The 65,363-nt window shown below is 33.4% G+C and overlaps 2 protein-coding genes and 4 long non-coding RNA genes across 7 annotated transcripts; 3 read left to right on the top strand and 3 right to left on the bottom strand.

The window, feature by feature from the left end:
* The first annotated feature begins 1,284 nt into the window (after positions 1-1,284).
* LOC145731862 (uncharacterized) lies at positions 1,285-2,336 on the top strand. Its single transcript, XR_014178896.1, has 2 exons — positions 1,285-1,700; positions 1,757-2,336. It is a non-coding gene; the product is annotated as an uncharacterized LOC145731862 (long non-coding RNA).
* Positions 2,337-2,815: 479 nt separating this feature from the next.
* On the bottom strand, positions 2,816-3,624 carry LOC145731863 (uncharacterized). Its single transcript, XR_014178897.1, has 2 exons — positions 3,199-3,624; positions 2,816-3,142 (listed from the first exon to the last, which is right to left on the bottom strand). It is a non-coding gene; the product is annotated as an uncharacterized LOC145731863 (long non-coding RNA).
* A 3,487-nt stretch (positions 3,625-7,111) lies between these two features.
* On the bottom strand, positions 7,112-24,555 carry LOC145731641 (uncharacterized). Its single transcript, XR_014178841.1, has 3 exons — positions 24,159-24,555; positions 21,077-21,263; positions 7,112-8,240 (listed from the first exon to the last, which is right to left on the bottom strand). It is a non-coding gene; the product is annotated as an uncharacterized LOC145731641 (long non-coding RNA).
* Positions 21,281-23,191, top strand: LOC145731640 (52 kDa repressor of the inhibitor of the protein kinase-like). Of its 2 annotated transcripts, XM_081983522.1 has the most exons (6): positions 21,292-21,557; positions 21,671-21,927; positions 21,986-22,093; positions 22,162-22,276; positions 22,445-22,682; positions 22,741-23,191. In XM_081983522.1, the coding sequence occupies exons 1-6, from the start codon at positions 21,487-21,489 to the stop codon at positions 22,780-22,782; spliced, it is 831 nt and encodes a 276-aa protein (XP_081839648.1). In that variant the 5' UTR covers positions 21,292-21,486; the 3' UTR covers positions 22,783-23,191. The 2 variants fall into 2 exon arrangements, with proteins under 2 accessions (XP_081839649.1, XP_081839648.1); XM_081983523.1 differs by lacking the exon at positions 22,741-23,191 and having other exon boundaries at positions 21,281-21,557; positions 22,330-22,469.
* A 16,439-nt stretch (positions 24,556-40,994) lies between the features above and the next one.
* LOC145731909 (uncharacterized) lies at positions 40,995-54,154 on the bottom strand. Its single transcript, XM_081983900.1, has 4 exons — positions 53,494-54,154; positions 53,155-53,431; positions 52,949-53,084; positions 40,995-41,317 (listed from the first exon to the last, which is right to left on the bottom strand). Exons 1-4 carry the CDS (start codon positions 53,799-53,801, stop codon positions 40,995-40,997), a joined length of 1,044 nt encoding a protein of 347 aa, XP_081840026.1. The 5' UTR covers positions 53,802-54,154.
* A 524-nt stretch (positions 54,155-54,678) lies between these two features.
* On the top strand, positions 54,679-63,792 carry LOC145731643 (uncharacterized). Its single transcript, XR_014178842.1, has 3 exons — positions 54,679-54,856; positions 54,970-55,130; positions 62,924-63,792. It is a non-coding gene; the product is annotated as an uncharacterized LOC145731643 (long non-coding RNA).
* The last annotated feature ends 1,571 nt before the right edge of the window (positions 63,793-65,363 follow it).

The raw sequence follows: 65,363 nt of genomic DNA, 5'->3' as shown, positions 1-65,363 counted from the left end.
AAATAAAAAAAACTGTAACCTGTAACCCTTCCTTTAGGCAAGGACAGGTCAAAGTGAATTTTTTTTGTTAGTTTCAGCTCAACTTTATACTGCTGATGACGACGACGTTGAACAAAGGTTCTTTTCAGAACCATCACATGATTAATTACAGAAATTCGTATTCGTATATATTTTTTGGCGACGTTTATATGCACAAATTGCTTTCAATGCAATTCCATAAACAAAATTAATAATTATAAATAGTTTATCATAAAATTATTTCTTAATTTACTACATTTACGAGAAAGGTGTTGCAATGCAATTTCTTATTCTTAATTCATAAATTTATTATTTTTCTCTGTCAAATGTTATTCATCAATTAATAATAACACAATATTCATTTTTTGGTTATGAAATCGGTTGTTTTTATTTCAACTATTCAAAATATTAAAAGTTTGCAATCTAACCAATACATTTCTTTTAGTATTTGACAGATTCAGATTTAGTTTTTATTGATAATTGAAGTATTTTAAAAGTTGAAATTAACCATCTTTCAAGGTCATTAGTTATGAATATGTTTATGGAATTTTGTATAAACCAATATAATGCATTACGGACTTGAAACTTTAAGGTTACAACAAGAAAATGCGCTTATGATTATGAATTAAGTCCATCACATGATTAATTACCGAAATTCGTTTGTAGTCAATCCATCACATTTCGTTTCAGATATATGTTATTTAGCCACGAGTAGGACTGACCATATTATTGTTATTGAGAACCATCCCATAGTATTTCCTCAAACAAGGAAAACAATAAAATGTGGATTTATAGTCTCAACGAAACAATTGAAACACTTGCTTAATATTTTGTTGTATTATACAGGGGGTTCAAGAGCACCCTGGACATGGGAAAACGGTTTTGATTTTTTGCGCCTGCACAATTCATTTAATGGAAAATGATTCAGATAAAAGTTGTAGAGCACATTTTCGCCTACCAACCTGTAATTTTTTTATTACAGTTTAATTTAATCACTGTGACAATTTATTACCATAAGTAAATCTAATTGTAAGTAAGTAATTAAAATAAATAAGTAAATTAAAAGTAAATTAAATTTTGTTTTTGTATGCTATAGTAAGAGTAACAAAATTTAATATACAATAAAAATGAAAGGCCTGTTTTTGTTCTTTAAAAGGCCTGTTCGTAAAGACACTTTTAATCGTTGCCAATTTATTATTAATCAATAGTGTTGAAATTATGATAAACAATATTAAAATTTGTCTACTATGAAAATTGAACTATACCAGGTGTCCAAGAGCACCCTGGACATAGGAGATTAACATGGGAAAACGGTTTTGATTTTTTTGCGCCTGTACGGTTCATTTGATGGAAAAACGTTTTAGATAACAGTTGTAGTGCACATTTTCGGCTATCAACTTGTAATTTTTTCAATATCGTAGATTTGACCATTAAGACGAAAAACGGATCTAAAATTCGGAAATTTTAAATCTCCCGCCAAGCGGTCGTTAAGGAAAGTTTATATCCGGTCGTGTTACCAACCTTTCAAAATCATAACAAATCGTTGTCAGTCATTCTGTAATCAAAACATTCAAAACAAGTTTATTTAGTAATAATTTTGAGTTACTACCCACATAATGCGAAGAAAATACAATCAAATCGTGATAAAAACACTTTATCAGTAGCCACAGCCCAAAAATCTGGTAAGTTGCATTCATAACCTCATTCAATGTCTCTACTAAACTTATTTACTTTGTAGCAAAATTCTTAAAGAAAACACTGGTTTTGCTTGCAAATATTTAATGAGGATGACCGAATCACCTATCTCAAGCCTCTTCATAACACTACCAAACGATTTAAAGTGATGAAAACAGTGGACAATGAAGATCTTTGAAGATAAGTTTCCTACTGTACAGGGACAACAACAAAGGGGCCAAATACTTCCTTCAAAAGTGATGTGATTTAGTTTCAATGTGCTTAACTTCATGGACTATCATCAGCGAGGGTCTTCACCAGTGTTGCAACTAAAACTTAAAATGATTCAGTGTTGATATCTGACTTAAATCTCAAAATTTGATGTGCATGTGAAATGTGAATAATCTTAAACTGGCTATAAAACCTCTGAGAAACCCCTTCTAAGAAGAGAATATGGACTTACACAGTCAAATTATCAGTCAGGTGACAAAACTTTTTGTATATGGGTAGGTATTGTTGAAAAACCAACTTTTCAATTGAGCTATCTACATGAGCTATTTTATTCTAGGTTTAGGTATTAACATTATAATTGTGTTCTTTTTTCCACACACTCAATTGTTCCAAATAAAACTTTGTACACTGAACGTTTGTATTAATTATTTATTCACAGTTCAAGGTACAGTATTCATTTTCTTCAAGTGAAAAGCTTAGGTACAAGGCATAGGCAAAGAAAACTGGTCTTACCACATAAACAGTGATTGTTCCACAGATTGAGTGTGAGTGGGTGAACCTGTCACCATACAAGCTATGCTAAAAACAACTTTGTCTTACTAACCTAATAGTGGAGTTCCAAATTAGCAAAGGTACGTGAAATGTAGTGATTGAAAGTCTCTAAAGAGAAACAATTTGCTTCTAATTCAATACACCATTTCACAGGACATATTTTTACTAATCAAATGTTAACTCGAGTTACACATTACTTGCAAATAAACTATTTTTGGTTAGTAGACATTTTACAAGTATCCTTGTAGGTGAATGATGTTCAAGTTAACTAATGGAGCTAATTAAATATCAGTACTTACCTTACCCTGTAGAGATGGGAAAAAACATTGACAATCAGTTATAAAAAATGCCTTTTTATTAACATCATACAATGTAAAACCACTTAAACACTATGGTGTGTTGATAACACTACAAAACAGAAGGATACAATAAAACTATCAGTCACATAGGTCACTAAATTGCACCACTTTTGAGGGAAGTATTTACCCTCTTTTGTGGTCCCTGTTTAGTAAAGCAACATATCTTCAAACATCTGCAGGCCTTCCTAGTCCATTGTTTTTATCACTTTAAATCGTTTGGTAGTGTTATGAAGAGGCTTGAGATAGGTGATTCGGTTATCCTCATTAAATATTTGCAAGCAAAACCAGTGTTTTCTTAAAGAATTTTGCTACAAAGTAAATAAGTTGAGTAGAGACATTGAATGAGGTTATGAACGCAACTTACCAGATTTTGGGACTGTGGCTCCTGATAAAGTCTTTTTATCATGATTTATTTGTATTTTCTTCGCAGTATGTGGCTAGTAACTCAAAATTATTACTAAATAAACTTGTTTTGAATGTTTTGATTACAGAATGACTGACAACGATTTGTTATGATTTTGAAAGGTTGGTAGCACGACCGGATATAAACTTTCCTTAACGACCGCTTGGCGGGAGATTTAAAATTTCCGAATTTTAGATCCGTTTTTCGTCTTAATGGTCAAATCTACGGTATTGAAAAAATTACAAGTTGATAGCCGAAAATGTGCTCTACAACTTTTATCTAAAGCGTTTTTCCATTAAATGAACCGTACAGGCGCAAAAAAATCAAAACCATTTTCCCATGTTAATCTCCTATGTCCAGGGTGCTCTTGGACACCTGGTATACGTACTACATAATAATAAATTGGTTACGGTTGAAAATGTCTTTATGAATGGGCTTATAATTAGAATTTAAAAAAATATATAGAAAAAAAAAACTTCCTGACATTTGGTGAATGCCAAAAATTGAGTATTAGTGATGCGCTCTGTTACGAGATGGCGCTTCTTTTACTTCCAAACGTTAACATTGCAGTTTCCAGTCTAAAGGGGGATAGTTTGTGCTCTTCACATCTGTTGAATTTACTGTGCAAGGACTTTCAAGTACAAGATGTTAAATTATATTTCAGCGCTTCATTCTTCATAGATTATATTATTCACTGAGTAGTACTGCTCGCGGTGCTGGCCTGGCGCCGAATGTTGACGTTTGAAAATGTCATTAACTGACAATTGAAAATTCCTGTCAATTAGGTGAACTTCCTAACTAGCTCACTTTCGTTTTCGGCGCTGGTTGGTAAGGATGTTGACCTTTTATAGTCCCACGTTTTTACTTTTACGTTTAGGGCAATTAAATTTTCCTTTTGATTTAGGTCTTTAGGTGGGTTCAAAGATGTCCTCTAGGAAACGTGTTAGGTCTCGTTCACGTTCTAGTTCTCGCTCGAGTCTAGAAAAACGAGTCAGACTGCTAGAGTCTTTGTTAAATAGAAAAAGCACGTGCGAAAATCGTTCTTCCCGAATTTCTTCAAAGCGAGAATATCAGTCTCGCAGAAGAAGGGACTACAGCGAAAGCTCTAGTTTCGAGTCCCAGTCTTCTTCAGGGGGTAATAGCCCGCAAACCGAGTCTAAAGCCTTAGATCGCAGTCCATCAAGTGGCTCGGCGGGCAATGAAGACGTTCTGGTTTTGCATGATGAAGAGGGTCTAGATGAAGAGATCATTAAGCTTTTGGGTGATGACCCGGATTTAAAGAAAACCAATAAAATTGAGTTAAATGGGGCATTTTGACTGTACGTTGGGAGAACCTTTTGGCTTCAGGTTTATCAAGGGAAGCCCGAACTAATCTAATGGAGAAATATCCAATTCCTCTTAATTTGATGCATTTGAAAGCCCCAGATCTTAATGTGGAGGTAGCAGGTATATTATCTAAAAGTTTATTAAAAAGAGATAAGTATTTAGCTAGTTCTCAGACTCAGTTGGGATCAGCTTTGTCAGCTTTAGGCTGTGTTTTAAATTTATTACTAAATGAGTCCACTGCAGATAACAACTCAGTGCGTAAAGCTGCTTTACAGCCAGCTTTGGATGCAGGTCGAATTCTTGTAGATCTGCATTATCAATTATCTCAGAGTAGGAGGTTTTGTGTTGTACCCTTATTGGATAAGATGATTAAGCAAATTGCTATAAACAGCAAGGTGGAAACAATGCTTTTTGGGTTAAAATTAAGGCTCAGAAGGAGATTGAGAAAAACAGTAGGGAACTTAAGAGCATTCAGTCAGTTTCCTTAAAGCAGGCAAACACAAGAGGAGGTCCTAGTTCTTTAAACTGGAATGCCCCATCTCGGTCTTACAGACAGAGGGAACCGAGATATCAGAGGGGGCAAAAACCTCTTTACCGACAGGAGAAAGGCAAAGTAGAGTGGGGGAAGGCCGAGGAGAGGGCCTATGCATACAGGAAGAAGTAAAGGTAGGTAAACATGGGGGTAGACTGAAGCATTTTGTAAAAAGATGGAGAATAATAAATCCTAAGCCAACAATAATAAGTTGGATTAAGCAGGGTTATCGTCTGCATTTTCAGGGCCTGCCCTTGCGCAGTTTATCAGGGCAAAGAAAACAACAATTTTCCGTATTTGAAAAACAACAAATTCTTAAAGCTTCCACCATCTTCTCGCCAGATACTGTCTCCCTTTTTTCTAATAAATAAGCCTAATGGAGATAAACGCTTTATCCTCAATCTCAAAAGACTAAATCAATTTGTTAAATCTCCTCACTTTAAAATGGAAGATTGGCGTACAGTTGTTAAACTTTTGCAGGCAGGTTGGTGGATGACAACTATTGACGCTTTTTTCCTGGTCCCAATTAATTCTTCTTCAAGAAGAATTTTGAGGTTTGTTTTTGAAAAGAATTGTTTCGAATTTGTTGGTCTACCTTTTGGCCTTTCATGTGCGCCATATGTATTCACAAAGATTATGAAGGCTGTAGTTGCACACCTACATAAGCTGGAAATTTGCTGCATCATTTATTTGGACGATATGCTTATTCTGTCTCAGAGTGAGCACCTGGCCAAATTTCACACTAGAATTTCTATTGATTTGGGACTTGTTATTAATTTTAAAAAGAGTTGCCTGTCTCCATCCCAAAAGTGCAAATTTCTTGGTTTTTATTTTGATTCTGTCTCCATGACAATCTCATTGCCTGAAGAGAAAAAACAAAGGATTATCTCAACCATTAAAGTTTTTTTGAGGCTGTCAGAATGTAGAATACAGTTTGTGGCTCATTTATCTGGTTTACTGGTATCTACTTTGCCAGCTGTAAAATATGGGCTATTATATTTGAAAAATTTGGAGAGGTTCAAAGTTACTGCTTTAGTTAATGCTAATCAGAAATGTCTTATTAATTCTAGGTTATTAAAGAGAGACTTAAAATGGTGGTTATCTGCTATAGAAAATGCTTCTCAGGTATTTCGACAGGATGTTTACTCTGTCGAGATTTACACGGATGCTTCTAATACTGGTTGAGGAGCTCATTGTGTTGGAAGAGAGGCTCATGGGTTCTGGGACTCTGGAGAAAAAGAATACCACATAAATTATTTGGAGCTTTTAGCTGCTTTTAACGGCTTAAAGTATTTTACAAACAGTTCTCACTTTGGCAAAAATGTTCTTTTGAGAATTGATAATGTAACTGCGATTTATTATATAAACCGTATGGGCAGCATCAGAAATAGAAAACTTAATAAATTGTGTCAATCTATTTGGAAGTGGTGCGAGAAAAGAAATATTTGGATACATGCTACCTACGTAGCCTCTAAAGACAATTTGGCAGATAGGAGCTCCCGAATTACCAGATGTGAAACTGAATGGGAATTAAATTCCCATGAATTTGATTTAATAGTTTGCAGATTTGGATCTTTTGATGTAGACCTTTTTGCGTCATTTTATAATAAGAAATGCCAGCATTACATTTCCTTGTTCAATGATCCCCAGGCTCTAGCAATAGATGCTTTTACAATCCCTTGGGAAAATTTCTATTTTTACGCTTTTCCACCCTTTGCTTTAATCGCGAGAGTTTTAAAGAAAATAATCTCCGATAGAGCAGAAGGAATTTTGGTGGTTCCCTATTGGCCATCACAGGCTTGGTATGCATTATTCTCCAAGCTTTTGGTTGACACTCCTTTATATTTAGGACCATCTAATAATTTAATTTTTTCTCCGTTTAGAGATCAGCTGTTCCCTGTAAAGGATCTTACCCTGGTTGCAGGACGATTATCAGGGAAGCCTTTTTGCTAAAAGGTATGCCTGAAGAAGGTTTGCCAGTTATTTTGCAGTCTTTATCAGCGTCCACTATAAGACAGTATGATTCAGCATATCGGCTTTGGTGGACATACTGTACAGAAAAACAATTGTCAGTCTACGGAGCTTCCTTGGATCAGGTGATTTTGTTTTTCAGGGATTTATTGGACAAAAGAACTTTTAAATACGGCTCGTTCAACAATATTCGATCAGCTTTATCACTGATTTTTCCGGATAATTTTAGCAGACATCCTTTTATTAAGAGGTTTATTAGAGGCATTTCGAGATTGCGTCCTCAAAGACCTCGTTATGAGTTTACTTGGGATCCTCAGATCTTATTGGACTTTATCCATAACTTACAGAACGAAGAGTTATCCTTGGAAAATCTCACTAAATCAGTTATTTGTTTATTGGCCCTGGCTACGGCACAGAGATTTCAGACATTCGCCTCCATTAAGGTTCAGAATATCTCGTTTTAGTACCTCGGCCGTAGGAAACCAATTAGGCTAATTCACGAAAAATCATAAAAAATTAATATTTTTCCCTCAAAACGCCAATTTTTTTCAAAATGTTTTTAGAAGGGTCATGACTGAAAGGGTTAATATACCGTATTAGTCGTGACCCGACGTCCAATCGACTCAAATTTGTATTCCCCAAAATAGTGCAAATACGAGTAGAAATGCCGTCGCCCCAACGTCGGTTAATCGAACGTTGAATCAACGTCCAAATGCCGTTTGGGCATTATTCATAGTTCTTAGAAAACACATGTAATTAGCATTAATTCTTCGATATAAATAGGAGCTGAGCAGACACAAAAAGTTAAATTTGCTGTAGGATGTTAATCAGTTGGAAAATAAATTGTACGTTAGATAGATATTACTGATTGCTGGTCCTTGTTCACTCCCAATGTCAACTTCTGCACAGTTACTCAGTTCGCCATGCGTAGATTGACATTTAAAGGAATGACAATATTTCTAATACTTCAGCATTTAGTTGGAAATTAAATGAAAATTATTCGGCCAGATATTGTGGATAGAACAATGCTGCAAATGGCATAACAGCAAATCGAAATCGCAAATAAAACTACACACCACCCGCGCCCCAATCATTAGTTTATTATTAAAATTAAAAAAAATCCAAGATTGACCTGGATGACCTTTTTTTGCTTCTCGCTTCACCGGGAGAATATCTGTAACAAAAAAAATATATTATCACGAGAATATAAGAAATGTCAATGTGTTTTAAGTTTTAACTCGGTTTTAACCAATGTTAGCTGAAGCTTGAATTTATATTGTAGCATAAAATCAGTATAAAAATTCATTATACATTGAATTACCATTCAATCTAGCCCACAGGTGGTCTATTTCTGACCATAAACAAGTTTAGAAACGTACGAAAATTATACGCACAGTTGCGAAGAAGGTATTTACCATACACATCTGTTCGCATGTTTTCGTATACGTAACTTAACGTATAATATCAGAAATTTACTGACTTTAAAAAAATTTATTTTATGCAAAACACGTATTTGTTAGCGCACGAGAAAACCCACCAGTTAAAAACAGCGCACGGGAAATGCGCACTTTCCAGCGTCCTCACGGAAAAGGTACATTTTTTCAAACAAATCAACCAAAAAATAGATAGTTTTCAGACTAGTAAGAATAATGAAAAAAACCTTTCCTACTCAGGTGCGGTAAATGCACTTTTACACACTTATTTGAGTGCGGGAAAGAGTACTTTTCCGCACCGGATGCGGTAAAGTTACTTTTCCGCATTGCAAAATTAATTTACAATAAATGTAAAATTTTAAAGGTAATACCAGGTGTCCAAGAGCACCCTGGACATAGGAGATTAACATGGGAAAACGGTTTTAATTTTTTTGCGCCTGTACGGTTGATTTGATTGAAAAATCGTAATAATGAAAGTTATAGTACCTATCACGGACTAGTTTTGTGTATTTTTTTCGGATCTCTAACTTGAGCCCTTTCGTCGTAAAACACGAACAAAAATGAGAAAATTTAAACTTTTGACCTGCACTGTATAGGCGGTTGTCGAGCAACCGTACCAGCAACAATGACCTGTTTACCCGTTTCATAAAAATGGTGGCTTTGTCAGCAAAACGGTAGTCTAAACATTAATTAAATTCTCAAGTCCTGAAAGGCTTACCGATGTGACCTTTTGTCCTCAGTTCCTTTACCTAACTTCAACCGTTTCTGACTTTTAACAGTTTTGGTTACACACAGGTTTTGGTCACACAACAGTTTATAAATACTATTGTGATTTATAATACTTTTTAAATTTCTTAAACACAAGATAATTTCGCCTACTACTACGAAATCTCGATTCAAACAGACCTGCACGAACCACTTTCAACCGACAATCTTTTTTTACCTTACATTCTTTCTCCGCTCATCTCCCCGATAAGCCATTCGAGTATTCGTTTCATTTAGTATAGCAAACTATAATACAATTTTACTCTAAACGCACGACAAAAAAAACCCGCAGCCAGGTATCGGACTTTGTCCTCTCCGATCCGAAAGGAATCTGGCCACCGACGTCATCACCCATACGCACGTCACCACCAATCATCTCAAAAACTGTACCAATTAATTTATATACGTTGCAGGTTATTATGAATTTTGTAAATGTACTTTACCATTTAACCATTAACCGTATTAGCAAAACAATATTAAAACATTAAATATCTCGAAAACGGACAACATTTAAGATCTAAAACTAGTATACTTTTTTTAAATAGAAAACATATTAGAATAATATTTTGAAGTCGTATCTCCGTTTCAACTGCGTAAAAAAAGTTTAAGTCCTTTTAAGCAGCTGAAATAGTTGCAGATAGCGTAGTAGTAGCAAAATAGTAGTAGTAATGATGTAGCTCTATGTCCCATTACTTATGGTCCACCCTATACAGGGTTATTCACATTATTCGACACGGAAGATTGCGACTAACCTATTCACTTTCAAAAAAGTTTTGATTCTGGGATGGATATTGAAGGTAGGTTTTAAAAATATTTGCAAGATGTACCGGTTGTCCCAAATGCAGAAAAAGTATCAAAGTCATGTTTTTTCAATTGGAACATCTAGTATATTACTTTATTTTCAGAATCTACGTTGAAAATAAAAATTAATTGAAGTTCATTGATGTTTGATAGGTCTAAACTTTACAGTTCCTCAGATATTCCTAAATTTGTAAAAATGTAGAACAAATATTAACATTTAAACATTCAACCTTCCTTTGAGATTTATTGACCAACATTGGTTTGGGCGCTGATAACAGATTAAGTTTTATGATCCAAAAGTAATAATTGTCTAGCTCATATAGGGGGTCTCAAAAAATTTAATCAAAAACTACAATTTTGAAGTAGTATAAACTTGTCAAAATTAAATGGAACCCCACCAATTTTATGGTTACAAGTTACAATATATGCAAAATTTAATTACCTATCGAAAATTATTAAGGTTTCATACCGCTAATTGTTAACGTTTTCTTGGAAAATCGACATTTCTTAAACTAGAGCTGACTTTGACTGATTTTTGCAATCGTTCAAAGATCACTTGGTATCTTTTCCAATTACATATCTATCGTTCTAATCTGAGTAAAGCTTAGAATAAAATAGTGGCTTAATACTTTGTAAATTTGCTAAACAAGTTACAAAAATAATTCATAAAAATGTTTAAAACGGCGACAATTCGACTACAAACACAAACATACCCGCTCCGTTTGTGAGTCGGTCAGCAACATTATTAAGTATCTTAATGGATATACTCCTAAAAATTTCGCTAATTCGCTAATCTGTGGTCATTTCTCAAGGGTATCAAAAATCACTCAAAATCGGTGCGAGTTCGCGAAATGTTGACTTTCCAAGAAAACACGAACAGTTAGCCATAGGAGACCTCAATAATTTTCGATAGATAATTAAATTTTGCATCTACTTTAACCATAAAATAGGTGGTGTTCAATTTGATTTTGACAAGTTGTTAAAGTTTAAAGGTTGCAATTATTGGGAGAAAAATTTTGAGACATCCTGTATGAGCTAGACAATTTCTCATCCATGGATCCTAAAACTTGATCATTTAGCAGTTCCCAAGCCAATTTTTATTGATATCAAACATAGGTTGAGTGATTAACATTAAAATTTGTTCTAAATTTTTACAAAATAACGAATATCTGAGAAACTGTAAAGTTTAGACGTACCAAACCTCAATGTCATTACCTTTTATTTTCAACAGATTCTGAAAATCAAATAAAATACTAAGTATTCCATTTGAAAAAGTATAACTATGATACTTTTTCTGCATTTGGGACAACCGGTTAATCTTGAAAATATTTTTAAAAGATCTACATCCATCCCAGAATTAAAAGTTTGTTGAAAGTGAATACTTTAGTACACAATTTTCCGTGTCGAATATCGTGAATAACCCTGTATAATTTATAAAAAAACAAATGTTTTAATTTTGTATGTCATTAACCACAACAATTTAAAATGTTTATTGTTCAATTGAATTGTTAAAGACAATTTTCAGATTATAGTTTAGTTAAGATAACAAAAAATGCAGGTAAAAGTTAAAAAATATAAATAAATCGCAGACATTTAAGTTCGGTAGGTATATGACATATTTCACAAAAGTTGAATTGTAAAAGCTATCAGAAAAATAAGGAATACACAGGCTGTTCCATTTAAAAAAGTCGAAATTACTTATGATGAATCTGTCAACACGGTGTTCCATAATAAAAGCGTTATACAGGATGTTTCACGATAAATGCGTCATATTTTAGGGTTTGATTAAACGTCAAAAAATAACTCTAATGTGCTATATAAACCATGGTTCAAAGATGTTTCGTTATGTAGATACAGGGTGTTAAAGTTTGGGTAAAAAAATCTAAATTTATTTATTTCATCAAAACAATAAGAGATATTTTCATAAAACTTTTTAGGTGTCAAAGATAAACTTCGTTTTTCCATTAAAAAATATATTTTTTATATTTGCCAGTGGCGTCTAATCGAAAAAGTTATTGACCATTTTTGCAAAAAAAAATATGTACGCCACTGTTTTTCCATAAAATGCAAATCAGTTCTGAATTCCTTATTCAATTTAACACAGAAAAGGCATCCAGTAACTTTTTGGTACGTCATCTCGTTTTCGAATAAAAAATCATGCAAAAGTACCATTAAAATTAATATTAAATCTTCGAATTTCGTCTCTATTCAATTTTAAAATTTTGATTTATTCAGTTTTTTAATGAAAAAATAGGAAGATACTGCTTGTTCCTATCGAATAATTTTTTTTTAAAAGACTAAATTAATAAAAATTTAAATATTGATTAATAAACAGTCGACGATTCAGTATTGATTTTATGGGTACATTTTTATGATTTTCAATTTTTTATTGGAAAACAGAAAGGTGTACCGAAAAGTTACTAGAAAGCTTTTCTGTTCTAAATTGAATGGGGAATTCAAAATTGATTTGCGTTTAATAGAAAAAAAGAGGTGTACATATTTTTTTGCGAAAACATTCAGGAACGTGTTTGATTGAACGCTACTGGCAAAATTAAAAAATGTGTTTTTTATTGCAAAACGTGCCTTATCGTGGACAGTTGACACCTACAAAGTTTAATAAAAATATCTGAGACCGGTTTGAAGAAATAGATCCAAACTTTAACACCCTGCATCTCCATAACGGAACATCTTTGGCCCATGGTTTAGCAAACTAGGGTAAATTTTTACTTTTAATCAAACCATAAAATATGACACATTTATCGTGAAACCCTGTATTTTAGGGTTTGATTAAACGTCAAAAAAAAACCTAGTTTTCTATATAAATCATGATCCAAAATTGTTTCGTTATGGAGGTACAGGTTCTTAAAGTTTTGATAAAAAAAATCTCAATTTATTTATAATTCTCAAATCGGCTGCAGCAATTTTCATAAAACTTTATATTCAACAAAAATATTCACCAACTCGTTCAATTGGATACCACTGGCAAAATTGAAAAATGTCTTTTTTATTGCAAAGCGTGCTCTATTGTTGACACGTACAAAGTTTTATGAACATAGGAATCTGCAGCCCTTTTGAAGAAATAAATAAATTTAGATTTTTTATCAAAACTTTGATACCATGTATCTCTATAGCAAAACATCTTTGGATCATGGTTTATAAAGCAAAGTAGAGTTATTTGATTATATTTCAATTTTGGTATTTATACCAAAATATGACGTATTTATCGTGAAACACTCTGTAAAAAAATCGAACGCCCTGTAGCATCTAACGCAAATTTATTTGCGTAAATCTACTTTGTGCTCCCTGTACAAACAATGGTAATTGGTAATACAGAAAATTTTATATCACAGTTTTATATCAAATATTAGTAAAACCTCGAGGAAAACTATTAGGTTGAAGTATAGATATTAAAATAAAACTTAAAAAAAAAAATTCTACCTAGTATCTACAAATGTATTAAAAAATATAAGGTTCTATTCAAAATAAAAAAAAAAACTAATGCCTGGTTTATACCCCCAAATTAAAAAAAAATTAATTAAATGTAAATTTGTACCGGGTGACCCAATAAGACTGTTCCTCGCCCATATCTTGGGAACCGTTCGTCGTATGACTTAAAGGTAAAAATTTTTTTAGGTTAATCGGCACTGACGAATCGCTGGAGAATATTTTAAAGTTCTAAAAATGACCACTAGAGGCCGTAACTGCCAGCTTAAATTTTTAAATTGCATTTTCTATAAATTTTACACAATAAACTAGAATTTTTTTTCCACATTTTTAAAGCGAACCAATTTATCTATTATTTTCGTAAAACACAAACTTCTGTTATTTCAAAAACAAAGATGGCATGGGGTGTTCAATTGTTTTTGCAATAACCTGCTTTAACTTCTTAACAGTTTGACCAATTTCAACAAATTTGGTATTGTTGAAAACAGCATTTCTTAGGCAATAAGAATCAACCAAAATATTAAAAAAAAAAAAAATTAAATATTAATTATTATTAACTAAACTTAAATTTAGTTGAATATTTCTCCGCCAGGGGGCTAGTTTTGACACCATAACTCAAATTCCAAAAAAGATAAAAAAATAAATGGTATGATATGACCTTTTTCTTTATGAAAAAGTAGCCAAATAACATCCAAATAGGTCAGTGAAAACCGTTTTTCAAATTCTGGTCCCTAACTTGAAGTATTGAGCAAATTAGATTAATGGATCTTTGAAGGCCAAGGATAGCGCGGTAAATTTCATAAAACTATTAAAAATGTAGCTACATAATGAATAAAATGTTATAGAAGCAATTGTGAGTCTAAATAGAATTCATTTAGGCATTATTTAAAAATACCATATATCATCAGAACATTCATGTTGCTCCAAAGGGACTAAACGTTATACCTTAAGTTAAACCTTCTTTTTAAGTTATACCTTATACTTTTTAATTTACAAATATATTATATATTTTTTGGCAGAAATTGATTCCAAAAATCACACAAAAACAGGAGGACATTGCAATGCAATAGACAAATTTCGAGAGGAACATTAAAGTGACTTAATAAGTTCAGGATGCATTTAGTCCCTTTGGAGCAAGATGAATGTTCTGACGATATGTGGTATTTTTTAAATAATGCCTAAATGAATTCTATTTAGACTCACAATTGCTTCTATAACATTTTATTCATTATGTAGCTAAATCTTTAATAGTTTTACGAAATTGAGAAAACTTAATTTGACTTGAATGAAAATTTAGTTTAATTTTAATTCGCAGGTCTACATAGACGTAATTAAAAACTTAATTTTTGTCCATAACAACACGTAGTAAACAAAGTAGTCCAGGTTACTTTACTCAGGGTTGATATAGAGGGGTAGACCGCCGATAATTTTTTGTACACCAAAATGCCTTTTTGCATACGAAATACCTTGAAATGCCTTTAAAATACCTCACAATGCTTCGATTATACCTCATAGTGATAATGCCTTAAAAAAACTGCCTAAAATGCCTCTAACTGCTTTGAAATACATCAAAATGCCTTTAAATTATTATCAATATGTCATTGTCATTAACTGCCTTAGGATACCTTAAAATGTTTACACATTTGTTGCTTTCTTAAATACAGACATAGAAACAGTTAATTAACAACAGTAATTTAAATTTAGACAGTAATAAAATTGTAAGAACTATAGGTCACATGACTTGATAATTCAATTTTTGAGCTTGCAACATTGTAAAGGCTAGTTGACATTGTCAAAAACAGTCACGTGAAGTTCAAAACGCAGTTTAAACTTTGAAAAATGGTAAAATAAATTTAAAAGGTTGTTAAAACTTAACTTGCAAAATACACGTTACGTGACGTTGAAAATGCAATTCTGCATGTTCTTGCAACACTGTAAAGGTCAGATGACATCTGTCAAAATTAGTCACATGACCTTTAAAATGTGGTTTAAAATTAAAAACTTTGGCAAATTACATTTAGACTATTTTAGACAGTTGTAAAAGCTGAAATTGTAAAATACACGTTGTGCGACGTTAATAATACAATTTTGAGCATGCAACACTGTAAAAGCCAGTTGACACCTGTTAAAAACAGTCACGTGACCATAAAAATGTAGTTTAAATGTTGAAAAATTGGTAAATTTTTATAATAATTTGTAATGAATCAGGGTTCAGAGGATATATATCCAGTGATATATATCATGATGAATATCATGATATATATCTTGATATTTACAGCTTGATATATATCCGATATATTCAATATTTTTATTAATTGAATAAAAACAGGTTTCAGTTATTCAAAGCATCAAAAAATTATTCAACAAGGCCCTGTTATAGTACATTAAGTATCAAGAATATTAAGTAAGCTTTACTGAAGGATGGCAAAGTTTGGTTTTCTAATTTGTCTGAGATTAGTAAAGCTGTTACTGTTCGCGATGCACGGAAAAGGTACATTTTCTCGACAATGAATCAGTCGAGAAATAGATAGTTTTCAGAGTCGCATAATAAAAAGTTTATTTTTTTTGTATAGAAATAATATAAGTTATTATAAAAGGATTTGTGTTAAAAGAAAAGATAGCTTAAGTAAGCATAAAACAAAACAATTTTTTTTGTTGCAAAGCGGTATATGTATGGGAGATGAAAATAAAAATAAAAGACCACGATCTGAATTGAGTCCAGAACAGACAGGCAAAAAGCGACAACGTGAGGAAACCAGTACTAGTAACAACCAAGCAGAAAATTATGGAGATGCAGGAAAAACGGAAGAATGTGTTATCTCCGAGGAAAAAATTTCCGAATTTTATGCTGCTTTGGATATTTTTGCCGCCGTCATAGGGCAAGGACAAGACGAATTTTCGCAAAATTCCATGAAAAGGGCTCACTCACAAATATGTAAAATATTTACTTTGTTGGTTTTCAAGCAAGGTCAAATTGAAAAAGAAAATGTACAACTCAGAAGTAAGTTACTCTTTCAGTCTGAAATGCAGAAAACTTTTGAAATGGGACCTCGGAATCACAATCAAGAAAATATAACGTATGCAAAAATTGCCGGCTCTGTTCCAAAAACAAACGTAAATCAAGAATCTACCTTAGAAAAACAAGATGAAAAGGAATGGACAACTCCAAAAACATCAAGAAGATACGAAACAATGATAAACGTTCCAAATGTCACAGATCCAAAAGAAGCCATGAAAAAGCTTAAACAAAACGTTAATGTAAAAGAGATAGGTGGAGCATTCAAAAACGTAAAACAAACGAAAAGTGGAACAATAATTGTTGAAAGTCACAGTAAGGTCCAACAGGAGCAACTACAGGCAGCAATACAAAAAATAGAAGATATCAATGCAAAAGAAAAACTAATAAATGATCCTATGTTCATGATCACCGGGATTGAAAAAGGCTTTTCTGAAGAAGAATTTATAGAAGAACTGATTAGGCTAAATGACGAAGTTGAATCAGAGCTACAAACAAGTGTTCGGGATAAAATTAAAGTGGTCACGAAGAGACAGTGTAAAAACATTAATAAAGAAAATTGGATTTTACAAGCCCCTCCCGCCATCTCAAAGTGGTTCTTAAAAAGAGGTACGGTTTATTTTAACTTATTGACAGTTTACGTGAAGGAGTATTACAACCTAGCCATGTGCTTTCAATGTGCCGGTTTTGACCATGTAGCAAAGTATTGTTCACAAAAAGAGTGTTGCCATAAATGTGGAGCGGAGCACAAGTCAAGTGAGTGTACTGAATTAGTTCTACGATGCCCGAATTGTGTCAAAATGAAACTGGAAGATACTAACCACTCTGCCAGAGATATGAGAATCTGCCCAGTGCATCAGCGAAGACTTTTAAGGTACAAAAATAATATTAACTATAGCACGGTTTTTCAGTAACTGAACAAGGGGAAAACACGTCATACAAGAAATTTTTTTGAAAATATTAGCATTATACATCAGAACGTGCAATCACTCGGGAATTCAGTAGATATACTAAACGACATGCTTGGGGACCACCCTGAATGTAGGATATTGTGCATTACAGAGCATTGGAAATCAGAAGAACAACTCAAATATATGTCTTTGAAGAATTTAAATTTAATTGCAAGTTATTGTCGTGAATTAAATAAGCATGGGGGGAGTGCAGTATATGTGCATAAAAGCATAAAATGCAAAACGCAAAAAAAATATTCCAAAGTTTCGATAAAATATCAGATCGAAATAGCTGCAACAGAATGTGACCTACAAGGTGAATTAGTTTTGGTACTATCAGTATATAGACCTTCAGGTGCAAGCATAGAGATATTCTTTGACCGCTTTGAATCCTTACTTAGTGCTGTAATGAAGGAGAACAAGCGCGTTATTGTTGCTGGCGATTTTAATGTGGAAATGCTGAAAAGTAATACAGCTAAGGGAGACTTTGGTGACCTGTTGGAGTCGTTTGGATTGAAACAAACAATTTTTGAGAACACTAGAATTAGTAAAAATTCTAGCTCTTGTATAGACAATATATTTGTAAACTTTAACAATATTGTACATAGTGCCGTGCTACATACATCTACCTCAGATCACACTGCGCAAAAAGTAACTTTTAAGATAAAGAAAACCTTTGAAAAAAATATGGAATACAAAAGATTTTTTTCAAGTGAGAATAAAAATAATTTCTTTAAATATTTAAAAGAGCAAAACTGGGAACTTGTCTATAAAATACCAAAGAACGAAGTAAACATGCAGTGGTGCACCTTTTTAAATGATTTTATCAGAATATTTAATTTCTGTTTTCCTTTAAAATTAGTAAATACCAATCAAAAATATAAAATCAAACACAAGAATCCCAGAATCAGTGAATGTAAAAATAGATTGGACTTACTGTTGTCTTTGTCCAGAGTTAATAATGATTTTAAAGAGAGCTACAACAAAACTAAAAAAGAATATGACCAAATATTAAAAGCAGTGCGGTCTGAGGAATATGAACATAAGCTAAGATTATCAGACAACAAGAATAAATGTATGTGGAGGATTTGCAGAGAGATAACTGGACAGAATAATAATTTTCCTGAAACTGCAATTAAGGGCGATCCGGAAGATATTCCCAACGAATATAATAACTACTTGCTTTCAATTGTTCCAGATATTTTAAAACAATTAAACACCATCCCCTTTAACTGCAGCATTAGGGAGAATGACCAGTATATGTTTCTTAGAAAGATGTCCACTCAGGAGTTATGTGAATTGTCAGCAAAAATAAAAAATAAGCATAGTAGTGGGGTTGACGACCTACCTACTAGCATCATCAAACCAGCTATTCCGGTTGTTAAAGATGTGCTTTGCCATATAATTAATAATTCCTTCAAACATGGTATATTTCCAGAGCAATTAAAGATAGCGTTGATTAAGCCTTTATTTAAAAAAGGAAATGCGGATTTGATGGAAAACTACAGGCCTATTAGTTTGTTGCCGGCTTTTTCAAAAATTTTTGAATTATGTATGTGTAAACGGTTGATAGATTTTTTCAAGCATTGTAATTTATTGAGCTTAAATCAGCATGGTTATGTGCCTGGAAGGTCCACGCAGACTGCAATATTTAACTTTACAAAACGGATATTAGAAAGTATGGAAAAAGGTAACCTGGCGATTGGCATCTTCTTGGACCTGTCAAAGGCGTACGACTGTCTTGACCCAGATATGTTACTTAGAAAACTTAAGGCTTACGGTGTGCGAGGTCAAACATTACATTTGTTTTCATCATATTTAACTAATAGGCAACAAAAAGTTAAAATATTAAAAAATGGACAAAATTATTTCTCAAGTCTGAAGGAAAATAAAATTGGAATTGCACAGGGAAGCATATTGGGACCTATTTTATTCATTGTATTTCTTAATGACCTGAGCAACATTCTGCTTTCAGAAAATGAGCATGTGACGTGTTATGCCGATGATACGAATTTATTGACAGGGGGAAGAAATGTAGAAAGCCTAGCACTATCGGGAGAAAACTTATTTTGCAGAGCACAAGATTGGTTTAAAAGTAACAGATTATTACTTAATAATAATAAAACAAAGGTTCTACTCTTTAGAACCAAACAATTCAAAATTGAAAAACCTGGAACACTAACTTTTGGACAATCAAATACAGAGCTAGTAGAACATACCAAATTTCTTGGAATTCACTTGGATGAATTCCTAAACTGGTCAAATCATATTTTAGAGTTAAACAAAAAGCTTAGTTCAGTTTGCTATGGCATACGAGTCACTGCGAAATACATGAATGAAAGAACATTAAAAATCCTATATTACGCAAACTTTGAATCTGTGCTCAAGTATGGGATAATATTTTGGGGTTCTAATAGCTTAATGGAAAAAATTTTTGTTTTACAAAAACGAGCACTTAGAATAGTCAAGAAAATGGGATACAGGGAGAGCTGCAGGGGGGTTTTCAAAGCTAATGGCATTCTGACGGTGTGGGGACTATATATTTATTAACGTATAGTTTTCTTTTTCAAAAACAAAAGTATGTTTGATCTGGAGGTACATCATAGTTATAACACTCGAAGCGTAAATGTAAATTATCCGATACACAGATTAACTATAACCGAAAAAAATCCATATTATGCCTGTTTGAAGCTTTTTAATACATTACAAAATGATTTAAAATTAGAAAGAAATGAGAAACTTTTTAAAAGAAAGGTAAAACAGATGTTAATTAATTTAGAGCCATATTGTATCAGGGATTATGTAAGAGACTATTAGGTGTACACTCATTCTTAAAATGACGCTGTTTCTTTTTGTGTTTTCATGTATGTTTTTTGTAGTTACAGGAAATGTATTGTGACCATAATTAGAAATAAAGAAGACTAACTAACTAACTAACTATAAAAGGATTTGTGTTAAAAGAAAAGATAGCTTAAGTAAGCATAAAACAAAACAATTTTTTTAGTTTTTTATAGCTAAGTATATAAAGATTGAAAATGATATATATCGGATATATATCTGATATATATCCGATATATATCATGTGATATGATATTTATATAAATATCATGATATTTTCGAACCCTGTAATGAATATTGTTTCAACTCAATATCATGTAACAAAGATTTTACCATAATAATTACTTGTGCCTATGCTGTTATGTTCAATTTTCAGTCAATTTTGTTATATTAATAAACTACATTTTGAAATATACAGACAATGCCCCACAATACTCTCAAATGCTTTATAAATATCTCAAAATGCCTCGTAATATCTTGTAGTAATGGAAAAGTGCCTCATAATACCTCGAGTGTGTACACCAAATTACCTCGGCATTCTACCCCTCGGTTGATATGGAGAATAAGTATATTTATTAATACTACAACTAAAAACTTGGGTAAACCCTGCCTCATATACTACATATAATACATATTAACTCAAGGTTGAACAATGCAGTCTACAAAGTGAACAATGATGATTATTGTGTTAAAGGAAAAACCATATTGAAAACTGCATTGCTTTTTATTTTAATGTTACTATCATTAAAATCAGTTAACTCACCTTAAAACTTCCTTTTTTAATCCACTGTTGTAATGTAGATAGTTTAAAATATTGCACAGGATTTTATTCTTCTCCAACTTGACTTGATTGCAGTCCCTGGGAAATGTAGTCACTTTCTTCATAAAAGTTGTGCTTTTTCAACCACATGGAAAAGTAGTGATGTATGCAGCATATACCAGTTGCAGATCTGTCATTGACATATTATTAAAATGGACGCGGCGAAAGACAGAGAAGAACGAATCGAGATTAAACGAGAGAGACAGATCTATAGTACAGTATTACAAGCCACGCCCACCCATTTAATTGTATGTGTTTTCAGTGTCGTTGTTACTTTTTCAAGTGTATTTTTCTAATAGTTTTTTAGCCCTACCCTCAAAAACGGTTTTTTTTAAAACCTAACCCACTGAACAATGGTTCAAAGTTGCTCTGCGTTCGGATGTTCATCCAAAAGTATTGGCGGGTGCAATATTAAGTTTCACAGGTATGGGGTTAGGTTAGGCCATTTTAGCATCAGGCAAAGTTCACTGAACTTGTGCCAAACAATCCTTCCAATTAGTTCATAAGTCTCTATTAAAGTGAATAAACATTCCTTAGGTTCCCTAAAGATCCTGTGCTTCAAAGAAAATGGGTAAACGCCACTAAGAGAAAAAACTTCAAGCCTAGCAAAACTTCAGTGCTTTGCCAAAAACATTTTCTTGAAAGTGATTACAAAGAAACTGTGATGGAAACTAAGGTTCTGAAAAAGGAAGCAGTCCCTTCTTTATTCAACTTTCCTGCCAAATTGATTAATACCTCAACCCCTACAACCAAACCTAGAAGAGTGTTAATTCGAAAAACACAAGATGAGGAAGGTAATCATTAAATAGTGTTCTCAAACTTGGTTGTTCAACTATGCACTTTTATTTATAGATACATGTTTGTTGCCTTTAGCTAAGCAAATAGCTGAGGTATGTAATTCTAATATAAATAATGATGAACCCGAGCAAGCCAGTACCCAGTACAGCCCTAATCAGTTTGGTAAGTTAAAGAACAAACATGATTCATATTGCTGGCAACATTTTTTCATTAACATTTTAATAATTTAGACATTACCACATCAAAGCCAGATAACAAAGTTATTCAAACCACAGCAGGGGAGAAAGAGGTTTTACTAAAAACACAGACTGTCCTCGAAGTGAAAAAATCAAGTCATAGGAAAAGGTATGGAAGTAAGGCTATATTATTGAGCAGTGTGTACCTAAATCCCTTTATAGGTATTGTTAAAATAAAACAAATAGGGCTTTAAAACTGAAAAAAGAGGGTTTTACTACTCTCTCTTTGAACACCATGTTCTCGACCATGTTTTTAAGGTTTGCTGATTTATTTTAGAATCAGAGTTGAGCCAGTATTCCTTGGGGATTTTAGAGAAAAGGATCTTGAGTGTCCTATAAAGAGAAAACGCTATTGGATGCAAACTCAAGATAAACTAAAAATGTTGTCAAGAAAGACTAAAATTCTGCAGGCCTGTTTAAAACGACGAGAGTCTAAAATAGCCGGTATGAACTCCCTAGTTGACCATCTTAGAAAGCAAAATCATTTAACTTCAAATGAGTCGTTTTTTTTGAAGGTGGGTAAAATTTTGGTGTACTTATTTTATTAATTTTCAATTCTGCAAATTTTATTAGAAACAATCCCAAAGCTATTCAGCGTATCACTCGACCGATTAGCAAGGGTGCTGCAGCTTGTATTGAAGTTGGTGGGGGTATTTTCGAAAATATTCTAAATTAGTTTAGTTTTGTTGTTTAGACCACAATTATTTGTTTGTATTGCTTTTGAAATGAAAAACAGTCATACAAAACTTAAGGACCGATTATTTCAGCAACGGTTAAGAATCGGATTAAACAATATGGGTTCATTTATCTTATTTTAACCTCCTGAACGCATTCCTAAAATATTTCCCTTTCCACCCGAAACACCCTGTATAATATGTAGAATTAAAAAGCCATTAAACCATAGAAGTAATATATGACATAAAACTAAAAAAAAGCATTATAACTTTAAATTAATTTATGGGATTATTATTAAAAAGTATATTAAGATGCAATTGGATTTGAAAATAAACATTTTCTACCCCCAGATATGGATATAAATTCTCCTGTGTAGAAAACCATTATTATTAATAGTACCTATAGGTTATAAGGTACTTATAGATATAGATATAGATTATTAGTTCACGTTACACATATTATTTGTAAAACATAAGTAAGAGTGTTTTGTATTATTGCTTAAAAAGGATTTGTAGACCTACCTACATGTAGATTTTCTTTTCTCTTTTTATATAGGTAGGTATATATTCAAATGTAAACGAATTTTATTGTTTATTCACATGCAGCAGATGAAGAATAAATCAAGACCATTATATAAATTATTTCAACCAGTTTCAAATTTCAATTAATACCTATAATTGAAAACTTGATTACTTTCATGTTTTATAAAACTTTTAAATATACCTATTTAGGAACTTATTGCGATAATGTGTTCTAAGGTCTAGGCTTGGTTTTATGTACTTCCAATCTCACACAAGTATACATACAAGATCCTCAGAGAGAGTGCACTTTTTGTCTTAATATCAAATGCTTTTAAAATCATTTTATATTAAGACAAAAAGTACACGTCAATAAATAATAATTTTCTAATATAATTCTATGTAGATGTGACTTTAACCTGTAGTTTATAGTTGAAATTTATCAGTAAATTAGTTTAGAAATATCCAAAACTATTAAAACTCTATAAATAAACATTGATAAGTAAATAGCCCACAAAATTATTCCAAAGTACGAGCAAATACGAGCATGGTAGGAGCAGGCTACCCGTACTAGTTTCTCTCTCTCTCGCTCCACCCTCCGGCTCGCATGCTTAATGTGGGAGAGCGACTATAAGGCCGGTCCATATTTAGTATGTCAATGAGATCTGTAAGACTGGCCTAATTAGTTACTAGAACCACCCTTAAAAAATGTTAGTACAAAAATGTGTAGTAATGATGCATCAGCAATAGCATGGTTTATTACATAGGTTAGGTATGAAATTGCCATCGTAATCTTACCTGGGCCCAGCAGCTGTTGCATCCATTATATCTATCAAAAAACATACATTTCCTTGATATTAGTGTATAATTTTCATTAATTAAATTATTGGATTTTGTCATAAAAATATAATTTAGCAGCATGTTCTAGGTAGTTTTTTTTGACATAACAAGTGACAAGTGGGAATTTTACTTCAACACAACAGATCCAAGAGGGCGGCCCCATCAGCAAAACCTGTTTCCTCAAAGCGATACGTCGCGTGACGTCACAGTGGATGCTCGGCTGCACAGTATGAACTTAAAACCAATGGGTTATTCTTTACATTGAACAAGTGAAGTCCACCTCCACTGAGTGGAGGTATTACTTTCCTTCTGACAAAGTATTTATACTATAAAGTGATACGCTTGAATAATCAAAATATCTAAAAATTCAGCTTTATTAAGTATTGGCTTATTTCTTTAAACAAAAACATTGCAGCTGCACAAAGATGTTTGCTTTACAATCATAGTACTAGATAGGTAAATATTGTCTCATATGAGTAGTTTCTAGACCTATTAGTTGAACTCACACCAAACTACCTTATACTGCTATTACTGTGAGTTCCCAATCAAACTACCCGTCTGAAAGGACTTTCACGTTGTGACTTGAGTATTAAAAGACTGACTGGTTGTGTCTTTGAAAAAAAAAACTGTATTATCGGGGGTAATTGCACGAGTGCATAAAAATTACCGATAATTTTGCATGAAAACTTGTTATCTCTTAACTGCATGAGTTTATTTTCATATTTTTTTGGCGAAAGAACCCGACACCGCAGGTGGAGGGCTTTTTTAGAAAAAAATATGAAAATGACCGAATGCAGTTTGCAAAGATAACAAGTTTGAACGCAGAATTATCAGGTCATTTTTAAGGCACGAATGTAATTTTGGGGAATATTTCCCGAATAAAGAAAATGTTTTGGTTTTGCTGCAACTATAGATTGCTCAATGGAGCTCAATGAGCAAGTTCCAAACCGTTCATTAATTTTTGTTGACATGGCGTTTGACATTGCTTGGTTATAAAGTCAAAAAACTGCGCAAGGACAACAATACTACAGTACTAGCAATAGGCTCTACAACAATGCAGTCGTTATAGATACGTACAGTGCAATTATCGAAATGCAATTATCACTTTAGAATGCAATTATCGCTGTCATTCTGGTGAAAATGCACTGCTCATATGGGACATTTAACACATGAGGGAAATATTCGGGGGCAATACCATAAGAGCTCAGATTTAGCCGGATAATTTTTGTGCTTGTCTTAGAACACTTCTCAAGTATGAGAAGACAAGCGGAAAAATTATCCTGTTCAAAATCTGAGCTCGAATGGTATTTGATAAGACAATTCCATGAATATAATCAATAATATAATAAGACTGCGACTGCCTTGTACTGGCAGAAATACATTTTTCTGGTTCTTTTGATTTTCTGCAGTAGAACTCTATCCGAAGCGAGCCATAACCAAAACAAAACGAACAAACATCAAAATTGACAGTGCCAGCAAAAATCTCAAGGTGAGACATTGCAACAATAGAAGTGTAGTGAAAATCCGTGGAAACGATGAACAGCAAAAATTATCCGATTTTTTTATCCGCTAGCAAACTCTCTTCCTTCCTTATTAGCCGATAGCAAACCGTGTTTTGATGACGTATATATGGCATTTTTTGTACATGAGTGGAATTGTCGCTGTCATTCTGGTGAAAATGCACTGCTCATATGGGACATTTAACACATGAGGGAAATATTCGGGGGTAATATCCCTAGTGCATTTAATTTTTCCGGAAAAATTCGGAAAAACGAGTTTCTAAGTAATTTGTTTTAACAATTACTTAGAAAAACGAGTATTCCAAATTTTCCACAGGAAAAATTAGATGCACGAGGGATATTTGGTAAGATTATTTCCTGAGTTAAATAAACATTTTATTTTAATTAAAACAATAAGAACAATAAGTAATAAGAACAATAACTTTCAAGCTAGAAAGGGTAACACTATTCTTTATGTTGTTGTGAGGAGTGTGCAATTTTTTCGATTTTTTTTCCGGAAAAACTGCTGACAGCTAAGTTGACAGTTGTTGACAAGTGATTTTTCCACTTAAAATTTACATTTGTTATACTAATTATTGATAGCGATTGGTCAAAATTGATAGGAAGGAAATAATCGGGGGTAATATCCCTAGTGCATTTAATTTTTCCGGAAAAATTCGGAAAATCGAGTTTCTAAGTATTTCCACAGGAAAAATTAGATGCACGAGGGATATTTGGTAAGATTATTTCCTGAGTTAAATAAACATTTTATTTTAATACAACATTTGTTTTAAATTAAAACAATACTTAATAAGAACCATAACTTTCAAGCCAGAAAGGGTAATTACTTCAAACTCATTTTAAATTACAATTAATATAAAAATTACAATTATTGTAGGTTACAGGAGTATTGTTAGCCATATCGGTTAGATTGTTTTTAATTATTTTTGTAGTAGCACTATTCTCTATGTTGCTGTGAGGAGTGTCAAACGATTGATGGTGTTGGCTCGAAGAAGTGTCTATTTTCTGTTTTTTCAAGGGAGCTTCGCAGCTTGTAGATGGTACATTATTTTGGACGGTTCTTAAAGCAGTAATGATACTTGAATGATGTTGACTGTCCATTTGTAGATATGGTGGGATAGACGCAGCTTTAGAATGTCCTGTGATTTTGATGAGTTGCTGCTCGCCTACACCGGCCTTTGCAAGATTAGTAACAGCAGTTGATCGCATAGAATGGTTAGATATTTTAATTTCTTTCGTGATCACACCGGTTTTTTGCGCTGCGTCTTTTGTCCATTTTAATAGTTCATTTCTTCCAACAGGAACGTTTTTAACCCATCCAGTGTTACGATTGGACTGCCATGCTGAATTTGGTGTCAAAAACAATCTATTTGTTGTTATTTTAGACGTTCGTTTGTCCAACAGGGATTTGTACAAACGTACCAGACAAAACTCAGGGTTTTTTGAATTAGGAGAACAAGCCACTTCCTATCGCACAGATTTTTTGCACCACCTTGTGCAGTTTTGCTGAAGACTGTATTGTACTGAATCCTTCCTGAAACAAGGGATACATAATTTAACTTAAATGTCAAAATATCTTTTTTGTAGTGTGATTTTAAAGTAGATTTATGTAGCTTTTAATTTTTTCGGAAAAGCAAAAGGAATTTTTGTGGTTATATATCGTTTTTGATTTTATTACAAAAAGAGTATAGCTAGCAAATTTTGGATGCTAAAAAATGACAAACGTGATTTATACAAGGTATTGCAAAAAAGACATTAAAAAATTGCGAAAACAGATTTTATGCCAAGATAAAAAGTATGCGCACATATTTTGTTTTGATATAAGCGTTTTTTGTGCCAAATTACAATAAATAGTTACAGATTTTGATGCAAAATTAAAAAGCAAGATCTCACCTGTTTTGATCCCATAATTATCAGTTTCTTCTTTAAAATGTTCTGTTAAGCAACGAGCCGCTTCTCCGCCTCTCCAAGCAAGCTCAACTACTGCAATAAAGTAAAATTTACGCTGCAACCCGGTTGGAGTTGTCTCATCCCATAAGGACACCATCTTGTAGTACTCGTCAATATTTAAAGAAGCTGAACTTGTTTTCCATTTTTCTTCATGTTTCTCGAGACTTCTCCTTTTCACATTTCGAGCGTCTCTACCTGGCTTAAAGGTAATGTCGTGGAATGGGTCGTACACGATATTAAATTCTTGAAAATATTTTTCCTGTAGTTTTTTGGCAACGATATTCCACATTACTTTTACACACTTTTCTTTATAGTCTTTTCCATTAGCTTTACGCATGTTCCATGCCCAGTCCTTGAAGATTAAATTTAGCTCGCCTGTCCTGTAGTTGTTATCTGGAGTAATTGGTAATTTTTTGCTTGGCAAAATTCCAATCATCCAATCCATTCCAAATTCAAATTGCTTCCAGATCGATGTGTGAGTCTCCTGAGTATTTAGTGGAACAATATTTTACTTTCGGAAACATTTCCAAACTGATTCATTTTGAGTTTCAGTTGAAAAATTAATAAATTCGTAAGCGTCGTTTGTGATTTTTGTTGTTGGTAACGGTACATAGCAACACAGCATAGAAACCATCAAGTTTGTTTTTACCAGGCAACTTGTCAAACTTGCATGAAACTGCTGACAGCTAAGTTGACAGTTGTTAAGTGATTTTTTCACTTAAAATTTACATTTGTTATACTAATTCTTGATAGCGATTGGTCAAAATTGATAGGAAGGAAATAATCGATAAAAAACCGGGAAAAAAGGGGATGCCGACTCACCAACAACGTGCCCCACATACATAATCATTAACAAAACATCAAAGTTTAAGTAAGGTTAGAGCCGCTTTCTTTCGACACTCAATTCCAATCATGTTTCGCGACCATGATTTTAGGATTCGATCGAAATCCTTAGAAACATGATTCATTTTCGGAAGACGAAAGAACATGTGCTGGCTCTTTGGAAGTTGTTATGTCAAAAGTGTTATACAAAAGTCAAAATGCAGACATCTTTTTAATTTAATTTAATATTATTGTTTTCGTTTTTGTTATAAATGGATGATTTTATTTTGGTAAGCTATCAATCAAATCAAAAACAATATAACATCTTCTGAGTTTTAATATGGATTTTAGGAAGAGCTTTTAAAAGATTCTGGTACGATTTCCTCTTCTTCAGAAGAAGACGAGGAAGAAGATTACCAGCCTCGAACAAAACGCAGAAGAATTGTGGACTACATGAATACAATAGAAACCTATTCAGAGCTGGAATTTAAGCAACACTTCCGTTTAAATCGAAGTACATGTCAGAAGATAATTGGTAGATAATATTTTTCTATTTTGAAAAATGGTGAGACCTGTACTTAATATCTGATAGATTCAATGTGACTATCAGTAGTTCACACTCATCAGTAGTATCAGTTCATCGAATTATAAGTGCAGTTTTGCAATATTTAGTTGAGATAAGTAATGACCATATAAAATGGCCAAACAGAGAAGAAGCTGAGATAGACTCCCAACGATTTCTATTAAAAAAAGGATTGTCTAACATTATTGGGGCAGTGGATGGAAGTCATTTGAAGATTGTGCGTCCTTTGCAGAATAAGCAAGATTATGTTAATAGAAAAGGCTATCATAGCATCCTTCTGCAGGGAATTGTGGATTCTAGGAAGGCTTTTGTAAGCATAAAAGCTGGAGAACCAGGTTCCATGCATGATGCCAGAATGTTGCGCAGATCTGCAATCTACAATTTGGCTGAAGAAAATTATGATGCTCTTTTCTATGGCAACTATTGTTTGCTAGGTGATTCAGCATATCCGGCCAGAAGGTAGCTAGTAACTCCATATAAAGACAATAGACATCTATCAGAAGATCAAAGACAATTTAATTATATACATTCTGCCACCAGAATTGTTATAGAACATGCTTTTGGTCTACTCAAAAGCAGATTTCGTCGAATCAGAAGTTTTGAAAACACTGACTTGCAGTTAATTACAAATTGTGTGATAGCCTCATGTGTTTTACATAATATGTGTATTTCATGCAATGACATTTTTGATGAAATTTTTATTGAACCAGATGAATTTGAAGTAGAGGAATAAAATGTATAGCCTTCATTATAATAAGCTGTTTTATTGGTACAAATCTTGGTACCCCTTACAAGATAAAAACTACAGGTTTTATTAGGGCTTGTTAGTTTTAACAGTTTCTTATACCAGGAGTCCAAGAGCACCCTGGACATAGGAGATTAACATGGGAAAATGGTTTTGATTTTTTTGCGCCTGTACGGTTCATTTAATGGAAAAACGCTTTAGATAAAAGTTGTAAAGCACATTTTCGGCTATCTACTTGTAATTTTTTCAATACCGTAGATTTGACCATTAAGACGAAAAACGGATCTAAAATTCGGAAATTTTAAATCTCCCGCCAAGCGGTCGTTAAGGAAAGTTTATATCCGGTCGTGCTACCAACCTTTCAAAATCATAACAAATCGTTGTCAATCATTCTGTAATCAAAACATTCAAAACAAGTTTATTTAGTAATAATTTTGAGTTACTACCGAAGTTACTGCGAAGAAAATACAAATAAATCATGATAAAAACACTTTATCAGGAGCCACAGTCCAAAAATCTGGTAAGTTGCGTTCATAACCTCATTCAATGTCTCTACTAAACTTATTTACTTTGTAGCTAAATTCTTTAAGAAAACATTGGTTTTGCTTGCAAATATTTAATGAGGATGATCGAATCACCTATCTCAAACCTCTTCATAACACTACCAAACGATTTAAAGTGATAAAAACAATGGACTAGGAAGGCCTGCAGATGTTTGAAGATAAGTTGCTTTACTATACAGGGACCACAAAAGAGGGTAAATACTTCCCTCAAAAGTGGTGCAATTTAGTGACCTATGTGACTGATAGTTTTATTGTATCCTTTTGTTTTGTAGTGTTATCAACACACCATAGTGTTATCAACACACCATAGGTTTTACATTGTATGATGTTAATAAAGAGGCATTTTTTATAACTGATTGTCAATGTTTTTTCCCATCTCTACAGGGTAAGGTAAGTACTGATATTTAATTAGCTCCATTAGTTAACTTGAACATCATTCACCTACAAGGATACTTGTAAAATGTCTACTAACCAAAAATAGTTTATTTGCAAGTAATGTGTAACTCGAGTTAACATTTGATTAGTAAAAATATGTCCTGTGAAATGGTGTATTGAATTAGAAGTAAATTGTTTCTCTTTAGAGACTTTCAATCACTACATTTCACCTACCTTTGCTAATTTGGAACTCCACTATTATCCAAACAAACATTAGGTTAGTAAGACAAAGTTGTTTTTAGCATAGTTTGTATGGTGACAGGTTCACCCACTCACATTCAATCTGTGGAACAATCACTGTTTATGTGGTAAGACCAGTTTTCTTTGCCACCTATTGTACCTAAGCTTTTCACTTGAAGAAAATGTATACTGTACCTTGAACTGTGAATAAATAATTAATACAAACGTTCAGTGTACAAAGTTTTATTTGGAACAATTGAGTGTGTGGAAAAAGGAACACAATTATAATGTTAATAATTAAACCTAGAATAGAACAGCTCATGTAGATAGCTCAATTGAAAAGTTGGTTTTTCGACAATACCTACCCATATACAAAAAGTTTTGTCACCTGACTGATAATTTGACTGTGTAAGTCCATATTCTCTTCTCAGAAGGGGTTTCTCAGAGGTTTTATAGCCAGTTTAAGATTATTCACATTTCACAGGCACATCAAATTTTGAGATTTAAGTCAGATATCAACACTGAATCATTTTAAGTTTTAGTTGCAACACTGGTGAAGACCCACGCTGATGATAGTCCATGAAGTTAAGCACATTGAAACTAAATCACACCACTTTTGAAGGAAGTATTTGGCCCCTTTGTTGTTGTCCCTGTACAGTAGGAAACTTATCTTCAAAGATCTTCATTGTCCACTGTTTTCATCACTTTAAATCGTTTGGTAGTGTTATGAAGAGGCTTGAGATAGGTGATTCGGTCATCCTCATTAAATATTTGCAAGCAAAACCAGTGTTTTCTTTAAGAATTTTGCTACAAAGTAAATAAGTTTAGTAGAGACATTGAATGAGGTTATGAATGCAACTTACCAGATTTTTGGGCTGTGGCTACCGATAAAGTGTTTTTATCACGATTTCTTTGTATTTTCTGCGCAGTATGTGGGTAGTAACTCAAAATTATTACTAAATAAACTTGTTTTGAATGTTTGATTACAGAATGACTGACAACGATTTGTTATGATTTTGAAAGGTTGGTAGCACGACCGGATATAAACTTTCCTTAACGACCGCTTGGCGGGAGATTTAAAATTTCCGAATTTTAGATCCGTTTTTCGTCTTAATGGTCAAATCTACGGTATTGAAAAAATTACAAGTTGATAGCCGAAAATGTGCACTACAACTTTTATCTAAAGCGTTTTTCCATTAAATGAACCGTACAGGCGCAAAAAAATCAAAACCGTTTTCCCATGTTAATCTCCTATGTCCAGGGTGCTCTTGGACACCTGGTATATCATTTTCAATCTTCATATACTTAGCTATAAAAAATATAAAAAACTAAAAAAATTGTTTTGTTTTATGCTTACTTAAGCTATCTTTTCTTTTAACACAAATCCTTTTATAATAACTTATATTATTTCTAGACAAAAAAAAATAAACTTTTTATTATGCGACTCTGAAAACTATCTATTTCTCGACTGATTCATTGTCGAGAAAATGTACCTTTTCCGTGCATCGCGAACAGTAACAGCTTTACTAATCTCAGACAAATTAGAAAACCAAACTTTGCCATCCTTCAGTAAAGCTTACTTAATATTCTTGATACTCTTGGCCTTGTTGAATAATTTTTTGATGCTTTGAATAACTGAAACCTGTTTTTATTCAATTAATAAAAATATTGAATATATCGGATATATATCAAGCTGTAAATATCAAGATATATATCATGATATTCATCATGATATTTATCATGATATATATCACTGGATATATATCCTCTGAACCCTGATTCATTACAAATTATTATAAAAATTTACCAATTTTTCAACATTTAAACTACATTTTTATGGTCACGTGACTGTTTTTAACAGGTGTCATCTGGCTTTTACATTGTTGCATGCTCAAAATTGTATTATTAACGTCGCACAACGTGTATTTTACAATTTCAGCTTTTACAACTGTCTAAAATAGTCTAAATGTAATTTGCCAAAGTTTTTAATTTTAAACCACATTTTAAAGGTCATGTGACTAATTTTGACAGATGTCAACTGACCTTTACAGTGTGGAAAGAACATGCAGAATTGCATTTTCAACGTCACGTAACGTGTATTTTGCAAGTTAAGTTTTAACAACTGTTTAAATTTAATTTACCATTTTTCAAAGTTTAAACTGCGTTTTGAACTTCACGTGACTGTTTTTGACAATGTCAACTAGCCTTTACAATGTTGCAAGTTCAAAAATTGAATTATCAAGTCATGTGACCTATAGTTCTTACAATTTTATTACTGTCTAAATTTAAATTACTTCAACTGTTTCTATGTCTGTATTTAAGAAAGCAACAAATGTTTAAACATTTTAAGGTATCCTAAGGCAGTTTAAATAATTTAAAGGCATTTTGATGTATTTCAAAGCAGTTAGAGGCATTTTAGGCAGTTTTTTTAAGGCATTATCACTATGAGGTATAATCGAAGCATTGTGAGGCATTTTAAAGGCATTTCAAGGTATTTCGTATGCAAAAAGACATTTTGGTGTACAAAAAATTATCGGCGGTCTACCCCTCGATATCAACCCAGACTAAAGTAACCTGAACTACTTTGTTTACTACGTGTTGTTATGGACAAAAATTAAGTTTTTAATTACGTCTATGTAGACCTGCGAATTAAAATTAAACTAAATTTTCATTCAAGTCAAATTAAGTTTTCTCAATTTCATAAAACTATTAAAAATTTAACTACATAATGAATAAAATGTTATAGAAGCAATTGTGAGTCTAAGTAGAATTCATTTAGGCATTATTTAAAAAATACCACATATCGTCAGAACATTCATCTTGCTCCAAAGGGACTAAATGCATCCTGAACTTATTAAGTCACTTTAATGTTCCTCTCGAAATTTGTCTATTGCATTGTAATGTCAATATAATATATTTATAAATTAAAAAGTATAAGGTATAACTTAAAAAGAAGGTTTAACTTAAGGTATAACGTTTAGTCCCTTTGGAGCAACATGAATGTTCTGATGATATATGGTATTTTTAAATAATGCCTAAATGAATTCTATTTAGACTCACAATTGCTTCTATAACATTTTATTCATTATGTAGCTACATTTTTAATAGTCTTATGAAATTTACCGCGCTATCCTTGGCCTTCAAAGATCCATTAATCTAATTTGCTCAATATTTCAGGTTAGGAACCAGAATTTGAAAAACGGTTTTCACAGACCTATTTGGATGTTCTTTGGCTACTTTTTCATAAAGAAAAAGGTCATATCGTACCATTTATTTTTTTATCTTTTTTGGAATTTGAGTTATGGTGTCAAAACTAGCCCCCTGGCGGAGAAATATTCAACTAAATTAACTATATTTTGGTTGATTCTTAATGCCCAAGAAATGCTCTTTTCAACAATACCAAATTTGTTGAAATTGGTCAAACTGTTAAGAAGTTAAAGCAGGTTATTGCAAAAACAATTGAACACCCCATACCATCTTTGTTTTTGAAATAACAGAAATTTGTGTTTTACGAAAATAATAGATAAATTGGTTCGCTTTAAAAATGTGGAAAGAAAATTCTAGTTTATTGTGTAAAATTTATAGAAAATGCAATTTAAAAATTTAAGCTGGCAGTTACGGCCGCTGGTGGTCATTTTTAGAACTTTAAAATATTCTCCAGCGATTCGTCAGGGCCGATTAACCTAAAAAAATTTTTACCCCTAAGTCATACGACGAACGGTTCCCGAGATATGGTCGAGGAACAGTCTTATTGGGTCACCCAGTACAAATTTACATTTAATTAATTTTTTTAATTTGGGGGTATAAACCAGGCATTAGTTTTTTATTAGTTATTTTAAATAGAACCTTATATTTTTTAATACATTTGTAGATACTAGGTAGTATTTTTTTTAAAAGTTTTATGTTAATGTCTATACTTCAACCTAATAGTTTTCCTCGAGGTTTTACTAATATTTGATATAAAACTGTGATATAAAATTTTCTGTATTACCAATTATGTTTGTACAGGGAGCACAAATTAGATTTACGCAAATAAATTTGCGTTAGATGCTACAGGGCGTTCAATTTTTTTACAGAGTGTTTCACGATAAATACGTCATATTTTGGTATAAATACCAAAATTGAAATATAACCAAATAACTCTACTTTGCTTTATAAACCATGATCCAAAGATGTTTTGCTATGGAGATACATGGTATCAAAGTTTTGATAAAAAATCTAAATTTATTTATTTCTTCAAAAGGGCTGCAGATTCCTATGTTCATAAAACTTTGTAGGTGTCAACAATAGAGCACGCTTTGCAATAAAAAAGATATTTTTCAATTTTGCCAGTGGTATCCAATTGAACGAGTTGGTGAATATTTTTGTTGAATATAAAGTTTTATGAAAATTGCTGCAGCCGATTTGAGAATAAATTGAGATTTTTTTTATCAAAACTTTAAGACCCTGTACCTCCATAACGAAACATTTTTGGATCATGATTTATATAGAAAACTTGTTTTTTTTTTGACGTTTAATCAAACCCTAAAATACAGGGTTTCACGATAAATGTGTCATATTTTATGGTTTGATTAAAAGTAAAAAATTACCCTAGTTTGCTAAACCATGGGCCAAAGATGTTCCGTTATGGAGATGCAGGTTGTTAAAGTTTGGATCTATTTCTTCAAACCGGTCTCAGATATTTTTATTAAACTTTGTAGGTGTCAACTGTCCACGATAAGGCACGTTTGGCAATAAAAAACACATTTTTTAATTTTGCCAGTAGCGTTCAATCAAACACGTTCCTGAATGTTTTCGCAAAAAAATATGTACACCACTCTTTTTCTATTAAACGCAAATCAATTTTGAATTCCCCATTCAATTTAGAACAGAAAAGCTTTCTAGTAACTTTTCGGTACACCTTTCTGTTTTCCAATAACAAATTGAAAATCATAAAAATGTACCCATAAAATCAATACTAAATCGTCGACTGTTTATTAATCAATATCTAAATTTTTATTAATTTAGTCCTTAAAAAAAAAAAATTATTCGATAGGAACTAGCAATATCTTCTTATTTTTTCATTAAAAAACTGAATAAATCAAAATTTTAAAATTGAATAGAGACGAAATTCGAAGATTTAATATTAATTTTAATGGTACTTTTGCATGATTTTTTATTCGAAAACGAGATGACGTACCAAAAAGTTACTGGATGCCTTTTCTGTGTTAAATTGAATAAGGAATTCAGAACTGATTTGCATTTTATGGAAAAACAGTGGCGTACATATTTTTTTTTGCAAAAATGGTCAATAACTTGTTCGATTAGACGCCACTGGCAAATATAAAAAATACATTTTTTAATGGCAAAACGAAGTTTATCGTTGGCACCTAAAAAGTTTTATGAAAATATCTCTTATTGTATTGATGAAATAAATAAATTTAGATTTTTTTACCCAAACTTTAACACCCTGTATCTACATAACGAAACATCTTTGAACCATGGTTTATATAGCAAATTGAGTTATCTTTTGACGTTTAATCAAACCCTAAAATATGACGCATTTATCGTGAAACATCCTGTATAACGCATTTATTATGGAACACCGTGTTGACTGATTCACCTTAAGTAATTTCGACTTTTTTAAATGGAACAGCCTGTGTACTCCTTATTTTTTGGATAGCTTTTAGAATTCAACTTTTGTGAAATATGTCATATACCTACCTAATTTAAATGTCTGCGATTTATTTATATTTTTTAACTTTTACCTGCATTTTTTGTTATCTTAACTAAACTATAATCTGAAAATTGTTTTTAACAATTCAATTGAACAATAAACATTTTAAATTGTTGTGGTTAATGAATGACATACAAAATTAAAACATTTGTTTTTTTATAAATTATACAGGGTTATTCACGATATTCGACACGGAAAATTGTGACTAAAGTATTCACTTTCAACAAACTTTTAATTCTGGGATTGATGTAGAGTAGACCTATTGGAGGTATCTTTTAATAATATTTTCAAGATTTACCGGTTGTCCCAAATGCAGAAAAAGTATCATAGTTATATTTTTTCAAATGGAATACTTAGTATTTTATTTGATTTTCAGAATCTACGTTGAAAATAAAAGGTGTGTGAATGACATTGAGGTTTGGTACGTCTAAACTTTACAGTTTCTCAGATATTCGTTATTTTGTAAAAATTTAGAACAACTCAACCTATGTTTGAAAATGGTGAGGTTTTGTTTTTTGTTTATCAATCCCAATCCTCTGACCGGTTTCGCCGTATTACGGCTCATCAGAGAGGCTATAGGGCTTGATAACCAAAGAACAAAACCTTCGTTCCAGTATAGTCAACTGGATGCCAGAAATGATAGTTGTGTGCAACATCTGGTGACATCTGTACTCAACTCTATGAGTTAGAAAGTACAGATGGCGTTCCAAAATCTAGGAACAGCACCATTAATGCCGCATCATTCGGTAAACACCGATCTGATTGGTTGAAAATGGTGAGGTTTTGTTTTTTGTTTATCAATCCCAATCCTCTGACCGGTTTCGCCGTATTACGGCTCATTTTATGGTTAAAGTAGATGCAAAATTTAATTATCTATCGAAAATTATAGAGGTCTCCTATGGCTAACTGTTCGTGTTTTCTTGGCAAGTCAACATTTCTCGAACTCGCACCGATTTTGAGTGATTTTGGATATCCTTGAGAAATGACCACAGATTAGCGAATTAGCGAAATTTTTAGGAGTATATCCATTAAGATACTTAATAATGTTGCTGACCGACTCACAAACGGAGCGGGTATGTTTGTGTTTGTAGTCGAATTGTCGCCGTTTTAAACATTTTTATGAATTATTTTTGTAACTTGTTTAGCAAATTTACAAAGTATTAAGCCACTATTTTATTCTAAGCTTTACTCAGATTAGAACGATAGATATGTAATTGGAAAAGATACCAAGTGATCTTTGAACGATATCAAAAATCAGTCAAAGTCAGCTCTAGTTTAAGAAATGTCGATTTTCCAAGAAAACGTTAACAATGGGCCTATCCCACATATCATAAATTTTTGTTTTAATGACTGGAATCGAAAGAATAGGATCAAAAAACTAATTTTTCATATTCTTGAAGAAAAAATTATGGTCGTAAATGTTCCTACATTAATTTGAATTTGTCCATTAAATTTAAAAGATCTGTTTTGGCGCGCATGTGACGTACGTAATTCTGGGCGATTTTATTGGCTGTTGCACGCCTACTGTTTCATTTCTTGTCGCTGATTGGTTGATAGTGTAGTACGTCACCGGCGGCGGGCGTTTAAAACATGAGATTAATGTAGTTTTGATCATCATTTTTTTTCTATTTACACTTAATATTTTTGAAACCAAAAAAATAAGGGTATAATATTTTCAATCCGTCTTTGTAGTTATGAAATAAAAAAAAATTGTGGGACAGGCCCATTAGCGGTATGAAACCTAATTTTCGATAGGTAATTAAATTTTGCATATATTGTAACTTGTAACCATAAAATTGGTGGGGTTCCATTTAATTTTGGCAAGTTTATACTACTTCAAAATTGTAGTTTTTGATTAAATTTTTTGAGACCCCCTGTATGAGCTAGACAATTTATTACTTTTAGATCATAAAACTTAATCTGTTATCAGCGCCCAAACCAATATTGGTCAATAAATCTCAAAGGAGGGTTGAATGTTTAAATGTTAATATTTGTTCTACATATTTACAAATTCAGGAATATCTGAGGAACTGTAAAGTATAGACCTATCAAACATCAATGAACTTCAATTAATTTTTATTTTCAACGTAGATTCTGAAAATAAAGTAATATACTAGGTGTTCCATTTGAAAAAACATGACTTTGATAGTTTTTCTGCATTTGGGACAACCGGTACATCTTAAAAATATTTTTAAAAGCTACCTTCAATAGCAACAATGGCCTGTTTACCGGTTGCCCGACAACCGCCTATACAGTGCAGGTCAAATGATTAAATTTTCTCATTTTTGTTCGTGTTTTACGATGAAAGGGCTCAAGTTAGAGATCCGAAAAAAATACACAAAACTAGTCCGTGATAGGTACTACAACTTTCATTATTACGATTTTTCAAAAAAATCAAAACCGTTTTCCCATGTTAATCTCCTATGTCCAGGGTGCTCTTGGACACCTTTAAAATTTTACATTTATTGTAAATTAATTTTGCAATGCCGTAAAGTAACTTTACCGCATCCGGTGCGAAAAAGTACTCTTTCCCGCACTCAAATAAGTGTGTAAAAGTGCATTTACCGCACCTGAGTAGGAAAGGTTTTTTTTCATTATTCTTACTAGTCTGAAAACTATCTATTTTTTGGTTGAATTGTTTGAAAAAATGTACCTTTTCCGTGAGGACGCTGGAAGCATTTCCCATGCGCTGTTTTTAACTGGTGGGTTTTCTCGTGCGCTAACAAATACGTGTTTTGCATAAAATAATTTTTTTTAAAGTCAGTAAATTTCTGATATTATACGTTAAGTTACGTATACGAAAACATGCGAACAGATGTGTATGGTAAATACCTTCTTCGCAACTGTGCGTATAATTTTCATACGTTTCTAAACTTGTTTATGGTCAGAAATAGACCACCTGTGTGCTAGATTGAATGGTAATTCAATGTATAATGAATTTTTATACTGATTTTATGCTACAATATAAATTCAAGCTTCAGCTAACATTGGTTAAAACCGAGTTAAAACTTAAAACACATTGACATTTCTTATATTCTCGTGATAATTTTTTTTTTGTTACAGATATTCTCCCGGTGAAGCGAGAAGCAAAAAAGGTCATCCAGGTCAATCTTGGATTCTTTTAAATTTTAATAATAAACTAATGATTGGGGCGCGGGTGGTGTGTAGTTTTATTTGCGATTTCGATTTGCTGTTATGCCATATGCAGCATTGTTCTATCCACAATATCTGGGCGAATACTTTTCATTTAATTTCCAACTAAATGCTGAAGTATTAGAAATATTGTCATTCCTTTAAATGTCAATCTACGCATGGCGAACTGAGTAACTGTGCAGAAGTTGACATTGGGAGTGAACAAGGACCAGCAAGCAGTAATATCTATCTAACGTACAATTTATTTTCCAACTGATTAACATCCTACAGCAAATTTAACTTTTTGTGTCTGCTCAGCTCCTATTTATACCGAAGAATTAATGCTAATCACATGTGTTTTCTAAGAACTATGCATAATGCCCAAACGGCATTTGGACGTTGATCCAACGTTCGATTAACCGACGTTGGGGCGACGGCATTTCTACTCGTATTTGCACTATTTTGGGGAATACAAATTTGAGTCCATTGGACGTCGGGTCACGACTAATACGGTATATTAACCCTTTCAGTCATGACCCTTCTAAAAACATTTTGAAAAAATTTGGCGTTTTGAGGGAAAAATACTCATTTTTTTATGATTTTTTGTGAATTAGCCTAATTGGTTTCCTACGGCCGTGACGTCATGCCGTCGACGAAAGACAATATGTCTTTGTGTGGAAAATTCATATACATATACGTTGAGGACATTTTATTTATAAAACTCTTATTTGTTATGAAACTTATAAAAACAGTTATTACCCTTAAAGCAGCACAAATGCAATTCACATTTTACACAATAAACATGTGTTTTTGAAGAACAGCCTGGCAACTTGCACCTGGCCATTGGGCTTGTCATCATATAATGGATAATGATCAACTCCATCTAGTCTTTTTTCTTTTACTGGTTTACTTTCAACTTTTTGCAGTTTTGGAGAAGGTTTTTCAATGCCGTTTTGTAAGCTTGGCCTACCTCGTTTGGATGACTGCGATATATACAAGTTTTTCGGCAACTTTATGACGAAATTGAAAAAGATCGTAAGTTTTGCTTCTTCTTATACCCAAAGATTCGTTTTTTTTTTCTATACTCTAGCCAAGAGTTAACAAGTACAACGTCAAATGCATGGGAGATCATTCCAAGTGTCCATTTTCTAGATTACATGGGATCGATACAATCGCAACAACAAGTCGGCCTTATCCACACCTCCCATATTTACGTTATATATTCTTACAGATTCTGGTCTGGGTACTTGTATGTGAGTGTTTTGTTTTTTATCCCAACGCTTGCAGTCGTTCTGTATCCCGACTCCAACAAAATTTGAGGCTAAATACACTGGCTTGTTGTCGTACCATTTGGTTATAACAATTTCATCTCTGCTAACAGCTGTGTCGTGGGAGACCCGGCCTTTTTTCTTAAGCTCTTTATCGTCCAAAAGCGGAGGATTTTGAAATCGTTTGATTCTTATGGTCCCAACTAAAAACAAAAAAAAAATGTGTTGAGTTTTATTGATGTTGTGATCTATAATCTATTGTCACTACAACTAACCCGCAAAAATTTATTTGGATTGTAAATATTGCAGAAGTTGGTAACTTGTAAAGTAATTATCAAAGTCCATGGTTTTTTTCAGTGATACGGTTGTCCAAATACATTACTGTTCCAGCTTCGCTGCCGAACTTCATGAATTGCGCAGATATTTCTGTCGTAGAGCTATACAAGAAAGTCGTAATGCCACTTTGTCCAGCCAATATACAGGTAATGCAAATTCGACCCTCACCATTGGGATCTCAGAAACCATAAGAGATATGAAAAAGTTTAAATTGGGGCAAAGTTGCGCAAAGCTGAACCAAATGCCGTTTTAAAAATTTCGATTTTCCGAGTACTTCCGAAGATATCCGAAAAAAACTGAAAACTCGATTTTTTGTTTTTATTTATTTCTAACCTTATTTGAAGAGATATCTCAAAACTAAAAGCATCTTTTCATTGCCACTTTTCTCCAGCTATTCGATGATGGATTCAAATTTGCCACAGGACGTTTCGTTTTTTGGCAGTCATCACCCTTTCTTTTTTCTTATGGGCGCCATATTCGGTTTTTAGCCCACCAAAGAGTACGTTTTATTCTGATTTTAGTGATGTATAATTATAAGATCAAACGAACTTACCTAAGTGATGTTCGATCTTAATTATATGTAGGCCTCGTCGAAATAAATAAGAATTCATATTGTAGTACCCCGCTTCTAGGGTCAAGCCACACATTTAAAAGAAAGAAATAAAAAATCGATATTCCCGGTACCTACCCCCGTCCGCCTACGGTGGCGCTCGGTATCTCATTTATCTAAAGAAATCTAGTTTACTGGCGCAAATTGAAATAAGGGGATCAGGGAAATAGGGAGGGTCTTATTTATTTCGACGAGGCCTACATATAATTAAGATCGAACATCACTTAGGTAAGTTCGTTTGATCTTATAATTATATTTGGCCTCGTCTTCATAAATAAGAATTCATATTGTAGATGTTTAAAGACAAAAAATCGAAATTTGCAGCAATTAAACGGAAAGCAGATTATACAGTGTGACCCATTTAGAATGGGAACATCCCTATAAAATTTTAGGTTATTAACGGATTTTTTTTTTGAAATAATTAGGAATGAAATGTCTATTACGGGAGAAAATTTTAAATATTTATTTCAGTTTTCAGGTCTTATTACGATACTTTTTCTTGATAGAAAATGGAGAATTTTTATTAGCAATTTTTTTATTGAAAAAATTACTACGCCACTGGATCTATAGTGCTTTCAAATAGCTGTGACCAAAATAAAAAAATTAATTTTTAATTTTTTTTTTTTTTTAAATTTTTTTTTATTAATTTTTATTTTTTTTTATTAAATTAATCAATTAGTCCCTAGGTTTATAATATACTATTATCCAACGGCAGACAGTCTGCGTAGAAGCAACCTTGTAAGGTTTCTTATAAGTTATAAATAATTCTTTAATATCACTACGCAAAACCTCAGTCCTATCCAGCTAAGACCGTCGATGCTACACACACTCTGGGATCCTGCTTAAAAAATGGCAATAATAAGGTGGGTTGCGGTCGGGTTCGACCTGAGGATTTTAACCGCTTTGTTATATTAATTGTTATCAAATCTGAAGTAACAATGATGTTCCTATATTATTTCTTATTATCGATAGCGGTCAGAGGCTGCGCTCTTTGCCCTGTGGCCAAAGCTAAGAGAACCACTAATTTCTGAGACAAAATGTCTAAGGACATGTCTATAGGCGAAAGTGTCCTAATAAAGTTTAATACCAAAGCAAGATCCCAAGTGGAGCTGTACCTTGGCAGGCTCCGTCGGTGTCCATATACTCCCTTAAAAAATATTTTTACTCTAATCTCCTCGGCAATGTCAAATCTTGCAATCTGCGCTATTGCGGAGCGATAGCTATTAAGTGATCCATAAGACAAACCCTTCTGATAATGTATTGTAAGAAATTCTAATAATAAAGGGACAGTAACTAAAAACCCGTTAATATTCCTGGATTGGCAAACCACCAGGTCACCTACTTCAGGCACGCTGTTTAACTTCAAAGCTTCGCTGATAAGTGCCCGACTACCAGGGTAAGAGATCGCCATAGAGGATGAGGTGTTCTATTAAAAGAAAGTAAGTTCTTACTCGGGTGTAAAATTAGCGGTGGCTTTAACAATAAAGAAAGGAAAACAGGGTACCAGGGTTGTGACGTCCATCTGGGTACCACTACTAAGCCCTCCGCCTCACTATCAATAATTTTCTGAATCACCCGCAAAATTAAAACAAATGGAGGAAACGCGTAAAACTTAAGATTGCCCCAATCTAAGGTAAAAGCATCAATAGCCCAGGCTTCAGGATCGCGCATCCAGGATACAAATCTGGTGCATTTGTGATTTGTCCTAGACGCAAATAAGTCTACTTTAGGCAAAAAATAATGTTTACAAATGAGTGTAAAACCTGTATCCTGTAACGTCCACTCTGTTTCGATTTCCAGAATACGCGACTCCTGATCAGCCTCACAATTCTCCCTTGAAGATACGACGCAAATATATAAACTTTTCGCAATTCGCACCATTGCCAAATTTCTTTAGCAAGTCATTTGAGGGAGATATTCCCTCAAAACTGTTTTAAAAAATGAATCGACTGCATAACTCCGGTATTTGATAGAAATATTTAAAAAGTGTTATAAGAGGAGTTGTAGAAAATGAAATTCTCTACAAGATTGCATCAGAGCAGTTTTGCCGTAAAAGGTCATTTGAGGGAAATATTCCTACAAAACTGTTTTAAAAAAAGAAACGAGTGAATAACTCCGTTATTTGAAAGAAATATCAAAAAAGTGTAATAAGAGGAGTTGTAGAGAATGAAATTCTTTACAAGATCGCATCTGGGCACTTTTGCCCTAAAAGGTCATTTGAGGGGAATATTACTTAAAAACTCTTTTAAAAAAGAAACGAGTGCATAACTCCGTTATTTGAAAGAAATATAAAAAGTGTAATTAGAGGAGTTTTAGAGAATTAGATTCTCTACAAGATTGCGTCAGGGCACTTTTGCCCTAAAAGGTCATTTGAGGGGGATATTCCTTAAAAACTGTTTTAAAAAAAGAAACGAGTGCATAACGCCGTTATTTGAAAGAAATATCAAAAAAGTGTAATCAGAAGTGTTGTAGAGAATGAAATTCTCTATAAGATTGCATTAGAGCACTTTTGCCCTTTTTTTTATTAGGTGCTTCAGTAAACTGCATTGCTCATAAATGCTCTAGTTCAAGCTAGTATGTCCTACGAGTATAGGTATGTAGCTTTATATAAAAGCATGTTAAGCATCAATACTTACTGAATCTAAATTTTTAGATATTTCGATTAATCGAACTTACCCCTTTCTATAAATAAATATATCTCAGAAGGAAAGTAATGCCTCCACTCTGTGAAGATGGACTACATACAACACTTGCAATCCCTTGGGTACTAAGTGAATATTGTACACCCGAGCATCCACTGTGACGTCACCCGGCGTATCGCTTTAAGAAATCAAGTTCCGCTGAGAAGGCCATCTTGGATATGTTGTGTTGTAATGTCAAAAAATGTCGACACCACTTGTCATTTTACTTTTGTAGTGGATGCATGCAGCTGAAATATTGTATTTTTATTACAACAATCCAATAATTGGTGAAGATTATGAATTAAAGTCAAGTACATAAATGTGTATTTTTCAATGGTCATAATGAATACAAGGCCTACTGGCACAGGTAAGATTTCATACCTAACCTTAATAAACCATGTTCATGTCCATGCAGTCATGCATCCTTACTACAAATTTTTCTAGTATACGACATTTTTTAAGGGTGGTTCAAGTAACAAATTGGGCCTATTTCACAGATCTATATCCAGTATATGCTGAATACTTGACTACTTTACCATGTGGATGAAAAAACACAACCTTTATGAATAAATTCACCTAAGCCAGGAAGGAGGAACCAATAGAAGGTGCAACATATCAATCAAGTTGGAGAGTGAAATTGTGTGCAATGGGTTTAACTACTTATATTAGAACAGTTGATAAAAAGAAAGTTTTAAGGTCAGTATAGTGATTTTACTTAAATTAACATTCAAATGAAAAGCATTACAGTTTTCATTATCGTTTTATGTTTAACACAATAATCATCATTATACACTTTAGCAAAAACACTTTGAACCTTATGTTTTTATTTTTGAACGAGGTTTTGGATTCTAGAAACAATTCTTAACATATTTTATGCAACATACTCCATACTAATATTCAAATGTTTTCAAATAAATGTCAAAAACCCAAGGGGTCAAATGACCGAAGTAATTTGGTGTACACACTTGAGGTATTATGAGGCACTTTCCCATTATTACAAAGCATTGTGAGGTATTACAAGGCATTAGAGAGTATTTTGAGGCATTGTCTGTATATTTCAAACTGTAGTGTATTAATATAACAAAATTGAATGAAAAATGAACAGAACTGCATAGGCACATGTAATTATTATGGTGAAATCTTTGTTACATGATATTGAGTTGTAACAATATTCGTTACAAATTATTATAATAATTTACCAATTTTGCAACATTTAAACTACATTTTTAAGGTCACATGACTGTTTTCAACAGGTGTCAACTGGCTTTTACAGTGTTGCATGCTTAAAATTGTATTATTAACGCCACACAACATGTATTTTAGAATTTCAGCTTTTCAACTGTCTAAATTAAATTTAACAATTGATTAACATTTAAATTACATTTTGAAATCAAGTTTAATAGTGGGTTTAGACAGAAATTTAACATTAGCAAATTTAGTGTTAAAATTAAATTTAGTATTAGTGCATGAGGTATGGTTTATACAGCATTTAACATTAAGATTTTGCGCATGCGCCTAGATCAAATGTAAAAGATTATTACCACGTGACCTAACCTATAAACATTGTTTTGTTTTTATTTGAAATATTAATTATTCCGATTTGGTACCTTACATATTTCAAACAAATGTTACAACGGAATCATAAGAAAGCGTGTATATTGTTGGCAACATTATTGTTGCTCTCTTCTTGTCAAGTTTTCACTGAATTGAAGAAAAGTCAGAGTCGAAGAGTCAGAGATTTAAGGCAAGACCAATTAATAGAAAACAAAATCGAGATCAGCATGGACATTTTGCATCTCTAGTTAATGATATGCTTAATAAAGAGAGGGATTTTGAACAGTATTTTAAATATACATGGATGACACCTGACTTGTTCAACTACCTCCTTGAGATTGTTCAATTGGCCCTACAAAAAGATGTCACAAAAAATCCTTTATCTCCAGCACATAGGCTAACAATGACACTGAAGTTAGATGGAATATACCTAATTGTGTAGGAGCTATTGATGGAAAACATGTGAACATACAATGCCCAAAATTTTCTGGATCACAATTCTTCAATTACAAGAAGCATTTTAGTATTGTCTTGATGGCAGCATGTGACTTCCAATATCGATTCACTCTAGTGGACATAGGTGGATATGGCTCTAACCATGACAGTGTTGTTTTTAAAGAAAGTGGATTTGGACAGAGTTTATTAAATGATCAGTTAAACTTGCCTTCTGCTAAAAATTTACCAAAGTCACAAATACCTTTGCAACATTTTATGGTTGCTGATCAAGCCTTTCCGTTGCATAGCAGAATAATGCGTCCATATGCAGGTCAGTTTCTTGGTGACAGAAAAACATATTTAATTTTTAATTATAGACTTTCTCGAGCTAGAAAAACCATAGAAAACACATTTGGAATTCTAGTGCAGAGGTGGAGAATATTAAAAAGTCCTCTCATGACAAATGTTGAAATGTGTGATAAAATTGTCAAAGCTACAGTAGTATTACACAATTTTTTACAAAACAATATGGGTCTTCCTGCAGAACAAAGAAAGTATTGCCCCACTGGTTATACAGATTTTATTGATGAAAATGGCCAGTTGGATTTTGGGTTCCTGGAGATCTGAAGGCGAACTCTGTAACGAATAGCAAGGAAATTTCTTTGCTATCGTAGAAAACTCTTCTCTATTGTAATATATGGTACTCTCTACGTTTCGATTGGCGAAGATCGGCACTCAACGTAGCTATTCGGGTTGTGTAAAATAGAAAGACCAAATGAGGTCTTGCTATGAATTTATCTCTCTTGGAGCTATGAAATTTTGTATTTGTCAATCTTTCTTTTCCTTTGTGTCAATAATAAGGTTGTGTTGGGGACCAATTGGTTGTGTTTGCACCCCCCTTACATTGTTTTTGAGTTTTTAGTAAAAGTGTTAATGCATCTATTAGTTGTTGTTTTTGAGGTGTAAGCTGTTGATGGGTAAGCTGTGAGGTGTAAGCTGATGATGGAATGGTTGTGTTATGGCTATATGAGTTCCATCAACACATCCTAAAGTCCCATCCTACTACCTTCACAAAATGCATAACAATTGGTAGCATGTTTACAAGGAACTGAGAAATATTAATTAGGTCTAAATAAGAAACTGACGACAGAACTACAATAAATACAACAACAATAATGGGAACAAAACGGACTATTTTAGAATGCAATCTTTGAAATATATTGTTACGATTTTCCCGTAGGTTCACACAAAGTCAATTTAACTGAACAATTAATAAATTTATTAACACGTTAAAACACTCCGTACAATAATTAACACAGCTACTAAAAACACTACTACAATTCCACAATTACTTCGCTATTTAAACTTAACCGCGTTCCCAAATTCACTACTACTACGGTTGACACCGCGTCTTTTATATTCGCAAACCACGTTCTAGAATGACCGCGAAACGCTTCGCGGGTTGCCTTGACCATTCAAGAATTTTCCAGGTAGCGCTTCCTAACTGTGGCCTACTTTAATACGCGCCCGGCCAGATATTGCGGCGCATCGGTTTCATCCCGAAGCGAGCGCCCGTTAAGAACTGTCGAGCATAGTAGGTCCAGACCGTAACACTGCCCCCCTCTTAAAGCTGATCGTCCCGATCCGCTTCATCTAATCCGTGGTATTTCTTTAGTCTGTCCAGATGGACAATTTTCATCTTGGCTTTGGGGCTGCGTTGGACTCTGTACACGACATCGTTTAACCTTTTTACCACATTGTAAGGTCCCTCCCAAACAGGTGTTAATTTTGGTGATTTGCCTTTCTTCCTCTGAGGGTTAAACAACCAAACTTTGTCATCCTTCTGGAACCCTCCCGAATTGGCCCTCAGATCATAACGAGCTTTCATCTTGTCGCTAGTTAGATTCAGACTTTCCCTGACCAGATCATGGACGTTCAGTAATCTGTCTTGCAACTCGTCAACGTAGTTCTCAATGTTTGTGCTCTGGCCTGTTGGAGATCCGAACACCACATCACATGGAAGTCGCAGTTCTCGACCAAACAGAACTTTAGATGGTGACTGTCCCGTTGAGTTGTGGACTGCTGCTCTATAAGCCATCAAGAAGAGCGGAATATGCTGGTCCCAATCTTTCTGATGCTGATCAACAACCTTTGAGAGATGTTGCTCTATGGTCTTATTAAATCTCTCGACCATGCCATCCGACTGAGGATGAAGCGGCGTTGTTCGGGTCTTCCTAATGCCTAGCAGGTCACAGAGCCTCTGAAAGAGCTTGGACTCAAAGTTTCGTCCCTGATCAGAGTGTAACTCCAACGGCACACCAAATCTACTGAAGACATTTTCGACGAGAATATCAGCGACTGTGCTGGCTTCTTGATTTGGAATCGCAAACACCTCAGGCCATTTGCTAAAGTAATCCATGGCAACAAGAATGTACTTGTTGCCTCTGTTGGTCTCAGGAAAAGGCCCAGCAACGTCTATGGCTAAACGTTCGAACGGCAATCCTACGTTGTACTGCTTCATAGGTCCCCGGGATCTCGTCTGTGGTCCGTGGCTGGCTGCACAAATGGAACATTGTCGACACCATGATTTCACGTCTTGGCAGTAGTTCACCCAGTAAAAGCGTTGCCGGATTTTGTCCAAAGTCTTATTTACTCCCAAATGAGCACCAGTCTTTCCATTGTGCATTTCCTCCAGTACGTGGTCGACCCTTCCTCTGGGAACTACCAGCTGCTTCCTTATCTCTTTTCCATCGGCACTCTCCCAAGCTCTTTTTAGCAAGCCGCCTTCAACCACAAGCGAGTCCCACTGAGCCCAAAGTGCTTTGAACGTCAGGCCTTTGCTAGAGATGTCTTGCCATGTTGGTCTTGGCTCGCTTTGTTCCTTTCTCAACAACAATGGGCCTATGTCGCTGTCTTCTAGTTGATCCTTCCTGACTCCATTCATCATCGGTCTTCAGCTGAACCATTCTGATGGACACAACTCCCTCACGTTGTTCCGCTTTCTGGCAATGTTTGCATTCTTCGGCGCAAGGTCTTCTTGATAGAGCATCTGCGTTATTATGCAGCTTTCCGGGTCGATGCTTGATGTTGAAATTATACTGCTGGAGTTTTTCAAGCCATCTTGCTACTTGTCCTTCCGGTTGTTTCATTCCGAGGAGCCACTTGAGTGCCGCATGGTCAGTCCTTATCAAAAATTCCTGTCCGTACAAGTACTTGTGAAAGTGATCGACTGATTTTACTATTGCCAGTAGCTCTTTTCTCGTTACACAGTAGTTCCGTTCTGCTTTGGTAAGTTTCCTACTGAAGTATTCTATGACATGTTCTTCTCCGTTTTGGACTTGAGACAATACAGCTCCAATACCAGAATTACTGGCATCTGTGTCTAAAAATGAACTTTCCTTTTGGTTGTGGATAACTGAGGATGGGACTGGAGCAAAGTGAGGCCTTTAATCTTCTGAACGCCTGATCACATTGGGTATTCCAACAGTAGGGTGTTTTGTCCTCAGTACGTTGATGTAGCGGAGCTGCGATGTTGGCAAATCCTTCCACAAACCGTCTGTAGTAGGTGGCAAGTCCTAGAAAGCTTCTGAGTTCGTGTTTATCCTTTGGTACTGGCCATTCTCTAATTGCTTGGATCTTCTTGTCGTCCGTCTGGATTCCGTCGACCGTCACCACATGCCCAAGGAATTCGACTTGCTTTTGGAAGAACCAACACTTTTTGGCGTTCAATCGAAGATGGGCACCACCTATTCTAGCAAATACTTCTTGCAAGTTGTCCAGATGTTCTTCAAAAGTTTTTCCCATCACCATGATATCGTCCAGATAAACCAAGCAAGTCTTCCAGTTAAGGCCACGAAGCACAATTTCCATTAGTCTTTCAAACGTAGCAGGAGCATTACAAAGTCCGAAGGGCATCACATTGAATTGGTACAGCCCATTTCCAGCAGAAAAAGCAGTCTTCTCCTTATCTTGCTCCTCAATGCCAACTTGCCAGTACCCACTCTTCAAATCTAAAGTAGAAAACCAACAGGATCCTGCCAAAGTCGTCAGTGTGTCGTCGATACGGGGAAGTGGATAGCTGTCCTTTTTGGTCACGTCATTCAGTTTTCGGTAATCTACACAAAATCTGCTTGATCCATCTTTCTTAGTGACCAGAACAACAGGTGATGACCAAGGGCTGCAGGATTCTTCTATAACTCCGTCGTCAAGCATCCTGTCCACTAATTCCTGCACTTCCTGTTGTTTGGCTATTGGTAGTCTCCTAGGTGGTTGTCGAATCGGTTGTGCATTGCCGGTGTTAATTCGGTGTTTTACAATGGTAGTTTTTCCCATATTGTTCGGTGTTCCAAATATGCTAGCATGGTCCAAAATCAGTTTCCGAGCCTTCTTCAGTTGTGGTGTTGACAGATGTTTCCAGGTCTTTTCAAGTTCATTTAAGAGCTTGTTTTCCCCCAACTGCTGCTCCTGTTCTGGTAACCCATCGCAATTGGTTATTTTGACTACAGGCTCGAATACCGCAATAATTTCGCCTTTGTTGATTTTGACGTCGTCTGGAAAAATGTTTGCAACTCTTATTGGGACTTCACTTCCTCCATTTACAAGTGATTTCCCAATGAGGCATCTTCCTGGTCGGTCCGGGTTTCGTACAAGTCCAACACAGCTCCCAGAATTCTGCTCCAATTGTCCAATAATTATTTGCTCGGAATTGCCGCTTATTTTTACTGTCTGAGATGCCAAAACATTAATGGGTGACTCACAGCGGTGACTGGTTGACAGGATGAACTCTTCACTTCCAAACCTTAGGATATTTTGCTCGGGATCAAAAGAAAATCCATGTTGACGAATTCTTTCTTGTTCTTCCTTTTCTTGTTGTCGAATCCTTTCTTGTTCTTCCTTTTCTTGTTGTCGAATCCTTTCTTGTTCTTCCTTCTCTTGTTGTCGAATCCTTTCTTGTTCTTCCTTGTCTTGTTGTCGAATCCTTTCTTGTTCTTCTTTGTCTTGTTGTCGAATCCTTTCTTGTTCTTGTCGAATCCTTTCTTGTTCTTCTTTGTCTTGCTGTCGAATCTCTTCTTGTTTTCCAAGCATTGCCATAATAGCTGCAAGTTGGGCCTCCATGTTTGCACTTTGACGTCTTGTTATTGGCATAAAATAAATTTAACACACCACTGTTCCGAAAATCTCTAGTCCGGTTCTGAACACAAGTCTCTAACCCGAAGTTTAGTTCCAATTCACGTCGCACTAAAGTCTGATCGCACTTCTGACACCAATTGTTACGATTTTCCCGTGGGTTCACACAAAGTCAATTTAACTGAACAATTAATAAATTTATTAACACGTTAAAACACTCCGTACAATAATTAACACAGCTACTAAAAACACTACTACAATTCCACAATTACTTCGCTATTTAAACTTAACCGCGTTCCCAAATTCACTACTACTACGGTTGACACCGCGTCTTTTATATTCGCAAACCACGTTCTAGAATGACCGCGAAACGCTTCGCGGGTTGCCTTGACCATTCAAGAATTTTCCAGGTAGCGCTTCCTAACTGTGGCCTACTTTAATACGCGCCCGGCCAGATATTGCGGCGCATCGGTTTCATCCCGAAGCGAGCGCCCGTTAAGAACTATCGAGCATAGTAGGTCCAGACCGTAACAATATGATTAAATACTGAGAGAAGAATCAAAAAACGTAGAATTATTCAAAATATTGTCATTGATACTTGTCATTAACCCTGAATACGAGGAAACAAGTAAAAGCCCTAGATTTATTACTAGGAATTAGTCAATGTTTTTAGGACCGATAGCTTTCCGTTTTCTGTTGACGGTGTCAGCCGAATGTGATAGAAAATAGCTTAGAGAGTACCAACAGTTAATAGAAAGAAATTTTCTTTCTTGTCTATTTCTATGCGTTTTCTATGTCCTACATCGTTACGGAGTTCGCCTCCTCCATGATTTAGGAACAGGCCTAACATCTGTTGCACTTAGTAGAACCAGTAACTGCAAACGAACCTATCAAGAAACAAGAGATGTGTTGGCAGATTATTTTGTTTCAGATGTTGAAAGTGTTCCATGGCAAATGGAAAACGTGTTACAAGGTTCAATTCCTGTTTAAAATTGTATTTATTATGAAAATAAATAAACTTAAACTGTCAGTTGTCTATCAAAATTTTTTTATCAATAAATACATCTACTCTTCACAGTTTCACACATCACTCTCTGCCCAGAGCTTCATAATTTTCTTCCTCATAATCAGTTGTTGTTGGGGTTCCAGTTCTTCTAACATCAGAGCTATGGTAAGCCCAAACGAATAATTAGTATTTTCCAACTCTTTTGGAACTTCCCTGGTAGGCTGAACATCAACGAGCTGGTTTAGTTTTTCGAAAGCATTGTCAATGCTTTTGCTAAGCATTGCAGTGTACAATCTTTTTTTTCAATTTTAATTTTTGTGGTATATCTTGTTTCAGTTCTTGCAGTTTTCGTTTCATGGTCAATGTACTGCTTGAGATATTTTTTTTTGTAGAATTGTTTTCAACTTGTTCATTGTCGCTTAAGAATATAGGGTCTTGTGCTTCCTTTGGTGACTCTGGCAACAAGATTTCCTGGAATGTATCCCAATGTGCCGAACAACTACTGCTTTCTGCAGGTGATGTTAACGAGCTGCTGGCAAAAGCTTTAGTCTTAATGTTTCCCTCAGTCCTGTAAAAATTCAAAGAAAGTGAGTAATTAATAGTTTTGTCACAGTAGTGTTTTTAACTTACTTTCTTGGTTTTACTATATTGTCTACAAAAAATAATAATTCAAAAAGTGGCCATTTGTTTGATACATCAGCACCACTTCTTGATGGGACAGACTGCCATTCCCTTTTTTCTTTAGCGAAACGTTGCCTTAGAGTTAACCATCTAGATTGGCAAGCATCTATTGAGAATCCCATTATTTCGCTTATGCATGTCCAGGCGTTTTCCTTAATGTTTTTGTTCTTATAAGTAGACATTCGTGAATCCCACAAGCAGCTGAATTGTCTCACTAATTCAATCAATTCAATATCATTGAATCTTTTGTCATCCATTATTATAAACTTTTACAAATTCAAAAACAGTGAACCCTGACCCGAACACATCAACCAAAATGTATTTTTTTAGGGTTATGTTGTTAAAATGACAGTAAAATTGTAAAATAAACGCTAATGTGCGTACGTCATTGAAGTAAAATTTAGATTTAGTGGTATGGATTAAAAATTAAATACTTTCAAGGTCACATGTTACAGATAACACTAATGCTAAATCTGTATAAACCAACTCATTGAATTTTATGCTGTATATTTTCTAAAAACACTAACACTAATGTTCCAGTTAAATGTTCTGTCTAAACCCACCATTAGTGTGTCGACAACCCCTTTTTTCCCGGTTTTTTCGATCGATAATAAACTTTTTTCAATTCTTTTTTCAAAGACACAGCCACTCAGTTTTTTTAATACTCAAGTCACAACGTGAAAGTCATTTCAGACGGGTAGTTTGATTGGGAACTCACAGTAATAGCAGTAATAAGGTAGTTTGCTGTGAGTTCAACTAATAGGTCTAGAAACTACTCATATGAGACAATATTTACCTATCTAGTACTATGATTGTAAAGTGAACATCTTTGTGCAGCTGCAATGTTTTTGTTTAAAGAAATAAGCCCATACTTAATAAAGCTGAATTTTTAGATATTTTTATTATTCAAGCGTATCACTTTATAGTATAAATACTTTGTCAGAAGGAAAGTAATACCTCCACTCAGTGGAGGTGGCTTCACTTGTTCAATGTAAAGAATAACCCATTGGTTTTAAGTTCATACTGTGCACCCGAGCACCCACTGTGACGTCACGCAACGTGTCGCTTTGTGGAAACAGGTTTTGCTGATAGGGCCGCCCTCTTGAATCTGTTGTGTTGTCAAGTAAAATTCCCACTAATCCCACTTGTCAGTCTTGTCACTTGTTATGTCAAAAAATCTACCTAGAACATGCTGCTAAATTATATTTTTATGACAAAATCCAATAATTTAATTAATGAAAATTATACACTAAAATCAAGTAAATGTATGTTTTTTGATAGACATAATGGATACAACAGCTGCTGGGCCCAGGTAAAATTACAATGACAATTTCAAACCTAACCTATGTAATAAACCATGCTGATGCATCATTACTACACATTTTTTAAGGGTGGTTCTAGTAACTAATTAGGCTAGTCTTACAGATCTGCAACTGGTTTATACTGCCTACATCACTACTTTTCCATGTGGATGAAAAAGCACAACTTTTATGAAGAAAGTGACTACGTTTCCCAGGGACTGCAATCAAGTCAAGTTGGAGAAGAATAAAATCCTGTGCAATATTTGAAACTATCTAAGTTTTAAGGTGAGGTAATTGATTTTAAATTATTAATTATAACATAAAAGTAACATTAAAATAAAAAGCAATGCAGTTTTCATTATGGTTTTACCTTTAACACAATAATCATCATTGTACTCTTTGTAGACTGCATTGTTCAACCTTAAGTTAATATGTTTTATATGTAGTATATGAGGCAGGGTTTACCCAAGTTTTTAGTTGTAGTATTAATAAATTTATTTATTCTCCATATCAACCCAGGGGTAGAATGTTGAGGTAATTTCCATTACTACGAAGCATTTTGAGGTATTACAAGACATTACAAGGCATTTTGAGATATTTATAAGGCATTGTCTGTATATTTCAAAATTTAGTTTATTAATATTGACTGAAAATTGAACATAACAGCATAGGCACAAGTAATTATTATGGTAAAATCTTTGTTGCATGATATTGAGTTGAAACAATATTCATTACAAATTATTATAAAAATTTACCAATTTTTCAACATTTAAACTACATTTTTAAGGTCACATGACTGTTTTTAACGTGTCAACTGGTTTTTACAGTGTTGCAGGCTCAAAATTGTGTTATTAACGTCGCACAACGTAAATTTTACAATTTCAGCTTTTACAAATGTCTAAATTTAATTTACCAAATGGTCAACATTTAAATTACATTTTAAAGTCATGTGACTGTTTTTGACAGGTGTCAGTTGGCTTGGACAGTGTTGCAAGCTCTAAAATGACATAATCAAAGTCACATGATGTGTCTCTTGCTTTTACAACTGTCTAAAATAGTCTAAATGTAATTTGCCAAAGTTTTTAATTTTAAACCACATTTTAAGGTCACGTGACTAATTTTTACAGATGTCAACTGACCTTTACAGTGTTGCAAGAACATGCAGAATTGCATTTTCAATGTCACGTAACGTGTATTTTGCAATTTAAGTTTTAACAACTGTTTAAATTTAATTTACCATTTTTCAAAGTTTAAACTGCGTTTTGAACTTCACGTGACTGTTTTTGACAATGTCAACTGGCCTTTACACATGACCTAGTTCTTACAATTTTATTACTGTCTAAATTTACATTTAGACTAATATTACAAATTTTTCAACTGTTTCTTTTAAATTATAAGTGTCTTTATTTGACACGTGCTAACTTGGTTACCTGGACAGTTAGAAGATTCGTGCAAACGTCAAAATATAACCCGTAATTTCAGACAACCGTACAAAAAATATTTTTTGTTGGTCAGAGTTTGGAAAAACAGTGTTCTGACCTTAGAAAATCAATTTGAAGGTTTCGGCACAAGGTCAAATCAAGTGGCAAAAATTTCGTAAAACCTTAACGTTGTCACCTAACCTGTCACTTTTAACCTTTTAAAAAATCAAGTTTTAGCTTTTGGGTCCTTAAAATTTGGAAAAAGAGTCACGTAACCAGAGGAAGTAATTTTTATTGAATCATTAATCCTTATCGACATTTTGACAATAGTCAAAAGTCATGCACAAATTTTAAAAGCAGACATGCTACTTAATCCAACCGAAAAACTGTCACGTGATCATAAAAAAAAAATAATTTCAAGGGTGTATTTCATCAAAATTTATCATTATCTCAATACTAGAGGACTTCTAACTAAATTTAAGAATGCAACAAATGTGTAAACATTTGAAGGTATCCTAAGGCAATTTAAATAATTTAAGGGCATTTTGATGTATTTCAAGGCAGTTAAGGGCACTTTAGGCAGTTTTTTAAGGCATTATCACTATGAGGCATAATCGAAGCATTGTGAGGTATTTTAAAGGCATTTCAAGGTATTTCGTATGCAAAAAGGAATTTTAGTGTACAAAAAATTATCGGCGGTCTACCCCTCGATATCAACCCAGAGTAAACAAGTAACCTGGACCACTTTGTTTACTACGAGGTGTTGTGATGGACAAAAATTAAGTTTTTAATTACGTCTATGTATACCTGCGAATTAAAATTAAACTAAATTTTCATTAAAGTCAAATTAAATTTTCTCAATTTAAAGCTACATGTTTGTATATGACATGTTATTCTTAAAATTTACACTAAACTAAAATTAATTTTAACTTAAAAGTGGACCAACTTTCAACATTGGGTGAAACTCAGCCTGATTTGTGAGCTCTTTGTCACTTTTTGTTGTTATAAAATGTGAAACTTTATTTGTATTTTTTCTCGTTTTTTTTGTTTCGGTCTTACTCCATATCTTCAATTTCTTTTCCATCGTTTTATCAAGGATACACCAATTCCAACTAGTGCAGTAATCACAAACTATGTCACAGCCAAAGAAAACTTCATCCATTGTTTATTATTTTTAATTTTACAAATGATTATTTTATAGCTGAACTTTTTTATGAATGAAATCATTAATCTTTCACCTTATGTAGGTTAGAATATGTCAAAGTCGTAAACACATCTGTGCTATCTAATTGAACATAACTTAGCAGCGCGAGCACGTTGAAAAGTATAATGCCCGGTTTATACTTTTAAAGTAAAAAATTAAATTTAATTTTAATTACAGGTAATGCCCGGTTTATACCTCCAATTTAAAAAATTAAATTAAACGTAAATTAATTTAAATTACCTACATGTAAAATTAAATGTAAATTCATGTGGTTAATGCCTGATTTATACCTCCAAATTAAAAAATTAAATTAAATTTAAATTACATGTAAAATTAAATGAAAATAATAAAGTGTAAATAAAGTGGTTTATACTTTTCAAGATATGGTAAATTCAATGACATAGATGTGTTTTAGGCTTTGACGTATTTTAGACATATTCTAACCTAAAGAGGGTGATAGATTTGACAGACAAGACATTTGTAAAATTAAAAATAATAAACAATGGATGACGTTTTCTTTCTCTGGCTATGGTTACCGCACTAGTTGGAATTGGTATATCCTTGACAAAACGATGGAAAAGAAATTGAAGATATGCAGTAAGACCGATAAACAGGGAATGAAAGAAAAAACAAATAAAGTTTCACATTTTATCACAACAAAAAGTGACGTAATTTAAATTAATAGCTATTTATGTGACCAGTTACGAAAAGATCGATTTTGTGTAACGAATGAATGTTTGTAGGGCGAGCGCAGCGAGGTCCTACAATTTGAATGAGTTACACAATAAGACATTTTCGAAACGTGTTGCATACATAATTTTTTCTAATTTTGACCAAAAAGCTGTGAAAACCATCTTTTAAAGTGGTTTAACACAAATATTCACTTTCATAGCACCTTGTATAAACTGTGACAACGACATGTTATGATGGATGTCGCCCATATGTTTCTACGGAAATGCATAAAAACAGGGAGTGATGAAATTAACTTTTCATAACTAGTTACATAAAGTGATACTTTATGTAACTAGTTACATAAAGTAAAACATTTTGTCACTCTAATCAGTTTTGAAAAGTGTCACTTTATATGCCAAAATTAGAAAAAAATATTTTTTTAATTTGAAGGTATAAACGGGGCATAAACCGTACCAGGTGACCCAAAATAAGACTGTTCCTCGACCATTTCTCGGGAACCGTTCGTCGTATGACTTTGGGATAAAATTTTTTTACGTAAATCGGCCGTGAAGAATCGCTGAAAAATATTTTCAATTTCTAAAAATGACCACCAGAGGCCGTAACTGCCAGCTTAATTTTTTAAATTGCATTTTCTATAAATTTGGCACAATAAACTAGAATTTTTTTTCCACATTTTTAAAGCGAACCAATTTGTCTATCATTTTCGTAAAACAGAAATTTCTGTTATTTCAAAAACAAAGATGGCGTGGGGTGTTCAATTGTTTTTGCAATAACCTGCTTTAACTTCTTAACGGTTTGACCAATTTCAACAAATTTGGTATTGTTGAAAAGAGCATTTCTTGGTCAATAAGAATCAACCAAAATATAGTTGATTTAGTTGAATATTTCTCCGCCATGGGGCCAGTGTTAACACCATGGGGACTCAAAAGGGACTATTATTATTTTTTTAAAACTTTAAAACCATGTACCTCCATAACGAAACATTTTTGGATCATGGTTTATATAGAAAACTAGGTTTTGTTTTGACGTTTAATCAAACCCTAAAATACAGGGTGTTTCACGATAAATGCGTCATATTTTATGGTTTGATTAAAAGTAAAAAATTACCCTAGTTTGCTAAATAAACCATGGGGCAAAGATGTTCAGTTATGGAGATACAGGGTGTTAAGGTTTGGATCTATTTATTCAAACCGGTCTCAGATATTTTTATTAAACTTTGTAGGTCAACTGTCCATGATAAGGCACGTTTTGCAATAAAAAACATATTTTTTAATTTTGCCAGTAGCGTTCAATCAAACACGTTCCTGAATGTTTTCGCAAAAAAATATGTACACTACTCTTTTTTCCATTAAACACAAATCAATTTTGAATTACCCATTCAATTTCGAACAGAAAAGCTATCTAGTAACTTTTCGGTATATTTTTCTGTTTTCCAATAAAAAATTGAAAATCATAAAATCAATACTAAATCGTCTACTGTTTATTAATCAATATCTAAATTTTTATTAATTTAGTTTTTTCAAAATTTTTTTATTCGATAGGAACAAGCAGTATCTTCCTATTTTTTCATTAAAAAACTGGATAAATCAAAATTTTAAAATTGAATAGAGACGAAATTCGAAGATTTAGTATTAATTTTAATGGTACTTTTGCAGGATTTTTTATTCGAAAACGAGATGACGTAGCAAAAAGTTACTAGATGCCTTTTCTGTGTTAAATTGAATATGGAATTCAGAACTGATTTGCATTTTATGGAAAAACAGTGGCGTACATTTTTTTTTTGCAAAAATGGTCAATAACTTGTTCGATTAGACGCCACTAGCAACAATAAAAAATATATTTTTTAATGGCAAAACGAACTTTATCGTTGACACCTAAAAAGTTTTACGAAAATATCTCTTATTGTTTTGATGAAATAAATAAATTTAGATTTTTTTACCCAAACTTTAACACCCTGTATCTGTAACGAAACATCTTTGAACCATGGTTTATATAGCAAACTAGGGTATTTTTTTGACGTTTAATCAAACCCTAAAATATAACGCATTTATCGTGAAACACCGTGTTGACTGATTCAGCTTAAGTAATTTCGACTTTTTTAAATGGAACAGCCTGTGTATTACTTATTTTTCTGATAGCTTTTGCAATTCAACTTTTGTGAAGTATGTCATATACCTACCTAATTTAAATGTCTGCGATTTATTTATATTTTTTAACTTTTACCTGCATTTTTTGTTATCTTAACTAAACTATAATCTGAAAATTGTCTTTAACAATTCAATTGAACAATAAACATTTTAAATTGTTGTGGTTAATGACATACAAAATTAAAACATTTGTTTTTTTTATACGTTATACAGGGTTATTTACGTTATTCGACACGGAAAATTGTGACTAAAGTATTCACTTTCAACAAACTTTTAATTCTGGGATGGATGTAGACCTATTGGAGGTATTTTTAAAAATATTTTCAAGATTTACCGGTTGTCCCAAATGCAGAAAAAGTATCAAAGTTATATTTTTTCAAATGGAATACTTACTATTTTATTTGATTTTCAGAATGTACGTTGAAAATAAAAGGTAATGACATTGAGGTTTGGTACGTCTAAACTTTACAGTTTCTCAGATATTCGTTATTTTGTAAAAATTTAGAACAAGGTTTATTGTTTAATCACCCAACCCATGTTTGATATCAATCAAAATTGGCTTGGGAACTGCTAAATGATCAAGTTTTAGGATCCATGGGTGAGAAATTGTCTAGCTCATACAGGATGTCTCAAAATTTTTCTCCCAATAATTCCAACCTTTAAACTTTAACAACTTTTCAAAATCAAATTGAACACCACCTATTTTATGGTTAAAGTAGATGCAAAATTTAATTATCTACCGAAAATTGTTGAGGTCTCTTATGACTAACTGTTTGCGTTTTCTTGGAAAGTTAACATTTCTCGAACTCGCACCGATTTTAAGTGATTTTTGATACTCTTGAGAAATGACCACAGATTAGCGAATTAGCGAAATTTTTAGGAGTATATCCATTAAGATACTTAATAATGTTGCTGAAGGACTCAAAAACGGAGTAGCTTTGTTTGTGTTTGTAGTCGAATTGTCGCCGTTTTAAACCTTTTTTATGAATTATTAACTAATTATTAATATATTAATTAATTAAGTTATTATTAACTTGGATAGCAAATTTACAAAGTATTAAGCCACTAGTTAATTCTAAGCTTTACTCAGATTAGAACGATAGATATGTAATTGGAAAAGATACCAAGTGATCTTTGAACGGTATCAAAAATCAGTCAAAGTCAGCTCTATTTTAAGAAATGTCGATTTTCGAAGAAAACGTTAACAATTGATATGATACCTTACATACGATACCTTACGATAAACAAGCGGTATGAAACCTTAATAATTTTCGATAGGTAATTAAATTTTGCATATATTGTAACCATAAAATTGGTGGGGTTCCATTTGAATTTGACAAGTTTATACTACTTCAAAATTTTAGTTTTTGATTAAATTTTTTGAGACCCCCCCTGATATGAGCTAGACAATTTATCACTTTTAGGTCATAAAACTTAATCTGTTATCAGCGCCCAAACCAATGTTGGTCAATAAATCTCAAAGGAAGGTTGAATGTTTAAATGTTAATATTTGTTCTACATTTTTACAAATTAAGGAATATCTGAGGAACTGTAAAGTTTAGACCTATCAAACATCAATGAACTTCAATTAATTTTTATTTTCAACGTAGATTCTGAAAATAAAGTAATATACTAGGTGTTCCATTTGAAAAAACATGACTTTGATAGTTTTTCTGCATTTGGGACAACCGGTACATCTTAAAAATATTTTTAAAAGCTACCTTCAATAGCAACAATGGCCTGTTTACCGGTTGCCCGACAACCGCCTATACAGTGCAGGTCAAAAGATTAAATTTTCTCATTTTTGTTCGTGTTTTACGATGAAAGGGCTCAAGTTAGAGATCCGAAAAAACTAATACACAAAACTAGTCCGTGATAGGTACTACAACTTTCATTATTACGATTTTTCAATCAAATCAACCGTACAGGCGCAAAAAAATCAAAACCGTTTTCCCATGTTAATCTCCTATGTCCATGGTGCTCTTGGACATCTTTAAAATTTTACATTTATTGTAAATTAATTTTGCAATGCCGTAAAGTAACTTTACCGCATCCGATGCGGAAAAGTACTCTTTCCCTCACTCAAATAAGTGTGTAAAAGTGCATTTACCACCCTGAGTAGGAAAGGTTTTTTTCATTATTCTTACTAGTCTGAAAACTATCTATTTTTGGTTGATTTGTTTGAAAAAATGTACCTTTTCCGTGAGGACGCTGGAAAGTGCGCATTTCCCATGCGCTGTTTTTAACTGGTGGGTTTTCTCGTGCGCTAACAAATACGTGTTTTGCATAAAATAATTTTTTTTAAAGTCAGTAAATTTCTGGTATTATACGTTAAGTTACGTATACGAAAACATGCGAACAGATGTGTATGGTAAATACCTTCTTCGCAACTGTGCGTATAATTTTCATACGTTTCTAAACTTGTTTATTGTCAGAAATAGACGACCTGTGTGCTAGATTGAATGGTAATTCCAATGTATAATGAATTTTTATACTGAATTTATGCTAGAATATAAATTCAAGCTTCAGTTAACATTGGTTAAAACTGAGTTAAAACTTAAAACACATTGACATTTCTTATATTCTCGTGATAATATTTTTTTTTTGTTACAGATATTCTCCCGGTGAAGCGAGAAGCAAAAAAAGGTCATCCAGGTCAATCTTGGATTTTTTTAAATTTTAATAATAAACTAATGATTGGGGCGCGGGTGGTGTGTAGTTTTATTTGCGATTTCGATTTGCTGTTATGCCATATGCAGCATTGTTCTATCCACAATATCTGGGCGAATACTTTTCATTTAATTTCCAACTAAATGCTGAAGTATTAGAAATATTGTCATTCCTTTAAATGTCAATCTACGCATGGCGAACTGAGTAACTGTGCAGAAGTTGACATTGGGAGTGAACAAGGACCAGCAATCAGTAATATCTATCTAACGTACAATTTATTTTCCAACTGATTAACATCCTACAGCAAATTTAACTTTTTGTGTCTGCTCAGCTCCTATTTATATCGAAGAATTGATGCTAATCACATGTGTTTTCTAAGAACTATGCATAATGCCCAAACGGCATTTGGACGTTGAACCGACGTTGGGGCGACGGCATTTCTACTCGTATTTGCACTATTTTGGGGAATACAAATTTGAGTCGATTGGACGTCGGGTCACGACTAATACGGTATATTAACCCTTTCAGTCATGACCCTTCTAAAAACATTTTGAAAAAATTTGGCGTTTTGAGGGAAAAATATTCATTTTTTCATGATTTTTCGTGAATTAGCCTAATTGGTTTCGTACGGCCGTGACGTCATGCCGTCGACGAAAGACATGTCTAAGTGGAAAATTCATATACATATACGTTGAGGACATTTTATTTATTAAAACTCTTATTTGTTATGAAACTTATAAAAACAGTTATTACCCTTAAAGCAGCACAAATGTAATTCACATTTTACACAATAAACATGTGTTTTTGAAGAACAGCCTGGCAACTTGCACCTGGTATTATTGGGCTTGTCATCTGTGGATAATGATCAACTCCATCTAGTCTTTTTTCTTTTACTGGTTTACTTTCAAATTTTTGCAGTTTAGGAGAAGGTTTTTCAATGCCGTTTTGTAAGCTTGGCCTACCTCGTTTGGATGACTGCACTATATACAAGTTTTTCGGCAACTTTATGACGAAATTGAAAAAGATCGTAAGTTTTGCTTCTTCTTATACCCAAAGATTCGTTTTTTTTTCTATACTCTAGCCAATAGTTAACAAGTACAACGTCAAATGCATGGGAGATCATTCCAAGTGTCCATTTTCTAGATCTTACATGGGATCGATACAATCGCAACAACAAGTCGGCCTTATCCACACCTCCCATATTTACGTTATATATTCTTACAGATTCTGGTCTGGGTACTTGTATGTGAGTGTTTTGTTTTTTATCCCAACGCTTGCAGTCGTTCTGTATCCCGACACCAACAAAATTTGAGGCTAAATCACTGGCTTGTTGTCGTACCATTTGGTTATAACAATTTCATCTCTGCTAACAGCTGTGTCGTGGGAGACCCGGCCTTTTTTCTTAAGCTCTTTATCGTCCAAAAGCGGAGGATTTTGAAATCGTTTGATTCTTATGGTCCCAACTAAAAACAAAAAAAAAATGTATTGAGTTTTATTGGTGTTGTGATCTATAATCTCTTGTCACTACAACTAACCCGCAAAAATTTATTTGGATTGTAAATATTGCAGAAGTTGGTAACTTGTAAAGTAATTATCAAAGTCCATGGTTTTTTTCAGTGATACGGTTGTCCAAATACATTACTGTTCCAGCTCCGCTGCCGAACTTCATGAATTGCGCAGATATTTCTGTCGTAGAGTTATACAAGAAAGTCGTAATGCCACTTTGTCCAGCCAATATACAGGGTAATGCAAATTCGACCCTCACCATTGGGATCTCAGAAACCATAAGATATATGAAAAAGTTTAAATTGGGGCAAAGTTGCGCAAAGCTGAACCAAATGCTGTTTTAAAAATTTCGATTTTCCGAGTACTTCCGAGGATATCCGAAAAAAACTGAAAATTAGATTTTTTGTTTTTATTTATTTCTAACCTTATTTGAAGAGATGTCCCAAAACTAAAAACATCTTTTCATTGCCACTTTTCTCCAGCTATTCGATGATGGATTCCAATTTGCCACACGACGTTTCGTTTTTTGGCAGTCATAACCAACTTTCTTTTTACTTATGGGCGCCATATTTTTAGCCCATCAAATAGTACGTTTTATTCTGATTTTAGTGATGTATAATAAGTTATGATTTGCTTCATAAATGATAAAATAATTCAATAAAAACGAATCTTACTTTAGTTGGCTTTGAGTTAATGGGACGTTTTATGAAATGTCTTTATTTGACAGTACTTGTCAGACACGAAAATTCGGACGATCATTAGAGCAAGTCAAGCATAGTTAAAAATGTATCTAAAAAAGAAACCGCCGCACAAAATACTATTTTACAAGCTATATTTAGGTTAATCAGAAGAAGAGATTGGTTAGCATTATCTCTAA

Source organism: Ips typographus, linkage group LG7 (assembly GCF_016097725.1).
Source record: "Ips typographus isolate SLU linkage group LG7, UJ_Ityp_2.0, whole genome shotgun sequence".
Taxonomy (NCBI): domain Eukaryota; kingdom Metazoa; phylum Arthropoda; class Insecta; order Coleoptera; family Curculionidae; genus Ips; species Ips typographus.
Note: the sequence above shows the minus strand (reverse complement) of the source record. Positions and strands in the feature narration are given on the sequence as shown.

Bases quoted from the DNA above. Each gene is read 5' to 3' on its own strand.
- LOC145731640 (XM_081983522.1), top strand. From the start codon at position 21,487: ATGGTTCAAAGTTGCTCTGCGTTCGGATGTTCATCCAAAAGTATTGGC. The intron at 22,094-22,161 runs GTAAGTTAAAGA...TTAATAATTTAG, and splicing joins GTACAGCCCTAATCAGTTTG to ACATTACCACATCAAAGCCA. The intron at 22,683-22,740 runs GTGGGTAAAATT...AAATTTTATTAG, and splicing joins ATGAGTCGTTTTTTTTGAAG to AAACAATCCCAAAGCTATTC.
- LOC145731909 (XM_081983900.1), bottom strand. From the start codon at position 53,801: ATGGATGACAAAAGATTCAATGATATTGAATTGATTGAATTAGTGAGA. The intron at 53,432-53,493 runs GTAAGTTAAAAA...GAATTTTTACAG, and splicing joins AATATAGTAAAACCAAGAAA to GACTGAGGGAAACATTAAGA. The intron at 53,085-53,154 runs GTACACTGCAAT...GTTGATGTTCAG, and splicing joins TAAAATTGAAAAAAAAGATT to CCTACCAGGGAAGTTCCAAA.